This window comes from Microchirus variegatus, assembly GCF_963457635.1.
Source record: "Microchirus variegatus genome assembly, chromosome: 6".
NCBI classification, from domain to species: Eukaryota; Metazoa; Chordata; class Actinopteri; order Pleuronectiformes; family Soleidae; genus Microchirus; species Microchirus variegatus.
Window position 1 is genome coordinate 404,718 of NC_139807.1, and position 60,480 is coordinate 465,197.

The 60,480-nt window shown below is 41.1% G+C and overlaps 4 protein-coding genes across 4 annotated transcripts in view; 2 read left to right on the plus strand and 2 right to left on the minus strand.

Annotated features, from left to right (window-relative positions):
* The window catches only part of srpx2 (sushi-repeat containing protein X-linked 2), an 11,054-nt gene extending 9,353 nt beyond the window's left edge, over positions 1 to 1,701 (minus strand). Inside the window, exon 1 of the mRNA XM_083890919.1 lies at positions 1,491 to 1,701. Coding sequence (XP_083747045.1) covers positions 1,491 to 1,542 — 52 coding nt within the window. The 5' untranslated portion in view covers positions 1,543 to 1,701. The remainder of the gene's footprint in view (positions 1 to 1,490) is intronic.
* A 2,153-nt stretch (positions 1,702 to 3,854) lies between these two features.
* On the plus strand, positions 3,855 to 7,797 carry tspan6 (tetraspanin 6). The gene is made up of 8 exons (XM_083891327.1): positions 3,855 to 3,998; positions 4,981 to 5,169; positions 5,245 to 5,319; positions 5,866 to 5,961; positions 6,170 to 6,328; positions 6,459 to 6,542; positions 6,998 to 7,082; positions 7,170 to 7,797. Exons 1-7 carry the CDS (start codon positions 3,912 to 3,914, stop codon positions 7,064 to 7,066), a joined length of 759 nt encoding a protein of 252 aa, XP_083747453.1. The 5' UTR covers positions 3,855 to 3,911; the 3' UTR covers positions 7,067 to 7,082; positions 7,170 to 7,797.
* A 2,891-nt stretch (positions 7,798 to 10,688) lies between these two features.
* On the plus strand, positions 10,689 to 12,849 carry mid1ip1l (MID1 interacting protein 1, like). The gene is made up of 2 exons (XM_083891816.1): positions 10,689 to 10,802; positions 11,464 to 12,849. The coding sequence occupies exon 2, from the start codon at positions 11,561 to 11,563 to the stop codon at positions 12,065 to 12,067; it is 507 nt and encodes a 168-aa protein (XP_083747942.1). The 5' UTR covers positions 10,689 to 10,802; positions 11,464 to 11,560; the 3' UTR covers positions 12,068 to 12,849.
* An 11,514-nt stretch (positions 12,850 to 24,363) lies between these two features.
* bcorl1 (BCL6 corepressor-like 1) lies at positions 24,364 to 35,261 on the minus strand. The gene is made up of 11 exons (XM_083890970.1): positions 35,188 to 35,261; positions 32,350 to 34,584; positions 32,028 to 32,148; positions 30,853 to 31,302; positions 28,808 to 29,028; positions 28,449 to 28,715; positions 28,200 to 28,366; positions 27,270 to 27,415; positions 26,965 to 27,042; positions 25,989 to 26,190; positions 24,364 to 25,053 (listed from the first exon to the last, which is right to left on the minus strand). Exons 1-11 carry the CDS (start codon positions 35,191 to 35,193, stop codon positions 24,630 to 24,632), a joined length of 4,317 nt encoding a protein of 1,438 aa, XP_083747096.1. The 5' UTR covers positions 35,194 to 35,261; the 3' UTR covers positions 24,364 to 24,629.
* Positions 35,262 to 60,480: the final 25,219 nt, after the last annotated feature.

A 60,480-nucleotide genomic window follows, 5' to 3' on the forward strand; every position in this document is an offset into this window, starting at 1 on the left:
CAGCAGTTGTGGTTCAGACTCGTTATTTCTTTACTTAGAATTCAGAATTTTGAGTTTTAAAGTCAGAACTCAAATATTTTTTCCCTGTGTGGCACTAATCCTATTCCGTAGGTCTGAACAAAGAGGTTGTTATTTGACAAATATCCTCTTTAAATGACTGGTTTTGAGGATTTGTTTGTGGACCGTGTGACTGCTGGAGGGTGTAACAGAATACTACAGCTCTCTCAAGTTCATCAAGATCTAAGAATGTTGAGTCAGGTTTTGACTCAAGTATACTGGTTTAATCTGGCTTCCATCATCACACAGGTGACCATGCTTTGCTTTGCACCGAGTCAAACCAGAGCAAGAAGGTGTGTGGAGTTTAGCGGCGACTCTTTGAGGTTTTCTTCTCCCTCTGATAATGACAAAGCTGCAGATAATGACCCACATCTCCCTCCTCTCCTCTCAGGTCTCGTCGTCGTTATCTGCCAGAATTAAAACGTAGTCTTCTTGAGCACGCTTGGCCCAAGGGGCCGCAGTAATAATTAAACTGCCAGTGATTGAAGCGGAGCTGTAATTAAACTGCCTGGTCAGCGTCTGAAGAAACAAAGTTCAGCTACAGCTCGTTTTAAATTCATTCCGTGTGAACTGTGGCCAGTGGCATGTTGGGAGATGTCGCAACCCCCCCCCCCCCCAGCTCTCTCATTCCTGGAAGAGATGAGCGGGTCCATTTGCATTCACCTCAAAAATCCTGGCACATCTGCATCTGATACAGCTGAAGCTTTCATGATCATGTTCTGACTTTACCTCGCAGTCCATTATATTCGGTGGAAACGCAGTTAGAGAATGGATTCAAATATGTCTCCATGTCTGGTGTCATCGTTTTAAAGAGTTTACATATGAAACGCTTATAGAATATAACACATCCTCATAGATTATAGATTAATCACCGTAGATTAAACGACCCAACTGTCAAATTAGAGCTACAACTAAGACGAGTGACTGATAATTAACCCTCAGGCTTCAGTTTAATTCACTATCCTCTGAAGTCACTAAGGACAAAAATGTCCACTTCCAGAAAACTGCGATAAAAACTTTACAGATTAATATTTTTTTTAAACAACTTCAGCCCTGGATTTTAACCCTTTAAATGCCATTTGGCATGAATAAACACAGATAACAGATGTTGGGTGTTTTTGAATATTCAAAGATCAATCAAAATATCACATTTGCATAATTAGTTTTTGTGTAAAATCAAATTGAACATTTACTACCTTCTTAAGACGTCAAGGACAAAAATGTCTACTTCCAAAAAAAATCATAAAAATAGCACAGATTCATATTTTTTCAGTGAAAAAGTGGACATTTTTGTCCTCTAATGACATAAAAGTATGGTCCATTTTTTGAATTTCAAAATCTGTCAAGACAGAAACTTACTGACAAAATAACATTAATAATACTGTGTACGAGTCATAATTCAAGACGTTAGATGTCAAACTAAAGAAACTCACCTGTGAAGAATAAAACATTCACAGCAACAAAGCAGCTGAGGCTGAGGAACATGTCAGAAACACACAGAGATGAAGCTCCTGGAAGAACAAAGACTTTGAAATCCCACAATCCAGAGTTTGGACAAAGTTATGGTCCAAGGCGACAGAGTCGACAACTGAAAACAAGCACAGCTTCACTTCACTGGAGCTGAGGACGACGACGAGTGCTTCGACAAAACCAGAGACTCCGCAGATCCTTTTTTTTGTTTTAAGAAAAAAAAAAGAAAAAGAAGAAAAAAATAGAAAGAAAAGAATCTTCTAGTTCATCACCTGGAAAACCACTTGGTGGCACTGCAGGACTGCTCATGTGCTCTTCACAGCCCATAATCACAAGTCATAGAGATTACTTACTGTACTTTTAACTGAAATCAGTGTTGACTTTGAGCTCTTAAAAAATTATAATCCCCTGATTATGATAATATTAATTTAGATTTAATGATTTAACTTAATTCTGTAATGATGGTATATTCCACCAAATTACATAGTACCCATATAAACAAGAATTAAAGTAGACTCGTCCAAATATTGTTCCTGGTGTCTGCAGACAAGTGTAAATACTCCAAAAAAAATGCAGATTTGGGGATTAATTGAGTTCCATTTAGCCCCTCAAGCTCAAGGTGTATGATTACACCCTTAGATGTGTTGTGTTAAACAATGATATAATGACCCCATACAGTATAATTCACTTTGTTTCAAAACACTGATTCATGTTTGTGCTAAAACCGTGTTTTTCCTACTACTTCGTTCAGTTTATTGAGCATTTCACGCGAGTTGAACTCATCGACCTTTAGTCGTATCATTACAATCCAAATTCCAATGATGACAGTACAACAAGGAAAAAAAAGAAGGATAAAAGCACTATCTATGGTGACATCACTGTGATGTCACCATAGATATGTTATAAAAGTAGGAGTAATTGGCAAAGACAAGAGAGAAAGAAGGCGATTCACTAAACTTGCCGCTTTATCTACATCTACTCAGGTAGGTTGTTAAAACTTAAAGAATACTGCCTTGCAGGATAGCGCCTCGGAGAAAAACAGTGCGAAATAAAACCGCAGCACGTTTTCTTAACTCTATACTGCCCCCACAATTCCCGGTGGTATTGCTCCATTTCGTACGTCGTCGTAAGCTAATGCTGCGTTCCAGAGCTCATCCAAACCAGTTGGACGTGGGACTTATTCTACATCCAACTAGAACAAGTGCACTGGAATACCTGTGAAGTGGGACCTTCTACTCGCAAAGTCAGGGCTGATGGACCTAACCCCCACTTCACCAAAATTAAGTCGGAGAATAATGGCGGCGCCCATGGAGTCACATGAATAGGCTATAAACTTTACTTTTCTGCGTGTAGACTTGTTTTAGACACAGCAATTTTATCACACTTGTTTTTCATGTTATGGCGTGAAATTATGTAGCCGTCGTTATCTGTTAGCATGAAGATATGTAAGGCTACAGTAAAAGTATACTTGTGACGTTACATACTAGCTCCTACTTCAAAGCGTTCCAGCAATTGTAGTCGAATGTTAGAAAACATGGACGATCGCCGCGCTTTAGATTTGTGTTTGAAGAGGCATTTTGACCGTCAGCAATTCACTCTACTTACATAAACAAGCGAGCCGTACATGTAAAAGCGATACATATCAATATGTAACGTCACAAGTATACTTTTACCGTAGCCCTACATATATCTTCATGGTTACAGATAACGATGACGACATAAATTCACATAATTTCTAACCCTTACATGAAAAACAAGAACTAAAACGCAGAAAAATAAAGTTTATAGCCTATTCATGTGACTCCATGTGGCGCCGCCATTATTCTCCGACGTCATTTTGGTGAAGTCGGTGAAGGTCGATCAGGTCCCACTTCCACAGGTATTCCAGTGCATGTTTTTCTGGTTGTAGGTGAGATAAGTCCTACGTCCAACTGGTTTGGATGAGCTCTTGAACGCAGCATAACCGCACAATGACGTACGACATAAACACATCTTTGCGTTTCCGACTTCTCAACTAGAACGCAGCCATTCCCAGTTCCGACTTTTGAGAGAGTCAGGAGGAGGAGGAGGCCCTTAGTTGTTGCAGTATGCAGTCTCGCCATTAGATGTCACTGATTAACACATATTTACACTTTAAAGAGTTTTAAAAAAAAGAATGTTTTAAAAGAATTTAGGAGTAAATGTGAATAGACAGTGTGGTTTCTTGCTCCGCGGACACAGTTGCATATTTACCCGCATCATAAAGTCAATGTGGGTCAGTGACGACACTTCCTCCGGATTTATCGCCTGCTTCTTTTTTTTTCCTCCTCTTTCCCTCAGGACGCTGAGATTCTGAAGTCTTCTCGATAAGTTTGAACGCAGAAAATCAAATAAACCTCCTCAACATGTCGTCGTCGTCTCGACGTCTCCAGACGAAGCCAATGGTGACGTGTATTAAGACTTTCCTCGTCTCCTACAGCCTCATATTCTGGGTGAGTTCACGGTGTTTAATGTGGGGAAAGGAAAAGAAAAAGGAAAATGGGGGGTAACAACGGACCAACAATGCTAACTAACTAACTCATTCCCCTGTAATCACGACACACACACACACGAGTCTAAAGTTAAAGTAGCGTTAGCGCTGAATCGTAAGTTAGCATCAGAGACACTTGTTGACCTAAAAACAGATGTTTGTTTATTGAAGCAAACTGAGGCGAAAATGGTCAACGACGTGTCCTGAACACAGACCTGTTTATAGCTGCGGTGTCACACATCTGACATCTTTGACGATCTTTGAACTAAGTCGACGTGATTTGTTTAGATTTTTTTTAGTGACTGATTCAAATGTTTCGTCGATTAATTAATTAAGAGTTTAAAGGGGAAACATGGTGTAACTTCTACTAACCAGTAGATATATCTATATAGATATATCTATATATTTTTAACAGATTTTGACAAACATCCAATCTAGTGAAAGCAATAATTTGAATTTAAATTTAGTTCACAGCTATCATAATAGTTGTAAGTCTTGTATGTTTTGGCTAAAAGTGTACACTAGAGCAGCAACTAACGATTATCTTCGTAATCGACTAATCTGTCGCTTATTTTCTCGATTAATCGATTAATTGTTTGGTCCATGTTCTCGAAAGATGTTTTGTTCACAAGCTCATTCAGTGATTCAGTTTTAATGATTTATTTGTTATGTGGAGCAAAGAAACCAAGAAAACATTCACATTTAAGAAGCTAAAACAATCAGAAATCTTGTTTTAATCATGAAAAGTAGCTTCAAACCGATTATCGATTAACAAAATAGTTGGCGATTAATTTAGTAATCGATTCAGCTCTAGTGTACACATCAGGTATTTGTGGATTTGATGAACTGAGGGAGTATTGGTGTGAGGCTTGAATGTCGGACACAACCCTAACCCTTCCTCACCTTTCTCTGTTGGTCTGTAATTTGACTGCTGTCTCCTCCAGCTCACAGGCGTCATCCTGCTGGGAGTCGGGGTTTGGGGGAAGGTGAACCTGGAGGCATATTTCTCTCTGGCTTCTCAGGAGAGCACCAATGCACCGTATGTTCTCATTGGGACCGGATCCTTCATCGTGGTCTTTGGCCTTTTTGGCTGCTTTGCGACATGTCGCGGCAGTCCGTGGATGCTCAGACTGGTACGTGAAGGAGCAGCGTTATTTATCCCAGGATTATTGCCCTTGGTATGAACTGTTTCTCTTCCTTGTCCTCAGTATGCCATGTTTTTGATCTTGGTCTTCCTGGCTGAGCTCGTGGCCGCCATCTCGGGCTTTGTCTTCAGACATGAGGTGAGTCGCAGGTGCGGAACATTTTCACCCATCTCGCATCTCGAGTATATTCTGCTGAGTTTTGTGTCCCCTAGAGCTGAGCCACATCAATAGGCACGGCCTATGAATATCATGAAATCTGCTGACTAAAATATATTCTGCCATGTTTTGGATTCCCCCAGATGAAACAAAATTTAAACCTTACCTATAAAGCTGCTGTGGAATCCTACAACAGAGAGGACAACAGAGTCACTTCAGAGGACGTCCACAAAATTGTAAGACGAGACAAAGAGATTGATCTTATTAGTAAACTGCCAATTCACATTTCTTTGCCACAGCATAAACTGACCGCTTACGTTTTGGCAACCAACATTTATCAGAGGTGTCTAAATGATAGAAAGAATCATGCATTACACGCAGCCAGTTTGCCGCCCGCTGCCGAGGACATGCGGGCGACAGGCTCTGCTGCGACGGTGAAAACAAAGCTGTCAGTGGGGACAGTAGAAAAGGTGTACTCAACAAATCTGCCCACTAAAACGTTATTGTGGTGTGTTTTTGCTTTTCCAGCTCAAATCCAATCTGGAAGAACGCTATAAAAATGCTGTGGAGCTCTACGACAGGATTGACAGCAGCAGCGCTGCAGTGGATGCCATCCAGAGGACTGTAAGACATTTCTTCACTCGTAGTGATGGTGTTTTTATCCATCTCGCTGTATTATCTGAAGAACTCCTGTTTAGGACTATTTTAAGTAGAAAGGCAATGTTTTAAAAAAACACACACACACAAAAAAACCTCTCGTACTGTTTTGCTATTGTTGTCTTTTAAAAACAACCTTTTGTTCCACTTCTGTGTGCCTTTGACTTCAATACAGTTGCAGTGCTGTGGAGTGGATAGTTACGAAGACTGGAGTACAACAGCTTACTTTACAGCGCGTGGCATCCCTGACAGCTGCTGTAAAACCGACACCACAGGCTGCACAGAAGATAACTTGAAAGACCTCACCCTGGCTAAGAGCCATGTGTTCGAACAGGTGAGTTCACTGCCCACACCAACGCTAAATATCACGTCGCTTTGTAGCATTTTTTTCATGTCAAAATCTGTCCTAATTGTGGAAAATGTTGCCCGTAACGCTTTTAAATATTGTCATTTTCACTGTGTAGGGCTGCTTCACACTGATGACCCAAACAGTGGAGGCCAACCTAGGAATCATCGCAGGGATCTCCTTTGGGATCTCTTGCTTCCAGGTACAGATTACGTTTGAGAAAAATAAACCAAGAAAATATTCACATTTAAGAAGCTGAAACAATCAGAAATCTAGTTCTAATCATGAAAAAAATCTTCAAACCGATTAATCGATTATCAAAATAGTTGACGATTAATTTAGTAATCTATTAATAATCGATTAATCGTTTCAGCTCGACTGTACAGGGACTGTACTGGCATTTACAGTTGTTGATTATTTTCTGAATTAATTGGGTACTTGTTTGGTTCCGCAAAACGTCAGAAAACGTTGAAACGTGACACATTCACATTTGAGGAGCTAAATAACACTCAGATGAATTGTTTACCATAGATTTGGTGATTTAATGATCAAATAATCATAATAATAGACATGTTCTTAATTACTCTGTACTGTTGACTGAGGGATTTTAGAACTGTCCGTGTTTTGACGTCTATATATGATATTTATTTCTCTCAGACCATTGGGATATTCCTGGCCTGCTTCTTGTCTCGGTACATATCCAAGAACCAGTATGAGATGGTCTAACAGTCGCCCTCCAAAGGTAATAACACTTCAGTGTCGGTGGTTTAATGAAGCGCCAACGTTGCAAATGCGAATTGTCATTATCTGTTTGTATTTGTGTTTACAGGTCGTTGCGGAGGAGGGGAAGCTCCTGATGAAAATGGAGTTCAAAGAACATCCTGGGAGGGATTTTAATATTGTGTCTGTGTAAGCTTGATCATTTTAGCAAGGGAAAACATTTGTGCCCCCTCGTTCGTCTAAGCAGTCTCACCAATGACAAATGAGGGAAATGACGCTATAGGAAAATCAACATGTCCGTGTACTGAGACCAAAAAGGAAAAGGGACCTGAACATTTTGGATATTTGTGATACTTCAGGGATTTAATTGTAATATATCCATCTACATTCATTTGAGTTTGAGTTCATTCCCGCTACCAGTTTCTTTGTATATTGCAGCTGCCTTATTTTGTAATGTTTGCTTTATTTAGGCAAATGAAATGTAGATGATGCGCTGATAAATGTTCAATTCCTTTCAGCACAAAGTTAATTTGTGTGTGTGAATCCAGTCAAGCCTCAGATTATTGACTATAGGTCACCACCATTAGATTGAGTTTTTTTCGTCAGTAAGAAACTCAGAGAGTCGTGTGCAAATTAAGCCTTAATTAGGATTGTGGAGGCCAGTATTGTTGAACACCAGCATTCCTGTCATGTAGTTATTCTTTAGTGGATGCATGTAAAATAAAGATGAAGATATATTATCTTTAACAAAAGGTTGTCATTCAGGATGTGTTTGATTATCCAGGGCCTTGTCGTCAAATACTGTGATGTCATGAGATCATTTGAAAGAAAGCCGTCAAACTACAATATTTGGGAGAATTTCTACACCCTTAAATATTTGTGAAGGAGAATGTCTTCATGTTGTTTGATCGATCGGTTTGGTCTCAACAAATTAGATTAGGCCATTGATCTCACACCACAGATGGGTAAAGGGTTAGTGGCAGTGGCACAGGATTATCTGTCCAGATTCATGCCTTAGGGATGTATAATAAAAGTGGATGATTTCACATTATGTCCTGATACCAGTGATGCATTTACCGTGCAGTCTCAAAGGACGAGAACAATGGCCTAATGTTCTAAAGATGCAAAGAAAGACATGTTTTTATTTCATGACATTACCGTAGTGAAGGTTTGGCTTGAGGTTTCCCTGAAGGTCACAATGCTGAAGTGGAATGGATGAGATTCAACACCAGATTTATCACCTGTCAGAGCATATTAAAAGAATTAAGACGAAATATTAACACATACAACATCAAAGTAGTACTGTGATCCTCCCTGAGTCACTGAAATCCAATGTAAGTGTGAATCCGAATTGAGTCGAGTTGGTATCATTTGTACTCTATTGATTGTATTGAGAACAATAATCATCGACAGATGAAAAACAGCAGATGAACGAGCAAACAATATAAACTGTCAATGTCAACATTAACATACAAACACATATTGTATATAAATTAAAAATAAAATAAAATGCAGTTTTCTTAGTATCCATCACTTTTTACACTCCAGGAAGTTTGTTTGTTCGTAGTGGGAAATTCTTGTGACGCGTCTTCTTCCACGAACAAGCAAAGAATCTTAGAATAAAGGACCTTAAATTGCTAAAAATTAGTCACGTTGGTTGAGGCGTGAACCTCTTGATCAACATAACATTAACAATATTAAATATTTTATTAAATATCATAACTCTAGTTGAATGACATGAATGTGACACGGTGGAATAGTAGTGGTTAGTCGTTGTAAGGTTGGATTGAGTCACAGCAGCTGTGATTATTAACCCTCTATAATGACAATAAAGATCCTTCACAATTGTAACTGGAACTAGAGAAAAGTTTGAATGTGCATCTTGGAGCACACCAACATAAGCAAATGTGTTATTTACAACTGACAATAAGTTGTACATGATTATGTGGAAGGATACTGGTCTCTTTCTCATTTGACAGAAGAAAAACAGCAGGTGTCATTAATAACCCTAATGACGCTGCAGCTCATTAACTTCATTAAAAACACATGAAAACACACTGAGGGGCTGACGCCACAGTTTAAAAGTTGTCATTCACACTTAGGTAAGAATAATATCACAAAAGTGGGTTAGTATGATTGTTTTTTTTTGTTTTTCAGAGCTGTGAGAAAGCTCTAAAAGTCTAAACTCCTTCCACCAGGTGGCAGTGTCTGCCCATCAATACAGCGAAGCTGTCGTACATTCAGAATATGACGTAGGAGGCAAACTGGAAAAACACAAGCTTAAAAGGTCATTTCTACTTTCACTGACATAGATATAATTATGCGGAGAAAACAAAAACACTCACTTTGGCGCCGTTCATTGCTATGAAGCTGCTCACCCAGCGCATTATGACAAAAAAGTTTCTGACTTCCGTGTTTATTTCCGGGTTGTGGACAGTGCACCCGAGCGCATGCGCAGAGGTATTACTCCACAATGTGAACGAGCCGTTCGCGTTCTCGACTTGCTCGGCGCGTTCATGAACAGCGAAAGGCATGATGGGAGTACGCTTATGACGTGCGCTAGCGGATTTCGTGAATAGCGTCAGGTTTAAACCATGGAGTTGTAAATAAACGGCAAAGTATAATGACGTAATTAAACAATTCAATGGTCTAATTTACCGTGGCTATTAGTTTATATGTGTTACAGGAATCGTGATGTTTTTGCCTGATTTCAATTATATAAATCAAATCAAATGTCATATCATTCACTGACATACTGTATGCTAATAATCAAAAATGTTGTAAAATACACATTTTTGCTGTCAGAACTCAGGGATTTTGTTGTTTAAGTGCTTTTATGATCATTAAAAAAAAACAAAAAAATTCCATTGAATATTAACCATGGTTTTGTTTGTCACGATTTCTCCTCAGTGATTTAAAAAAAATCAGATAAATAATAAATAGATAAAACCTGCTTTGTCGCAATATTTTTTTTAAAATGCAAACAAAAAAAACCTCATAGTGTTCATTTATTCACATTTCTCATAAAGTGTTCATGTCGTACTGTACACTGACAGGAGCGTTCCCGAGACGCCACATGACCGCGCTTTGCTGTGCTCGTACACACAGCTGTGACGTCACGCTGGGAAATACGATTTGGTCTGCGCTTTTTATGGTATTTAGGAAGGTTTTTCAAATATGAAACTCCATGAATTAAAAAATACAGAATACAAAGATCTATAAATGCCCGTGTCCATGTCTCGAGGTGTCCTGTGGATACTTTTACACGCGTCTCTTTTACTATTGTGCTCAATGGGAAAATTGCTTTTTAGGGCCCTATGAGGATTTTTTTTTGTTGCAGTACCCACAGTGGCCACCAGGACAATACTGTCTTCAAGGCAGAGGGGGCGGAGCTCCAAATCCATGATGCAGACTAAAACGGTGGATCAAAGCACGTTTGAGTGACAGCTATGTGGCGTCTCTGATTGGTCAGATCTGGATCAGATGCTATTTGACTCCGCCCACACCCTGCACGCTGTCCAACGGCAGCGGCATAAAGTGACACAGAGGGGCGTGGCCACTCCTCCTTCCGCTTGAGCCCGGCGTGTCGTGTATAAATACCGCTTTGTGACGACGTTCACTCGAGGAAATTGTGTGTTTCTTCCCGGCGGGTGGTGAGAAGACGGAGCCTCGAGTGGACTTGGTTCATTTTTAACCGGCGAAGCCAAGAAAACGTAGAGCTCACGTTAATCTCGTGTTTCAGGTCAGTGTTCTTCATCATCATCATCATCATCACAAACACACACACACACACTTCCGTTTGTGACGCAAAATCCAAGGTCATATTGACCGTTGATGTGATGAACAATGCGGCAAAATGCGATGGTTGCATGTTGTTGTGGCCGAGGTGTGGTGTGTTGTGTGCGCGCGCGTGTGTGTGTGTGTGTGTGTGGATTGCGGACATTTTGGATTAAACTATGTTGGAGAGGAGATGAGAAACGCGCTGCCTGTGTTTCGTCATCCTGCAACCTGTGCGTGTGCGTGCGTGTGTGTGTGCATGTGTGTGTGCATGTGTGTGTGCGTGTGTGTTAGATTCAGAGGAGAATTGTTCCACACATCTAAAGGTCTTTTTGATGTTCTACACTTTGTTTTGGTGAAAGAATAGTGTACACCACAGAGTAGAAAAAACAAATTCCACATTAAATGCCAGAGTATTGAGGAGATTGTGGATAAAACCAGGACAGGAACATTATTGTAGTCTTAAAACTCATGTTTAGGGTTAATTTATTAGGAAATGAAAGGAAGTCTATATGTACATGTGTTGCTCTGATGCCAGCTGTGCATCAAAGTGCTTTATAGACCAAGGTTTTTGTTCATGCACAGTTTGCTGCGTGCTCACGTTTTCCTCTTGTCCTCGTCCACAGATCAGCCACCTCTTCAAACACCGAGCGCCTCTGCCGTAACCACGACCCCACCCGCCACCTCTTCTCTGTAACCACGCCGACCACCAGAGCCTTCAAAATGATGCAGATCACCAGCGACTCCGCCAGCAACAAGCACTCCCTCATCAACGTCATGCACCGCTTCATCGCCGCTGCCAACAACATGGACGAGACCATCATGGTGCCCAGCCTGCTGCGGGACATGCCGCTGGAGGAGCAGGCGGCCAGCGAGAAGGTGAAGGAGAAGGAGGCCAACAACAACAACAACGAGCCGGAGTGTCCCAACAAGCAGCGGGACATGTACGAGCACTACCTGCTCCTCAAGTCCATCAAGAACGACATGGAGTGGGGTCTTCTGAAGCGGGAGATGAGCAGCGGCGCCAGCTTCCTGGAGATGGCGGTGAAGCAGGAGGAGCAGCAGCAGGTCACCGGGGATCTGCTCCAAGATAACCACTCCGACCTGGAGCGTCAGTTTCATTATCACCTCAGAGGACTTTTCGGAGTTCTGTCCAAGCTCACGACGCAAGCAGACAACCTCACCAACCGGTACAAGAGGGAAATTGGAGGAGGAAACTTCATTAGATAGAAGTCTCTCCTCATTTCTTTCTTCTCCTTCTTCTTTATTTTTTGCACCCACCCCTCCCACTTTACCCTGAATGCTTGACTTGGAAAATATGGGATGTTGTTTAAAGGCCCCGTTTTGTTAATAGATCTCAATGGACAGTGAACTGACCAGGGCAAATACTTTGTGACCTGTGTAGCGACACTTCCTCTCGTTCTTCTTCTTCTTCTTCTTCTTCGTCCCTAACACCAAACATACGTGGAACCAGTGATGCCTGCACACGTCTGCCTGAGTCTGCTCATTGTTGCAGAGGTGGACTTTAGTGCTTGGCGGAGGTTTTAACTAAATCTGTATTTAAGTCCAAATGAAGCACAGCACATTGTTTTTGCAGAAAAATTGCACTCCCCTTTTTGTCGTTACTTCACATTTTGAGCACTGTCACCGCGTCGTTGTGTCTGATTAATAATAGAAGGTTTCACTGTAGGAGATTTGAATGCTGGTTATTCGTCCCTCCTTTCCTTTTCTTTTCTGTCTTTATTTTTAAGTCCCGTCATGATTCTAACGCTGAGCTGAAGGGCTCATACGAGCAGGTTTGAAATCTTTCCACACGGTGTAAGTGTAACACGGTGTGCCTTGACTTTTCTATTCCCCTGTGCCCTGTTCAGTGAACTCCCCATTGTCTGTCTGCTTAAATGGCTCATGGAGGTGTTTTATGATGAAATGGCTCATTAAATTGTCCTTGGATATTTCAAAAACATTTTATATTGAAGCAAAAAGTGCAGTAAAATTTAAATAAATAATTGCAAACCTACTTTCTGCCTCAGCTTCTTTTGTTTATTGTCACAGGAAGGATGTTCGGAGGTGTTGATACCATTTTCCTGTCGTGTTTGATGTATAAATGTTCCCTCAATAGCACTTTGTTTCTGACATGTCATTATATACATGAACACACTGTCCCTTCTCTATATAGGGTAAGTTGGTGTTGAGGGATTTGCTGGGATTTACCTAAAGCAGATGTATGTAAGCAGAGTTGCAAACGAGGTCACGGCTCTCTTCAAACGATTCATATAGATCGTATGTTTGATGCAAATGGTTCACAGCGAGGCACGTCAGCATGAACTGAGCTGCTTAGTCTATGGTGTGAAGAACAGATGAATGCAATGTAATATTCTACAGAGAATGTGTTTAAATTGTAGTGGATTTTGTGTTTCAATGGCTGTAAATGACACACGTACGGCCTCTGACAGTGCAGTCACAACACTTTCTCTTCCACTAATCATCTCAACCAGTAAACGACTGTAAAGTGCACTGACCTTTTGTACGAGATAAGCCTTGAATGCGAGACAATAAGTGTGATAACAGATATAAAACACACCTTGGTGACAAATAAACTGATTCTTTTTTAGGTTTGTGACACGGAAATCAGCGTCAGTGACTGGAGTTTCAATGAAACATGGTCTTGTATATGCTGCAACATCCATCCATCACAGAGTGAATCCCTCCCCCTAGCAACAGTACCACCAAGAGCAGCCAATCCGCTTGCAGCGCCCCCTCCCTTTCTGTGTCTGAAAGGCCCAGTAGTGATTAAGAGATTGAAGGGCGTCCAGGAAGCAGACATGGCCGAGCATACTGTCTCTCCCCGATCAGCAGCAGCAGCAGCAGCAGCAGTGAGGACGCGGAGGGCAAAGAGTTTGCATATAAAGTGCTGCATGTGTCCTGTGGTGAGAGGCTACAGTCGGCCTCTGTTTACACTCACAATGGCCCATACAAATCAAAATGGCTGTGCTGGCCAGTGATCGTGCCTCAGCCCACTCTGATAAACTGGGTCAACCTCACCAGTGACAGCTGGGACAGAAACGGGCTTTTTAAAAAAAATAATCATTTTCATTGACAAAACTCTAAATCTACATATTTACAGAGTCATGCAGTCTGTTGTCAAGGCCACGATTAAACTGACATTAAAGGAAAATGATGCATTGACAATAATAAAATAAATACTAAACATACATTTTATTTGAGTTATTTGATTGCTGTCTGGTCCACAATTTTATTGTTTTTAATTCACTCTCATAGCATTTATTTTAGCAGCAGTATGAAATAAACTAGCTTTAGCAATGTTTTCAAACTTCCAAAATGATAAGCTAAATATACGCTGGCTTAGTTTGAGCCAGGCTAGTTGTCGCATTACTTGTTTTTTCCAGGCTTAATGCTATGCTAATATAAGCTAAATATCTGCTGTAGCTTTGTCAATGTTTCCTAACTTAATGGTAAGCTAAGATAAGCTAAATATCTGCTGGCTTAGTCTGAACCAGGCTAGCTGTTCCGTTATCTTAATGCTAGGCTAAGATATACTAAATACTGTATATGCTTTTTATTTTAGTCTGTCCGGTCCACAATTTTATAGTTTTTGGTTCACTCTCATAACATATTTTTTAAGCAGCAGTATGAAATAAACAAGCTTTAGCAATGTTTCCAAATTTCCAAAAAGATAAGCTAAATATACGCTGGCTTAGTTTGAGCCAGGCTAGCTGTTCCGTTATCTTAATGCTAAGGTTAAGATTCACTAAATACTGTATATGCTGTCATTTGCTTTCTGTTTAAATTCATTTTAAGAAGTCAAACCTCAAATGTACCACAGGTGTGTGGAGGCACACAACAACATTAGCCCCAAGTTGTTGTTGTTGTTGTTGTTGCTTTCACAAAAAATTGCATCATCCCAAAGGGGCGTGCACCATGTCAGATATGATATTCTGAAATACAAGCTCTGGCCGACTCTGCTCCACAGTCACATTCATAACTTGGGAAACCTGAGAGCGAATAGTTGCAATAGTTGTTATGAAATGTCTCCAGACTTGTGATGAGTAAGACGACTGTAATAATAATGTTGTTTCATCATCCACAGACAAGTATTAAGCACTTTATTCTGAAATAAAACTGTGGTTTATGGGTTGATTGTAAAGTTATGTGGACAAATCCTGGTGTTGAAAGGTCTGGAGTCTCTGTGAGGTTGGCAGCTCTTTGCCCCGTCAAGTTTTTTTTTTTTTTTTTTTGCCAACGTAAGTGAAACTGCGTGATAACAGACTTGGCAGAATAGCGGTGCCTACATGCTGCCACTCACCTATAACCTGACATTTATTGGTTTACGAGAGTCAGTTCAAGTCAATCTGATACACGTGATACGGTGGTTGATGTCTGAAGGCCAGGATCACGATGCTAAATCGTGCAAACACCTACACCCTGTGTGCTCTTATGCTCATGCTGCAGTTTTCCATGGTGACAGCGCTGCACCTTGAGCAAACGCAGTTAAAGCGTTTGCCTTTATTTGTTTTCATTTGCAGACACAGTTGCATCAAACGCAAGTTAAATCAAACAACAGAGGAAGAGAGAGAGAAGCAAACCAATGAGAATTTGGAGCAAAGTACAAAATCATTTACAGACACCTGAGAAATGCTGACTGTGAGTTTATGACATGTGTTAGAATTTGAATGTTAGGCTTATTTTACTGCATTTTTGTAATCTATACATTAGGAGCTTATTCATGACTATGTTTCTACTGCTTTTACTCAGTAACAATAAGACTGTAAAACATGGCTTTCACTCTGTAGTAAATCATTAATTGCAAAGACATTTAAAGTTAATTTGCAGAAATTGAATATACTAAACATAAACAACAACTAGAAGATAGGAAACAAAATGGTGTCTTAATTGAATCACTTGCCAAGTTTGAAACCTGTTGATCTGCTGTACTCGCTAAATACTTTTATTTATATTTACTTGTATTTTCACAGAGCCATAGCAGACAGTGACTTATAACTGATCATTATAAGCATTAGAATAATTTTGTTACCAAGTAATAATAATAATAATACTTCCAGAGGAATCATCACCTGCCTGAACAGGCCCTTCAGTTTGTGTTTACCTTGGTTTCAGTGTCGTTGATGCTCCGTGCTGATTAAAACCAGTTTGGTGTTGTGTAATGTGTGTAATGTGTGTAATGTGATATTTATTGTCTCACTGAGTGAAGACAGAGTCGGGCGATGTCGCGGCACAGAGTCGACTCGCCAAAGATGTCGGAGAATCACGACTCAGACTCACAATGTTCCGCCTTTGTGCTGCAGGCGTAATGAGAACCAGCACGTTATTAACATTCCTGTGAAACAAACACATGAGCAACATCTTTTCTTTCCAGAGTCACTTTCTGGGAGAATTATGTCCAGAACTCTTTGAGAATCCTTTTGGCCATGAATGATGTAAGGAAATTAAACGTCTGGTCTTAATGCAAGATTAAGATAAGTTAAATATATACTGGCTTAGTTTGAGCTAGGCTATCTGTAGCTTTACCTATTTTTCCAGTCTTAGAACCAGGCTAGCATAAATTAAATGCTGGTGTAGTCTCAGATAGGCTAGCTGTAGCTTTACCTATTTTTTTAGGCTTAATGCTAGGCCACTATAAACTAAATATACTGTATACTGGCTTAATCTGAGCCAGATTGGCTGTAGCTTTATCTATTTTTCCAGTCTTTATACCAGGCTAGCATAAATTAAATGTTGGCACAGTCTCAGCTAGGCTAGCTGTAGCTTTACCTATTTTTTTCAGGCTCAATGCTAGGCTAATATAAGGTAAAAAATAAAAATATGCTGGCTTAGTTTGAGCCAGGCTAGGTGTAGTTTCACCTATTTTTTCAGGCTCAATGCTAGGCTAATATAACCTTAAAAAAATATATGCTGGTTTAGTTTAAGCCAGGCTAGCTGTAGCTTTACCTACTTTTTCCAGTCTTAGTACCAGGCTAACATACATTAAATGCTAGCATTACCTCTTTTTTCAGGCTTAATGTTAGGCCACTATAAACTAAATATATACTGGCTTAGTCTAAGCTAGATTAGCTGTAGCTTTACCTATTTTTTTTCAGTCCCAAGGCTAGGCTAAGCTAAACTAATATATGCTGGCTTAGTCTGAGTCAGATTAGCTGTAGCTTTTCTTTACAGAGTCTCTTTCTGGGAGAATAACATCTGTAACTCAGAGTCAGAGTCAATGGAGTTATTATTATTTTACGTGAATTTAAATGAAGGATTCAAATGCTTCTCTGATAATGCTCACTAACACGGTGTGTACGGTTACTATGACGACATTATTACTATCATTATAACGTAGACTTTTGAACAAGGACCCTGGTGAAGATAAAACACAGTGTTCTGTGCAGACTCTCAGAATCATATCAGTCTCAGGTCTTGTGTCTCGTCAGCGTGGAGAACACAGCTGTGGAACCTGGAACACTATGTTCTTTTTGCAGCAGATGAGGTTTGAACCCCAGAACCTCAGAGCCAAACCCCCCCAAACCACACCCCCCACCCCCCAAACCACACCCCCACCACTCCAGGATTCCTCCTTCAACTAATGACACTTGGTACAGTCTGGTATCTCTGTGTTCTCTCTGTTGTTTTGAGTCACATGAAGAGGACGTTGACATGGAATCAGCGTCTTCAGCTACTTTTAACAGAGTAAAGTCCATGTGTTAAAACATCGTCACTGTGCTGGTGAAGCACCATGACACTGTGTGAGTGTGTGTCAGCTCCACACTGATCATACAGGGGAAGAACGTTAGGTTATGTAAGAGACGAGTGTGTGTGTGAGTTCAGCCGGAGAGACTCACAGTCTGTCACCAAGAGTCAAAAGAGAGCAAACAATCCTCCGAACGCACGAGTGCATGAAGCCTGTGGCTGTTTAACTGCTGCACACCATGTACGCAATGTGTGTACATGTACAACGCCAGCATAACATGCATGTGTATCATCATATCAGACTGTATATTATGGGTTACACAACATATAAGGTGTCTTTTGCAAAATACATTTAATGGTAAAGTTTGGGGTCACTTAGAAATGTCCTTATTTTTGAAGGAATTCTTTCAATGTATATAACATTAAATGAATCAGAACCAGGTGACTAGCTTCTTTGCTAACAATGAGGCTCGTTTTCAAGTCATGCTAAGCTAGCTAAACTCGGCTAAACTAGCTGCAAACGTCTGGTTCTCATATTTTGAGAATAGTTTTTTTTAAATGTAGAAAAAAAATGAGAAAAAAAATCTAATTTTGAAAAAAAATCGAATTTTGTATATAGACTTTTTCGAAAGAAATTAAGAAATAGTTTTTTAAAATTTAGAAACAAAATACATTTTGAGAAAAATGATTTTAAAAAAAAATATTTTTTTGAGAAATGTCCTTATTTTTGAAGCAAAAGCTCTTTCTTTCCTCCAATGAATATAACATTAAATGAATCATAAATACACTCTATACATTGTTAATGTGGTAAACGACTATTCTAGCTGCAAACGTCTGGTTTTTAATAGAATATGTACATAGGTGTATAGAGGCACATTTACACTGTTCTAATGGTACATTGTGTTTGTTAATGGTGTTAGAAGACTATTGGATGATTAGAAAACCCTTGAAAACCCTTGTGCAATGATGTTAGCACAACTGAAAACAGTTTAGCTGATTCTTTGACAAAAGCAAAGTGAATAAAAATCCTCATTTCAAATAATTTCAATGTCTTGACTATATTTTCTATTCATTTTTCAACTCTTTTGATGGATAAAAGTCTGACTTTAATGTAAAACACAACAGAAATTGTATAGTTGAGCCCAAACTTTTGAACGTTGATGTAATTGCTGTTCTTCATTTTAAAGTGAACTGACCTATGAGGATGTAGAACAGTGAGTCCTTGAGTTTCCTCTTCACTCAGATGTGCATTTATGAGCAAAGTCACACAAACAATCATGAAAAAGGGGAACTTTGCACCTTCAGCAGATTCATGTGAATTCACTCTTCTCGTCTGTGGCCTCGTATTAAAGTCCATCATCAGGTAAATAAAGAACGTTGAGGCCTAATCTCTGCAGCGTCAGTGTCACATGAAACTCTGTCGTGTTGGTTTCTCAAAACAAAAAAACTCTTGATAACCACTAAAACCTCCTGGGTAAAGATAAAAGTGGACGACTCACACGGGAAACATGATCTGTGTGATGTTGTTTTTTTATTATTCTGAGACTCGCCTGTGTTGTCATTAGCAACAACAGTGACAATGGAGACCTTCATGTTTGAGAACGATCTCCAGCTCAAAGACGTCGCATTGTTTCAGCCGCGTTCTGCCGAGCGACGGACGCTGATGGATGAACCCGACGACCCCGATGACCGACATCATTAGAGTCGATAAAGACACATCTGAGGCGGAAAAGTTTCTATATTTGCTTTGAGTTTAAACTGAAACTTTTCTGCCTTAAAGGCCAAATTGTTATGGTGTTGTTTTTGTTTTTTATGATTTTGGATGACTTTAAAACCCTGAATCTGGGGGGAAAAAAAACCAAAAAAGAAATCTCTTAAAGGTGAAGTAAGTAGTTTATAGTGCCATCTAGAGGAGAGGCTGAAATTTACAACAAAGACCTGCTCCTCTGCTCACCCCCTCCCTTCCCTGAGCGCTACGGTATCCTCAGAGGGTCAAATGTCGTCCTCGTCGTCTTTCTCCGTGTCAGCAGATGAGGTTCGTGAGGCGAGGGAGAGGGCGGAGCTACCGCGGCCGTAGCAGACGAAGCGGAGAGAGAGGAGGCGGGACTTCAGCTACAAGTAAAGAGACGCTTGATTTGTTCTCTCGTGTTTGTCCTTACAGGCTCCGGTAGAAACATGGCGTCTCTCTGCTAACAGTGGCTATGCAACCACGGCCCACGACCATGTTATTTTACATGACTTTTTGAAACACTACGAAAATGAAACAAAGAATATTATACAGCGACTAGACAATGAAGGAGCACATCATATGTATAAAAAAGTGGATTTTGGGTTATATAAACCCATAAATACTACATATTGTCCCTTTAAAAACAACATCTCAGAAAAACAAAATCTCGTAAAAAAAACTGAACATATCGTAAAAACAAAATCTCGTAAAAACAGACCTTAAAAAATGAAATATTGTAAAAAACAGAAAATATTGTAGAACCAGAAAATCTCGTAAAAGCAGAAAATCTCGTAAAAACAGAAAATCTAGTTTAAAACTGAAAATCTCGTAACAAAAAATGTTGTAAAAACAGACCCCGAAAAACAAAATCTAGTAAAAACAGCCCTGAAAATGTTTTCTGAAAAACAAAGCCCAATAAAAATCTTGTAAAGACGGACCCCTGAAAAAAAATCTCGTAAAAAGAGACCCCCCCAAAAAAGTAGTTTTTTATGATTTTGGATGACTTAACATGTTTTTGTGGACACATATGTGAGAGTTCACCGTCATACTATTTTCATTCCATTCCAACGGAATAACTGAAATCAGAATGATTCAAACTACAATGAGAGTTTCTGCGATAAACTCATTATCTGCTGTTCGCACATCGCAGATATCTAAAGTGACCTTTTGACTTCACATTCACACTATTTCTGTGTTTTAATGAAACCAGAGCGTCCTCAGTGTCGACCTCCTCCAGTTTGCTTGACCTTTATGTCGCTGTAGAAATAAAACGTTTCTACATTTCACTGGGACGAGTCTGTCTGGGTGACTGTGCTGCACATGTTGGCAACTTTAGATGTTGCTGCACACGGAGGTCGAGGTCAGCAGCTTTGCAACATAGTGCAAGGTGATTTTTTATTTTTAGATCAGTCTGGGGGAACCCATGGTGTCAAAGATAGCAGCAGATCCACATTTACACCAACAAAGGTCATTTATATGGAAGCGTATTGCAGTCACCTAAAGTCATTTTTACAAAAGGCTCTCGTCAAAACAGACCCGAAATCTCATAGAAACAGAAAGTCTTGTAAAAGAAAAATCTTGTTTAAAACAGAAAATCGCTTAAAAAATTAAAAATCTCGTAAAAAAAATTTAAAATCTCGTAAAAACAGAAAATCTCGTAAAAACACATTTTTTGAAAAACAGATCCCTAAAAACTAAATCTCGTAAAAAGAGACCCCCAAAAAAGTTTCCGTAAAAACCGAAAAAATATCTTGCATAAGAGTTTTTTCAAAATGATTTTCGGTGAACGCAGTAGAACTCGACGTACAAAGAATCTTTTTGAGTATTTGAGTGCTTTGTTTCAAACACGTTCACATTCTTAACTATTCAGCAAACGTTCACACAGATTCCATCGCTTGTTCTCATATATTTAAGATTCTGATCAGCAACAAGCTGCTTTCAATGTGAGGCTGAAGAAGGAAGTGTCTGCATGGAGCTGTAGATGTAAACTCAGTGAGCTGGACTTCCTCTCCTCCCTCCTCTCCTCCCTCCTCTCCTCCCTCCTCCCTTCTTCTTCTTCTCTTTTTGTTTTCCATTCATAGACATAGTTATATAACCTCAGCCAAACGCCGTTAACAACAGATGCCCCCGGCGAAACCATGGTGATGAAGGAGGAGTGAACATGAAAACATTTTCATAACAAACAGAGACACGGAATAAATCAGCCTGAAAAACCTGAAAGACCATCAGCCACATCTAAATATACCGTCTCACATACACACACGTGTACTTGTACTGCGTTTGCTTGTATATCATGTACTTTAGTCTCTTCATGTTACCACATAAGAACAGTATAAAAACACTCCTGCTTCCTCTTTCCATGTCAGTCTGTCAGTAGTGTCTTGTGGAGACTTGCCCTCGTTTTAAACCAATCAGCAGTGAGGGGTACGGCGGGGGCCTGCAGAGGTGGGCGGGTCTAACACGGCTTCAAGTAATGATGTAATACGTTTTTTCCCTCGTTAAAATTTCCCAACACTCCCCAAAAAATGGCGAGAACTGTGATGACTCGAGGTTATTGTAGAATTATAGTACAAGTGAGATCAGTTTGTTAATTATTCACATTTAAGAAGCTGATAAAAAACTTGTTTCAATGAGAAAAAAAACTATTTGAAAAAAAATTCAAATTTTGAGGGAAAAAATATCAAATTTTGAGAAAAATAAATTTGAAAAAAAATCGAATTTTGAGAAAAAAAAAAATCAAATTTTGAGAAAAAAAAATCAAATTTTTTCAAATCAAACGTCTGGTTTTTAATGTCATACGTACATAGGTGTATAGAGGCACATTTACACTGTTTTAATGGTACATTGTGTTTGCTAATCGTTTTAGAAGACTATTGATGATTAGAAAACCCTTGTGTCATGATGTTAGCACAACTGAAAACTGTTTTGCTGATTCTTTACTTTGAATAAAAATCATACCATATTTTCTATGAATAAAAGTCTGACTTTTTTGAAAACACACACAAGTTGTATGGGTGAGCCCAAACTTTTGAACGGTACACACACACACACACACACACACACACACACACACACACACACACACACACACACACACACACACACACACACACACAGAGCAGAGAGCACCTATAGTAACCTCGTGGCTGGGACCATCTGTGTGACCATGAGGCCCCTGTGGGGGGGGGGGGACAATAAAACATGTGACACAGAGGAGGCCCAGAGGAAATGGACTTTAAAAACATGTCATGCTTTTTACTTTTCAGAGGTGGACGATGCGTCAAGTCTTCATGTTAAAGTCATACATATGCACTCACTGTATCTTATATTCAGCCTCTTTATTAGGTACACCTGTTCCACTTAACTTTGTCACTCCAGTATCTAACGAGCCAATGACGCGGCAGCACCTCGATGAGAGGAGGCGTGATGACGTGGTCGAGAACGACCTGCTGAAGTTCAAACTCAAAAATGATGTTCTCGAACATCTGATTTGAGTATTTAATGATTTCTTTCTTATGTGGAGCAAAGAAACCTGACAATATTCACATTTAAGGGGCTGAAACGATCAGAAATCTGGTTTTAAATCGCGAAACAAAAGCTTCAAATCGATTATAATATAGTTGACGGTTCATTTAGTCCTTGACTATTAATTGAAAAAGGCTCGTGGATGTCAGAGGCCAGAGGTCAGAGGTCAGAGGAGAAAGACCAGACACAGGCCTCACTCGTGTCATGTTATTATGTGTCCTGAGCCTAATAAAGTGACACATGAGTGTAATCGATGAACACAGGACACACGACACAGCTTTGAGAAACTCCTCTGAATGCTGTCAATGAGGAATTATACACGTATATCACGTATATTTGAGTATATTAGGCAAAAACAGATGTGTCACATGATGATGCTGCTGACTTCACTGTGTCACACACATCAGCGTCAGAGCTGAAGAAGCTGCAGGAAAAACACTCTGAAATTCTAAGTTTTTCCCAAATTAAATGGCATTTTCTCACGAGGATTGAACCCTAATGTGACCTGAGATCATGAATATACTGTGACATGATTGTAAGAGTCAGTAAAAGTCAGAATTTGCACATTTATTCTGACTGAGATTAGATTAACACACAATAGGCCGTATTTCAGTCTCTTCGCTGTCTCTGTCTCCCTCTAGTGGATGAAAGTGAGATTTCTCCAGTAACTTGAGTGGACTGAAAACACAGAGATTAAACTATGATTCACAATCATGCTCTTTATTCTTGTTGATTTCTTATAAAAGAATCAAATAAAAGGCTCGTTCCAGATCTCTCTCTCCTCACCCCCCCCCCTCGTCCCGTCTTCTTTAACTAAACTATACTTTTTCTTTACACCTTCAAGTCTCTTCATCTTAAATATCTTTTTTTTTATTATTATTAGTTTGTGACTTCAAAACCAAAACTTCATTGATTGTCAACACAAAAATCTATCGTACATTAGCACCAGTACAATAAAACTGTACTTTAGCTGTTTCTGAAATACTGTCTTCTTTTTTTTTTCTGTTTCTTTTTCTTGAAAGAGGAGGAAAATCTCAGAATAAAGGGATCCTAATACATACATGTTCAAAAATGAAGCACCAAACATACAAAGCAATGTCTTTTTCTTTTTTTTGTTCCATAGATAGAGGCTTGTCCGATACACAAGAGGTCAAATATATTAATGACTATTAAATTAGGCAACAACAAAAAACACAAAAGCACTCGGAAAAAAGGAGGTGGAAAACGGCCGTGGCTGCGTTTTCCTCTGAGAGATCCACAGGATTCTGTATCAGTTCAGGACGAACGGGGGAAAAAACGCGGGAAAAAACATGATTTTTCGCAGATGTTTGGGTCAAAGTCGCCCGTGAAGTGATCAGGAACTAAAAGTCGATGTGTCAATGTTCACAGAGGGAAATCAAATCTGAGCGCACGCAAGAGTTCACCAAGATAAAAGTCTTGGATTATCTCTAAAAAAAAAACAAGAAAAGAAAAATCTCTTTTCCCTCAGGAACAAAGTCAAACATAATCACAAGAATCCATATATATATATATATATATATATATATGTGTGTATGTGTATAACCAAATGTGGTAACCCCTGATGGCAAGATATACATATACACTAACCATGTACAGACCTAATCCATAAAAAAGTGTGTTTGCTCAATAGTTCTCTTATATTCAAATATACCTTTATATAGGAACCTGAAAGCTGCTTTTCCTGCACTGAGGAGGTCCACGTGTGATCCTGGAGAATCACCTTCTGTCTGAGGTCAAACGTTATAGCGGCGTAGTGTCCGAGGAGGACGTTTACTTTTCCACACTTGGAGTGAGTGTTTTGTGAGAGCGAGGCTATCGGCCGCGAGGCTTCCCCGTCTTTTTCAACGTCTTTCCCTCGTCCGCCGCCATCACCATCACCACATCCCGCTGCTGCTCGTCCTCATCGTCGTCCTGTAGGACGTGAATGGACGAACCCAGGAGTCTCTGGAGTTCTGGGACACAGCGAACCAACTCCATTAGTCCCTCCTTCTCCTTCTTCTCTTCTTCCTCCTCCTCCTCATCCTCCTTCTCCACGTCTTCGTCCTCCTCCTCCTTGATTTTTTTGCCTTTGTACGGCGAGGCTAACGCGGCGCTCACCTGGCTGACCGACACCTGCCTCCAGAGCTCGGCGCGCGGCAGACTCACCACCTCCAGGTGGGGGTAACGCGCACGGAAGATCCGCGACGACATCTTCAGACGCTTCAGGACGTCGGTGAGAAAGAACCAGTTACAGAAGCTGTGAGAGAGAGAGCATTAGCCAACGCTTCCCCACACGTTAGCATACTATGTTATCGTTTATTTGTGTTTTATTGTTTGTTTTTCGGTCTCGTTGGTCTAATATTTCTATATCTTATTTGTTTTAACCATCTCTGATGTACAGCACTTTGTTTCAGCTGAAGAAATTTTACTGCACGGTAGCGCTAACAGCGGTTAACGGCATCCCGATTGTTAAAATGAGTCTCTAAAGTAACTCTAAACTTTAAAAACAGAGGCACACATACACAGTACACAGGTACGCTGGTTATTTGTAGTGCTGCTCTTTTCCTTTAATAACTGCTCCAGTTCCACTGTAGGCGCTAAAGGAGCTAACACAGCTAACTGGTAAACGGTGCCTGGACTCCGATGCCCCTGTTGACGCCGTTAACGCCTTTTATTGTTTGTTTTTAGGTCTCGTTTCTCTTATATTTCTATATTTTATTTGTTTTATCCATCTCTGGAGTACAGCACTTTGTTTCAGCTGTAGAGGTGCTAGCGCTGGGCGCGTTAGCGTTAACAGAGGTTAGCACTCCCGATTGTTAAAATGAGTCTCTAAAGTAACGCTAAACTTTAAAAACAGAGACACACATACACAGTACACAGGTACGCTGGTTATTTGTAGCGCTGCTCTTTTCCTTTGATAAACAGACTGCTCCAGTTCCACTGTAGGTGCGCTAACCAGTGCTAAAGGAGCTAACGCAGCTAACTGGTAAACAGCGCCTGGACTTTTAGGTCTTGTTGCTCTTATATTTCTATATTTTATTTGTTTTATCCATCTCTGGTGTACAGCACTTTGTTTCAGCTGTAGATATTTAACACATTATCACCTATTATAATATCAGTTCTTTCCTTTAGACACATAAACGTTTCAAAGACCTGTTTTATTCTCAGTAACAGATGTTCTGGTGAACTCACCCCTGTGTTAGCGACACCTGGACGTGAAAGCAGGGCAGCAGAGGTTCGGAGGAAAACTCAAACGTGAGGAAGTCTTTGTCCGAGTCGTGTTCACTCTTCACCGACACAGGGTTCTCCTCCAGATCCTGGTTCTGGTTCTGGTTCTGGTTCTGGTTCTTCTCGGACAGGAGGAGGAAATCCCAGCACGGCTCCTGGTCCGTCTCTGTGGAGACAAACAAGTTCACGGAGTTCAGGACACACTGAGTACATGTGGTTAGGGCTCCCTCTAGTGGACGATAAATTCACCAAAGCATCAACAACAACTCTGTGGTGTTGGTCATTAAGACAGAGACGTATGTGATTAAAATATCATAAAAAAGGGAAATTCAACTGACAATCGAATTTGGAATGATTAATATATTTAGGAATTATAAGTAGATTTTTGAACGATAAGTAGAATTTGGAAACCTAAGTGGATTTTGTATTTATAAGTAGATTTTGGAATTATCAGTAGATTTTTGAACGATAAGCAGATTTTGGATTTATAAGTAGATTTTAGCCTCTGCTTTAGCATCAGTCTCTGTTTTGTGTGTTAATTTATGCAATAAAATGTCAGTAAAACATGATTTAATGATCATTTAATCTCCACAATGTTATTTAAAAGTTATAATTTGTTATAGATTTATTTTTTGGCTGTTGGACGTTGTCTTATAATCCCAGCTTCATTTTGCAACTCTTTTGAAAGATAAAAATGTGACTTTTAATGGAAAACACAGTAGTGAACATAGTATTATAACCGCTGCTCTGTGACCTCAGTGACCTCAGTGACCTCAGTGACCTCAGTGACCTCAGTGGTCGAGCCTGAGTCCAGACGACACACGATCGTCTCCTCGCTGCACAAACCTGTTTGTCCTTTCAACTCGCCTCGACTGGAGGATCGAGCTCATGAGCAGCAGCTCATTTACAAACACAGCAGAGAAAACAGAGAGATTCTCACCAAACAGGGAGCTGCTGTAGAAATCCCAGGGTAAAATAGAGTCCTGCTCGACTCGGCCTTCCAGGTCAGTGAAATATTCTGCAAAAACAAAAACACAGTGTCTTTGATAATAAAGACATTCACGTCTGTGTCCTCTTGTGTCTGGGCCAATAAAACATTTATGAGATGAGTGGAGAAAAGCTTCTGCAGTTGTCAAAGTCAAAAAGAATAAATATGTAACTCAGCTTTCACCTTGACCAATCACAACATTTGAAAATAACTGTAAGGAAACTGTAGTTTGTCTGCGATTGGACGGGGAATCTGACCTGTGAGGAAGGTCTTCATGCTCACACTCTGAGCCAGTTTGATGGGTGTGTGTCCAGAGTAGGTGGCCAGAGTCGGGTCAGCGCCGTGGTTCAGAAGCAGCCAGACGATCGGGAGGTTATCGCTCGCTACGGCGTCGTGGAGCGGACTGGAAATAAATAATAAATAAATAAGACTTTCAGCGAGGAAACTCACACCTGATCAAGACGTGCAGCCACAGTTTAATCTACAATCAATCATAGGAATACATCACTGTGTTTATTTCTATATTATATTATTGTATAGTATATAACATTACTTAATATAATATATTATTACATTACATTATATTATATTACATTACAAAATATATTATTACATTACATTATATTATAGTATATTATATTACATTACATAATATATTATTACATTACATTATATTATATATTGATTTTCAAGACTAAAATCAATATTTAAAAAAATTGGCAGATTATAGAAGGAAAGTTCCATTTAACTTCCTCATTTTCTTATGTGACGTTTTTTGTATTATTTTTATCTGCATCGTATCACATTATTAATATATATTTAAGTATCAATATTCTTATTTATTTCTTTTATGTTTTTTTTTTCCCAGAATCAGAATATTTTCTTAATCTCGGGGTTGAATTGGATGCATTTGCTCCTTCAGAATTCAAATATTAGAACAATTTTAATAGAAAATTAAATATTAACATGATTTTGCTACTTTTTAAAAACAAGTAAAAAAAAAAACCTCAAACAAATGAAGTTTTTTATCCTTTTTAAAAAAAAAATCTGATAATTCAGAGTGGTGGAACGCAGCTGACCTTTAAGTGTTGATAATAATCAATATAACAGTGCTTTCCATCTGTCAATCATGCACAACAACAACAACAACAACAACAACAACAACAACAACGGCGTCGTAGCCTCACCGTGTGCCGTCCTGAGCGCTGCAGTTGACGTCGGCTCCGTGTTTCAGCAGCATCTGAACGATCTGAGTCCATCCCCTGGACGAGGCCTCGTGCAGCGCTGTGTACCCGGCGTTATCGCGGCGGTTCACCTCCCTGATGTCCTTCTCCAGACAGTACTGGACCACGTCCTGCACAGAGAGGGCGGAGACAGTCAGAGGCGTCTGATGCTTCACGTTTACCACGCACACGTAAACCCAGGGTGGTTTTTACCTGATAGCCCAAACGAGCGGCACGCTGCAGCAGAGTTTCCCCGGCGTTTTTGTTGACAATGAGCCGTCGAACCTCTGGAGGAACGGGTCTTTTCGGCGGCGACTCTGAACCGCTGCTTCTCCCTGATGAGCCTCTCTTAGTCGGGGAGGACGGCAGACTCTTTGGGGGCGGCGGAGGCGGAGGACTCTCACTTCTTTTCACATCAGCGCTGTCGTCCAGGGCCAGCGTTGCACCTCGCTTACCCAAGCTGCTGCGTTTGGTCTTTGTCTGAAAACACAGATTCATCCATCGATGTCGTACATGTCATATATCTGCCACAGGGGGGCACTATAAGCCAAGATAATGGCAGCGCATTGTACCTTCTGCTCGTCACCGTCACACAGGTGCTTGCTTTTGAACTTCCTCTTCCCTGCAGGTTTGTCGATGCACTCTGGTGACGTCTCGCTCTCCTGGTAGCGGACGGATCCTGAGCGAGTGAGCGAGGCTCGGAGAGGAGGAGGAGGACGAGGAGGAGGAAGAAGAGGAGGAAGAGGCTCCGGGCTGGAGGTGACAGGACTGAGACATGGATCAGTCCGAGGACCTGTGACCACAAAATCAGAAGTTATGTGTGAGTTAGGAATGAAGACGAAGACTAAAAACTACTTTTATATATACACACACACACACATATATATACACATATATACATATATATACATACATATATATATATATATACATATATACACGTGTATATAGAAATATACACGTGTGTGTATATGTGGATATGGACATATATATATATATAGACGTATATACACATACATACATGTAAATATATACACACATATATAGAAATATACACACACGTGTGTATGTGTATATACATATACACATGTACATATACACACATGTATATATTTTTACACACGTACACATATATATATATATATATACACACACACACACACACACAATAGTATACTTGTTGCACAATGTCAGTGTCCAAATGTTCTATTATTCTCTTTCTTTATAAAGTAGAAAAATCACAGCTCCATTCTCTTTTCTTCAGGTTTGTATTATAAACTCATGGTACAGTCGTCACTGATAGATTTGCTCAGACACACAGTAGACGAGTAAAATCAAGACTTACACACAGATAAAGACCTTTATCTGTGTGTGTAGTTCAGAGGATAATAGAAATGATGTATTTAGGTAAAATATTGATCTCGTTTGGTTTCATACATTTATTCACGTTATCCTCAGAGAGAGAACTGGGAGCAAACGTCTGAGTTTGATGTGATGATGAAAAACAAATCTACAAAAAAAACAGAGTCATTGAGTCTGTGTGATATGTGCAGCTCTCTGAAAAACCCAGAGACACAAGGATCTTCCAGTTTGTGGAGATAAACGTTGTTCCAGCTATTGTCGGATTCATTCAGCACAGATTTATTTAAAAAAAAGAATGAGTAATGCCTTTGGTCTGAGGAACATCAGAAATAATAACTCCCATCACAGAACAACAGAATGGAAATGTTTGGTCAGCAGCTAAAACAACGTGTATGAACGCGTCAGAACAATAATAATAATAATAATAATAATAACAATCAATAAAGGACATTTTTATGTGGTCTGTCCAAATGACGTGTTTCCACGACGACTGACCGGAATAAGACGCGTGTGATGTCATGTTTATGTGCCGCAGCACCGGAGTCCAGGCACCGTTTACTAGTTAGCGCCGTTAGCACCTTTAGCGCCGTTAGCATGCCTACAGTGGAACCGGAGCGGTCTGTTTATTAAAGGAAAATAACTAGCGTACCTGTGTACTGTGTATGTGTGCCTCTGTTTTTAAAGTTTAGCGTTACTTTAGAGACTCTTTTTAACGTAAACATGACGTCACACGCGTCTTTTTCCAGTCAGTCGTCATGGAAACGTGGTATGGGTTAACGTGCGTTAACATTGACGCCGTTAACCGTCACTATCGTGTTAGCTATCGCTAAGAAGTTTTGTTACAATTAATCGGTTATTAAATTAATCGTCAACAATTTCGATTATTGATTAATTGCTTACATATATATATAAATGTAAACAATTGTGAGTTGCAGCTATTAACTATTTGTTACTAACAATTGACTGCAAATATAACGTTATTTTTGGAGTTAATTGTAAGTTGGGCAGCCATTTGGTTAAGAGGAAAGGAAGAGGAGGGGTTGCCAGTTCAAATCCTGCGTTGAATCATTGCTTTTACAGGAGAAGATGCTAATTGCTAAGCAGCTAACTTTAAAGAGGCAACGTAGATAAACTAGAAGCAAAAGGAGCGCTAACGTCAGAGTGGCTTCACCTCCTTTAGTCACTTTATGGTTCTATCAGTTGCTCATTAAAGAGTGAAGACAGTGATGAAAACAGAGAAGAGAGCGACTCTTACCTGTCGGACTCCCACACTCAGATCCTTCCACGTGAACTCCGTCTTCCAGCCTCTCCTTCTCAGTGACGTAGTCGCCGCTCTGGTACTTCCTGCTCCGACACCGCCGCCTCTTCTTCTGCGCAGGCGTGTCCTCCTCTTTGCTCTTGCTCTTGCCCTGATGTTCACGCTCTGGCAGCGGGGTCGAGCGAGGCCTCCCTCTTGGACGACGGGCGGGCGGTTTGGGAACAAGAGGAGGTGACGGGGAAGTCGACGGAGGCGGAGGTGGTGGAGGAGGAGGAGGAGGAGGAGGAGGTGGAGGAGGCGGGGACGGCGTCGCGAAACCCCAGAGGTCAAGTCGAGCCTCGTCGACTCGCCGCCGTCCTCTTCTCAGCCGTGGGAAGGAACTCTCTGTGTCGTTACTGAGAGAGACTGGAACGTCAACGCTCACAGGACTGATGCTGTTCTCTGTAACTGAGTAAATCACAAAGAGACGGTTACACACACACACACACACACACACAGTACAACTGAGACATCACCATTCAGACACCAAGAGACATTCTCTAACATGAAGATGCTTCAGTGATCCAGCAGCAGCTACACAACCGTTCAAAAATGTGGGCTCACTTAGAAATGTCCTTATTTTTGAATAAGCATAAATAAATCACTTTTCAATGAATATAACACATTTTGAGAAAAATAAATAAATAAAACATTTTAGAAAAATAAATCAAAATTTTGAGGGGAAATTTTTAAAACTTCGAGGATTTTTTTTTTTTACAATTTTGGGGATTTTTTTGTGGGAAAAGAATTAAACATTTTGAGAAAAAAAAAATTGAGAATTTTTTTGATAAATGTCCTATTCTAGCTGCAAACGTCTGTTTTTTAATGCAATATGTACATATGTGTATAGTAGAGTAGTGCTGCAACTAACGTTTTATAACCGATGAATCGTTTGGTCCATAAAATGTCATAAAATGTTCAAGGCTATTGGATGATTAGAAAACCCTTGTAAAAATCATTATCTCTAATCTTGTCAATGTCTTGACTATATTTTCTATTCATTTTCAACTCTTTTGATGAATGAAAGTGTGACTTTTAATGGAAAACACAACAAAAATTGTATCGGTGAGCACACACTTTTGAACGCTAGTGTACATGTTTGACATAACGCGTGGTTAAAGCAGAGTCTGTACCTGGTTTCTTCTGCGTTGGCTCAGTCTTGTCCTTCAGATTCGGCTCTTTCTCTGGACTCTGAGGGTAAAGTTTTCTCTCAGGTAGATTCTGCTCCGGCACAGACTCACATTTCTTCTTCTGCTGAAACACACAGGGCTGATGTTCACTGATCACATCAATAACCATCTCCAGAGGAGAACATCTGACGCCCTCAGTATTTAAATCATGAGTCGTAGATGGATCTAATCAAAGAGTTCAACTTTTTAAAAAAAGAGATACGCAGCATTAAATATTATAGTAAAGGGAATTCCTGCGATATTTAAAGACTTAAATAAGACTCACCTTCTTAATGCAGGACACTTTGGTTGCTGTGTTTTCTGCGTCTTGCTTCTTCTTCGTCAGCTCCGTCGGTGACTTTTCCTTTCCCGGCTTCTTCGGGCTGCTTTTCTTTTGCTTGACGGCGGCAGCTTTTACTTTGGCGGGCGACTCCTCTTTGGTTCCGTTGGTTTTGCTCTTCTCGCACTTGTCGCCCCCTGCTGCACACTGGCCTTTGAGGATGGAGGCGACCACGCCCTCTAACCTGTCGCTGGGAGGAGCGAGGTCTAACGGGCCGCTCTCTTTCTTCAGGATCTCGCCCTCTAACACCTGGGCCAGTTTGCTCTCCATCCTTTTCTCGTTGACCGACGCGTTGCTGCCGAACAGATGAGACTGGCTGGAGGAGCCTTGCTTGGTGTGTAGTCTGGTGCGTAACTCGGCGTGGTTCTCCACGGCCTCAGTGGTGAGCGCTTTCTCCAGCCTCTTCGACGACGTAAAATCCCCCTGAGACGCAACGCCACGCCATTTATCCACCGACCAGTACGGAGGGTATTCGAAAGCAGGGTGTTTGGATTGCGCTTCGAGGCTCCCGGCGTTCACGGCGTCGGCTTTTCTCGAAGGTCCGTTGCCGTCCGTGGTCGGCGCGGTCGTTTCCAGAGCGGGCGTAAGGTTCGACGACATTCTCGACGGGCTGTGGCGAGTACCCTGAAACTTGGATCCTTCTGGAGCCGAGCCGGCCTTGTTGTTCTTCGGGGATCCGTGCGTGACTTTCCTCTGCTGCTGCCACGCCGCACCGACGGACTTCGGGCGAACGTGAGCATTAGCGGCGCTCGACAGCGCGGCAGACAGCGCTCCTTTAGACGGACAGATCTTAGCGATGGACGCGCTGGTGTTCTTCACGCCCTTCATCACGCAGGACGGCTTCTTCCCTCCTGAGGACAGGTGTTCTCCTTGGTCGATGATGGAGATGAACTCCTGCTTCGCGAAACTCTGAAACTCGTCGGCGAACGTCCCCGTCCCGTCTTTGCCGCGCAGCGTCGACGCCAGTATGGGACTGGCCACGCCCACGTACGTTCCGGGGATGTTCTTTAAAGAGTCCTGCGACGACGCCTTGGCCCAGGTGGGTTTGGACTCTGGGAGCTGGTGATTGTGTGTTTGGTGAGAGCCGTTTCTGTGGGTGTTGGGTAAGACCGGGTACTGCACCGCAGAGCTGTAGGTGGCGTGAGTCCTTTTCGAGCTCACAAACTCGACGCTAAGAGGGTCCGAGGGTCCGTCGGTCGCGCACTTTGGACGTTTCGATTTAGCGGACAAATCCAGAGGCACGTCGAGACGAGCCGCGTGGTCGTCTGACGCAGAGTCCACGCTGTTGACTTTGCTGTTGACTTTGTCCACGTGGTTCATCAGCCTGCTCTGCGACGTGACGCCGGACAACGCCGAGCCGCAGCAAATGGCGGCGGTGGGGGAAACCACGTAGTGCGCGGATGCCGCGGGAGCTAATGACGGGTGTTGCAGCGGCAGCGCGGTCGCCGGCGACGCGACCACCGAGGCTAACGACGACTTATGCTCTGCGACAGTTTTGGCGTTCTTGCTCGACGAATGGTTGGACTTAAGTTTGGACGACGTGGACGCGCCGGCTTTCTTCTCTCGGCCCACGGAGAACTGATATGGAAAGGTCCGCATGAGAGCCGAGCTCTGAGGCTGAGTCTCCGTCTGGACCTGATTGCCCGTGGCTTCTCTCAACGCCGCGATCTGACCCAGTGCTGGTGGTAGAGTGATTTTACAAAGCGGGGAGGAAAAGTTAAAGGCAACAGGCTGGGCTGGTTTAAACATGGCAGAGCACTGGAACCCAGGAGCGACACTCGGCACCGGCTGGGATTTCTTACTGGACGTCAAACAGGGGTTCAGCGGGAAGACGCCAACGCCGTCCGGCTTGAGTTTAGCGGCCTCCGCCCTTTTGTCCGCTCTCTTCTCTGAGCTGCTGAGGGCGGAGCCTGACACGGGTCCATTATTGGGCTGGTGAGGTGAGGAAAGCTCAGGGCTGCTGTGGTTGTAAGTGTTCGTGTCCACGCAGGCTTTGGCCGTCTTACTACAGTCGGTCGTTGTCGTGGTCTTGTTCTGCTGACTGAGGGAAACATCTCCTCTGAACTCGGGGGGGAGCGTCTGCGGCGGGTTCCCCACCATAGTCGTGGACGCTTTAGTCGGAGCACTGATCTCTCTGCTCACCGTGCCTCCATCCCCTACATTCATTAGTGTAGGATCCACCTGTGAGCGATGACAGGAGTTCATTAGTTACACTGTCGTTCAACAGTTTGGGCTCACTTAGAAATGTCCTGATTTTTGAAAGAAAAGCACCTTTTTTTCAATGAATATAACAAATTTGAGAAATATATATATATTTTTTTACAATTTTTAGGGAAAAAAACGTTTTGAGAAAAAAAATTTAAAAATATTTTGAGAAATTTCATTTTTTTTAAGTAAAAACTGTTATTTTCAATGAATATAACACATTTTTAGATTTTTTTTTTTTTTTAATTTTTAGGAAAAAAACCATTTTGAGAACATTTTTTTAAAAATTGAAAATATTTTGAGAAATGTCCTGATTTTTTAAGGAAAAGCAGTTACTTTCAATGAATACATTACATGAATACACATTTTGAAAAAAATGACATTTTTGAGAAAAAAACAATTTTTGAAGGAAAAACATTTTGTATTCAATGAATATAACATTAAATGAATCACTCTATACATTGTTAATGTGGTAAACGATTTGAATGGAAAACACAACAAAAATTGCATAGATGACCCCAAACTTTGTAGTTAAAATAAAAAATAAATAAAACCCAGTCACTAACCGTAACAAGTTACCTGCATAGGTGTTTCTTTAACACAACATGCCTTAGGGAGCAGCTGAGTCAGTCAGAGGTTTCCTTGAAATTCAGTGTCAGTGATATTCTGCAAAACACAAGGAGAAGAAAAAAAGAGGCTTCATTTAATCACTGCTAGTGTTTCAATTTGAGAAAATGCCTTTATTTATTCCTTCCTGAATGACTAAGACTTATTATTATGTGCAGCAGTAATTGATTTAGAGTAACCAGCGCTGAAGATGAGGTGGATGATGTGAGGATAAATCACGCTAACAGAATGAAGTGAGGTCGCGTGAGGAACATATTTATTCTGTCGTTTCCCTTTAGTTCTACTTAACTTCACAGTGAACACTAACTATTTGTCAGTGCTCATTGATCCAGGAAGTGAATATTCTTTACTATAAAAAAAAAGAAATGGGGATATTCAGAGGGTGAAATTAGAGCTAATGTGGAAGGATTGTGAGCCCACAGGTTCCTGGCAGAAACAGACGACGACAAAGCCACACTTCCTAAAAATACCCTTCACATCAGACCTTTGCTTTTTGTCCACAGATGATTTTCATCATCTGTCTGCAACGTTTTCCAAATGAACCCGTCTCCTCTGGAAGTCTCTGGTATTGGTTGAAAACAAATGTCTTCCATATACTGCAGATGGAGCCTCAGTCATCACATCACACAGCATGTAATGTACAAGATATTACAGACAAACATGTGTCTTCAATCTGAAATAACTACTGTATCATTGACCCTCATTAAAAAAACAATAGAATATTAAACATTTAAACCAGGGAAACCTGTCTTTCATGATTTAAACAAGATTTCTGATTGTTTTAGCTTCTTAAATATGTACTTTCTTGGTTTCTTTGCTCCACATAACAAAGAAATCATTCAAACAAAAACGAGACATTGGAGAACATCGTAATTTCCTCGTTTTTTAAGAGAAAATAATCGACAGATTCATTAATTATAACTAGCCCATAATAAACCGTCGTTCTGGTGCACACACACACACACACACACACACACACACGACTAAAAACACCCTAAACCACACAGACAAAGTTTTACCCTTGTGAATAAACCACAGATTTTCTCTTTGCCAAACTCTGCACATACATCACTCTGCACAGTGAAGGTCAGACACTGAAGTCACCGTAAGAAAAACACATTTCTGGAGCGAACGGGGACTTTAAAATTGTTTTGTTTTTTTAACCAAGTTTAATGTAGTTCTTTATTGTAGCTGAAGTAGAGCCTGTGTGTGTGTGTGTGTGTGTGTGGACATATATATATATAGTGAAGAAAAACTCTACCGTTCAAAAGTTTGGGCTCACTTACACAGTTTTTGTTCTGTTTTCCATTAAAAGTCAGACTTTTATTCATCAAAAGAGTTGGAAAATTAATAGAAAATATAGTCAAGACATTGACAAGATTAGAAATAATGATTTTTACAAGGGTTTTAGCCTTCTTACACCATTAGCAAACACTAGCATTAACCTCTATACACCTATGTACATATTCCATTAAAAACCAGACGTTTGCAGCTAGAATAGTCGTTTACCACATTAACAATGTATAGAGTGTATTTATGATTCATTTAATGTTGCATTCATTGAAGAAAAAAGGTGCTTTTTCTTCAAAAATAAGGACATTTCTAACTAAGTGACCCCAAACTTTTGAACGGTAGTGTGTAAAAAGTGTATGAATGAACGTGAGCAAAAGGTTTTGTTACTCGATTATATAATTAAGGATAATCTACTAGAGGAACGGTAAATAATCTACGATCACGATCACCTCTGTCGGCTAAATACAGTTTTAATGTCAACGTGATCAACGCTCATCACTGTTATCTGGAAATTAGACGTTCGTTCCACTTCTCCATTGAAAACTCCACGCCAAACACTAGCAGCGACTGAATGAATCGATGAATCGCTGTGAAGCTTTTTTCACGATTAAAACACGATTTCTGATTGTTTTAGCTTCTTAAATGTGAACATTTTCTTGGTTTCTTTGCTCCACATAACAAAGAAATCATTAAAACTGGACCAAACGATTCATCGATCACTAAAATAATGGTTAGTTGCAGCTCTTAAAAGCAGCATTCTGAATTGGACGTCCTGCTGCACCTGAACTTTGACCACTAACGTAACTCCGCACAAACTCTGGCTGAAGATCAGCGGGGACAACAGTGCAGTTCTGGGATTAAAAAGTGTCGTTGAAGTGCAGTGAATTAAGACAAAACAGCACCAGGAGACACAAACACACACATTATGAGGGAAAAATGCTGAGCAAGCACAGACGACCACAGACTCAGTCATGAGGATGACTTCACCTCACTGAGACTGTTTGAATCATAATAATAATAATAATAATAATAATATACTGCAGTACTACTACTACTACGACACGTAAGAGACTATTTTTACAGACGCAGAGGAGCTTCTGTTTTTGGCCCCGTTTGTTTGTTCGTGAGCAGCAGAACTCGGAAAGTAAAGGACGGATTTGGACGAGATTTTCTGTCCATGGATGTAGGTTGTGGCTCAAAGAGGGGAAATATTTAGATTTGGACGCAGAAATTAGACAGACACACTGTGGGAAAGTGCTTTCTCGAGTGATATCCACTGAGGAGGACATGCTCTGTCGTCAGGTTATTGTTTAACCCTTAAACCTTTAACCACAATTCAAATCTGAGCCCTAAAACATGAGAGTTGCTGGTGCCAATCCGAGCTGAGGGAGAGCAAAAAGGACAGGGTTGCCAGTCCATCACACATACACATCCATCCATCTTCTACCGCTTTATCCTCCACACGTGGGTCACTGTCACATCTACACTCAATACAGTGTCCAACTATTCCATATTACATGCTTTTGGTATAAAAGTTCCATCGTTCCATACAAATGTTAAACTTCAAGAGTTTGACGTGAAAAAACGATGCAATCAATCGAAATACAGCAAATCCTGCAACTAATTACACAACAAAAAAAGAAAGAAAAATCGATTGACAGCTCGTTAATATTATACTGCAGGAATAAGATGTGATGTCATCTGGAAGCAAACATCAGTCTCTGCTGCACACACACACACACACACACACACACACACACACAGAGAACAGCTGTTATGTAGGTGGAGGTGAGCGCATCTGCAACTATGAGACGAAAAGGAACCAGGAACGAAATCTATGTCAAAGCTTAGGAAGGAGGAAAGGAAGGAAGGAGGGAAGGAGGGTGGAGAGGAGGGAAGGAGGGAGGAGAGAGGGAGGGAGGGAGGAGAGAGGGAGAAATCCCTTCACACAGGAGTCAGTGACGACGCATCATCATCATCATCATCATCGCTGCATTCATCAACAACAGTTACTCTAATGGAGGCCGATGAATGCGTGAAATGAGTGGAGGAAAAAAAAATAAAGTCCATCAGCCTGACATTATAATAATAATAATAATAATAATAATAATAATAATAATAATAATAATAAAAAGAAACCAACAAAACGAGCCTCTTCTTCTTCTTCTCTCGCGACACGTCCCAATGTCAAAATGTGAATAAGTGCACATGCGTGTGGAGACACCGAGGGACACGCGCAGGAAGGACGACGACGACAACAACAACAACAACAACAACAACAACAACAACAACAACAACAACACGTTTAAGTGGAAACTGTGGCGAGCTCCGTGTCGGAGGAGGAGGAGGAGGAGGAGGAGCGGGCTGTGGGCTCTCAGGTGACCCGGCCCTGCTCACACACTGACCGGACAGCGGTGTCTCCACACACACCATCATCATCATCATCATCAACGGAAGTGAATGTTTATTTATCGACCTACAGAGAGTGTGTGTGTGTGTGTGTCGCACCTTTACCCTGCACGTGAGAGGAGTCAACATCAACACACTCACCTGGACTTCATTAACGACTATAAGACAAGTCAACTGTATATGAATCCACGCGCACCTTCAGACACACACGAGCGAGTCAAGGCCTGAATAATCTGTGTGTGTGTGTGTTTGTGTGTCCAAACTGTCAACGTGCACATACATCGGTCACGGGCGCGAGGAGCTACACGTTCATCCACTCGCTGTTTTTATTCAAACAACACGAGTGATGACACACACACACACACACACACACACACACACACACACACACACACACACACTGCATTGACTTCACTCGCAAACATGACATAAAAAAGTAGCAGGCCGGACAACTACATGAAGCACGGGGGGGGGGGGGTGAGAACTTCTCGCGCAGGCTCGTGCAGCCGGAGGTGGCCGCTGACCGCCGCCGTCACCTCCGGCTCGAGCTCAGTCTCGAGCTCAGTCTCGAGCTCGCGGGGCTTCCAGCCTCCAGCTCACCGTGCGCGTGCAGGCAGCTCCAGTCTCGGAGCCTCGTCGCTTCTCCCGGAGCTCGAGCGTGTTGAGGCAGAGGCTGCTGTTGTTTCACCCCCCTCTCGCGCTCCCTCTCGCGCTCCCTCTCCTTCTCCTTCTCACTCTCCTTCTCCCTCTCACTCTCCCTCTCCTTCTCTCTCTCCTCCCTAATAACGCGAGGTTCTCCCGCCGAACATCGGCCCCTTTTCTCTGCCGGACTGACTGACTGAGACACTTCGGTGTTGAGAGACATTTCTCCGCTGAACCACCTCAGCTAAACCAGCCTCTCTCTCTCTCTCTCTCTCTCTCTGTGCCCCCTTTAGTCTCCCCCTCCTCTCTTCCTCTCTCCCTCCTTCTCTCTCTTATTGAATAATTCTCGAGCTAATCGTCCGGTGAGATAAAAACATGTCTCATGACACAAACACTCACGAAGCCGCTCGTCCAGATGGCGAACGACGGCACAGACGCTACTCCGGTGCGGCCGCGGCTGAGCTGCCTTTTCGCCTCTCCACCGCCGTCCGTGGGCTCTTCACTGATCTCCACGGTTTTCGGTTCTAAAAGTCCAGAGGGGGGGGGGCGGGGGAGAGAGGGAGGAGGAGGAGGAGGGGAGGGCAGGAGGAGGAGGAGGAGGAGGAGGAGGAGGAGGGAGGAGGTCGCCAAGACAGTCCGTTCCGTATCTCCAGTCTGGTGAGCGGAGAGGAGAGAGGGGCAGCCACGGTGCACCCTGGGAGATGTAGTGCTCGCGCATCCACGCCCAGGGTTACGCGCCAGACAGGCGGGGAGGGGTGAGCACTACAGGTACCGGCATGCACTGCGAGCTCGCGGCCGCTCAAGGGGAATTGGGGATCGCGACCGAAAAGAGTGTAACGGTGCGCTAAAGTGAAACGGGGCTATGGAGGCTAACGAAGCGGGAAAGTGCACGTCATTGCGGCGGCGGCGGTGTTGGTGGCGGTGTTGGTGGTGGTGGTGGTGGTGGGGGTCTCCCTGGACAAAGTGAGGTCAGTTTGACCGGGGGTCGGCTCTCACTGCGGGGGAAGGCTCGTGTCTGAGGGAGAGACCACGATGCAGTCACTGAGGGGGGTCTTTAAAACATGTGAGAGGCAACTTTACTCATGACAATAAAACACACTGATTTAAAGGCTACATGACGATAAACTATAACGGTTTCAAGGGTAAACAAACAGAATAAAATATAAGTTAAATGTATTTATACACAAAGTGTGTCACATTTACACAGATCACCTTCACAGGTAGCTCACACACTCACTGTTCTGTCTGTCCTTCAGTTAGCTGCTTCTTTTTTGACAGATCAATCCAAATTATTCCTTCACAATCTGAATTCTCGTCCACATTTTGGTAAGAATCTACCTCCATCTCCTCAGTCATCCATCATCCATCATCATAATCTTCTCCAGTAGTTGGTTGACATGAGTTGAAGACGTTAGTTTCCATCTACAAAACGTCTTCAACTTCAAAATATCAAGAAATACACATTTCCTATGATGGGCAAAACTGTAAAAACTGCACGTGTCTGAAGGATCAGATCTGATTCTCGCTGCAATGTAAACACGACATGACAATCCACTTTGAACAAGTTCAGCTTTGTATATAATCAATGACATCTTAACACATCATGTAAAGTTCTATCCAAACCCAGAAAGTCATCTACGCTACGTTAGCATGTAAAACACAGGTGACAAGGTGTTCGCCATCGTTTTCTAAAGATGTGTTAAAGCTACAGTGCGTAACTTGTGGCGACATTTGCTGCTGATGATGTTTTTGTTCTGCCGCTGATTGGTTTTCATAAAGAGAAGCGATACTCTACATCCGTCAAGCAAAACTATCACACTTAACAAAAGTGTAACGTGCAGTTGTACCATTTAAAACAGGATATACTGTAATGATTGATTTGATTGTGAAACTCATTCTTTTTATATCGAACTAAATATATACGTTCTAACGACCCAAAACAAAGTTTTTTCTTCTTCATGACCTGCAGGTAATATTTTTAGTTTGAGTCTAATGTGAATTGCTCAGAGCACATGTCAAGTCCCGTAGCTCTCTTTCAGGTATGCTAGCCAAGACGCACCACTTGACATTGCGGATATCGTTCACGTCCTGGGTTTCGTCCAAAAATAAACGTAAGTAGCAAAGCAGTTGCTGATAATTAAAGTTTTAGTGTTGTGTGTTGACAAAATGGAAACATGGCGTGCGTTAATGTGCGCTAACTTTGACGCCGTTAACGTTGCCCATTACGTCTTTTTCCAGTCAGTCATCATGGAAACACGGCGTACGTTAATGTGCGTTAACTTTGACGCCGTTAAGCGTGCCCAGCGCTAATTATTATTGCTTAGCCAAAACATAGAAAAGGACTCAGAGAGAGCAGAAACCTCACTTTCCTCAAACTGTCAAAGTACTGTAGCTCTCTTTCGGGTATGCTAGCCAAGACGCACCACTTGACATAGCGGATATCATTCACGTCTTGGGTGGGTTTCATCCAAAAATAAACGTAAGTAGCAAAGCAGTTGCTGATAATTAAAGTTTTAGTGTTGTGTGTTGACAAAATTGCAAAGAGTAGCCCGATTGAAGCTGGCTAGCTAACTAGCTTTGGCGGTGTCTAGCTAGAAAATACCAACGTACACAGCGTAAAACAAGGTAAAACAGTGCTGGCATGTGCACTGCAGAGTTTAGAGTCGTTTTTTGGGGGGAGTTCTGCGTGGACGGAGATATTTCCCTGAAACAATGTCGTGTTTACGGGTAACCATCTGGACGTGACCCCACTCCTGAGTGACTGAGTGTTTGTGTGTATACAGCGACAGCGCTGGGGGGGGGGGGGGGGTTACTCCTGTCAAACTGCTGAATAAGGGTTTTGAATAGTAAACACAATTCACTTGTGAAACTTTTTGTGTTTTCAGGGTCATTTGTAGCTGTTTCGCTTTACTGGCACAATGTTGCTGCTGCTGCCTCCGTCTGTGTGGATGTAAGAAATAATCATATCCTGTGTGCAGAGCAGTAATGTCACAAAAGATCTAAACGCTGCTACACTGAGAAACACAGAGAGTCATGTGGATTGTGATTGAACTCATTTGACGATATATTTAAATGTGGCAGACATTTGTTCCCTCATGGGAGTCAATAACTGTTACCATAAATGTCAGATAATTAAAAAATAATGCTTTGCTACTGAGTGGAAGTTGAATGAACCAGTTGTCATTCTTAAGTGATCTATGGGCAGAAAATGACAAACACTAGATTACAGATTACTAGATTACAATTTCTTGATCTGACACCAGGGAAATTCACATATAACTTGTAAGTTATATCAATATAAGAGTGACCTTTGCTATATAAAATTATATTTGCAATATAAATTATTATTATTAGTGCTGGGCACATTAACGGCGGTTAACGGCACATTAGCACACTTGTTTAAATGAGTCTCTAAAGTAACGCTAAACTTTAAAAACAGAGGCACACATACACAGTACACAGGTACGCTGGTTATTTGTAGCGCTGCTCTTTTCATTTAATAAATGACCGCTCCAGTTCCACTATAGGGTGCGCTAAAGGAGCTAACAGAGCTAACGGATAAACGGCGCCTGGACTCCTTTGCCGCGGCACGTCAACATGTCTTTTTCCGGTCAGTCGTCATGGAAGCGCGCTGTGAGTTAATGTGCGCTAACTTTGACGCCGTTAACGTGCCCAGCGCTAATTATTATTGCTAAGCCAAAACATGGAAAAGGACTCAGAGAGAGCAGAAACCTCACTTTTCCCCACAGTGTCAAAAATCCAAATTTCAACCAAAACTACACAACAACACACATTTTTTAACAGCAATCCTGACATTTTAGCATCAATTATCTCGTCTCGCAAGGTTAATAAACCTGAATTCAAATCTGAATCAGCACAAAAGTCTAACCTACTGTACATCCCCAGAAAATGTTTGTGTTGCACGTGTTGTGCGTCTAGCAGGTGTATCAGAGTGTACAAACACAACTGGATAATATAACAATTTCCCCCTTCTGACGATTACAGTCAATCGACAAAAAAAAACAGAACCTCATCGGCGGCGCAGACCAACGTGAGGGAAGTTTAACGTGAGGAAGCAGAGACCGTGGTGTGATGAAGGCTCTCAGCTGAAGGCTGCACACAGATGGAGGACAGTTAACCCCCTACAGCAACGCCACGGCCGTGTTACACAGTCAACTGTGCAGATGTCACGCGTTAAACATCACTGAAGTCTAGTGTGGTTGATCTTCAGCCACAGGGCGTCCTGCACTGACCTCCCTCAGCCCTCACAAGGCCACAGCGAGCGGGCGTCTCCAGCATTTTCCAGATGATGATATTAAATAAATACTGCATATTTCCACATGAGGTGACATTAAGGATATGTCGAGGTAGGATTATAATCTCATCAACACCTTATTGTCTATCACAAAGAATAAAGCAGACGATTCAGTCATAACTCCACTCCTTTGGATTTTTCCCGTTTCATGATGATTAGCATCAGAGAGCTGACGACTAATGCTAAATGAACCATGTGATTCTGAACCATTTCCTCAGTTTGACCAGAGTTCTGACGCAGCTGTGATTGCCAAAGCAGCGCTTTACTCACTCTGCATGTTATTCTCAGTTTAGCATCGTTCACCTCTTGCAGTGGGGTGATTTACTGTCACTATCAGGTCAGGTCTGGGTTTTTTAAGCTGCAAAAAGTGGGTGTTTTCAGACCAAATTCAGAACAAAAAGTACACGACTGTTTAAAAGTTTGGCGTCACCTATACATTTGTTTATGTTTTCCATTCAAAGTCAGACTTTTATTCATCAGAAGAGTTGCAAAATGATAGTCAAGACATTGACAAGATTAGAAATAATGATATTTACAAGGGTTTTCTAATCATCCAATAGCCTTCTAACGCAATTAGCAATATGTTCCATTAAAACCAGACGTTTGCAGCTAGAAAAGTCGTTTACCACATTAACAATGTATAGAGTGTATTTATGATTCATTTAATGTTATATTCATTGGAAATAAAAGAGATTTTCCTTCATTTCTAAGTGACCCCAAACCTTTGAACGGTAGTGTATGAATCATGAGTTTCATTTTTAGCCCTGAGTGCCCAAACCTGACAAAATCAACCGAGACACAACATGACTTTCACTTGAAAGGATCCATATTCACACAACACATAACCACTGTTGGATCCTGGTCGAGTGCAGACGAGATCGTTTCACATTCACGACCATGACGCGTGTTGCGTCTGACTTTGACGTGAATGTGACTTACTATTCTCCTCTGTTGTTGTCGTTAGAGCTTTGTTAGGCGCTGCCAGTGCAGGTCAGTGACGACACACTCGACACACAAACATAGGCTAAAGCTGCACGGATTCCAGTACGACTGCTCTCATGACCACACAAACACACACACACAAACACACACACGGGGATTGTGCTGCTATTCTTCTTAGGACACTGCATTTGGACAGCCCAAAACAAAGGGTGACCTCTAACCTTAAAGCAGTTAATGCCTACACCGCTAACTTTAACCTGCAATAGTCCTGAATGTGTAACACAAAAATCAATATGAGTTAATGTGAATGTAGCCTATGAGACACAATATTAAGGTTTATATGCATGTTCTTGGTCTTCTTAGGACATCGAGGGAACCGCAGAGAACGTATAACCAGTGATAGAAATAGTGCGCCCGTACTATGCCTGAGTCAATTTGAGTAAAGCTAAATCTCAAAGGATAGCATCATGCTAACAATGATTCCATGTACACAGACGCCATTGATCCTCTTCAGCAACTCCTTGACTACAAATATAACAAATGCGATGATTCAGTAGCTTCTCCTCACCGTGGACAGACTTACAGACTGAACTAAATATACGTCCAAAGGACCCAAAACTAAGGTTTTGATTTCTCTCAATAGCTCGCTAGCTAATTTGGGTTTCGTCCAAAAATAAACGTCACTAGCAAAGCAGTTGCTGATAAATAAAGTTTTAGTGTTTTGTGTTTTCAACATTGCAAAGAGTAAACCAATTTAAGCTGGTTAGCTAGCTTTGGCGGTGGCAAGCTAGAAAATCATTTGGATCAAGGCAAAGAATTAAGGTTAGCAACTCCTTGACTGCAAACATACCAAATGCGATGATGATTCAGTAGCTTCTCCCAACTGTGGACAGACTTACGGACTGAACTAAATATACGTCCAAAGGACCCAAAACAAAGGTTTTGATTTCTTTCAATTTGTTTTTGGAAATATTTTTAGTTTGGGTTTCATCCAAAAATAAACGTAACTGGCAAAGCAGTTGCTGATAATTCAAGTTTTAGTGTTGTCAAAATTGCAAAGAGTAGCTCAATTTAAGCTGGCTAGCTAGCTTTGGCGGTGGCTAGCTAGAAAATCATTTGGATCAAGGCAAAGAATTACGGTTGGCAACTGCTTGACTGCAAATATACTGAATGCGATGATGATTCAGTAGCTTCTCCTCACCGCAGACAGACTTATGGACTGAACTAAATATATGTCCAAAGGACCCAAAACAAAGGTTTTGATTTCTCTCAATAGCTCGCTAGCTAGCTAGAAAATGATTCAGTAGCCTCTCCTCACCGCGGACGGACTTACGATGATATAAATGATGTTTTCTCTGTCTATAGTCCAACATTTGAAGCACTTAAATACATGTTTAGGACTTGTTTTGTGCGTATCAGGGTCTCAACAACAGTTTCTGTGGCTGTAAAAACATCTTTATGTTCTAACTTTCAAAAAAACAAAAAGCAGTTGCAACTTTATCTGTGCACAGTGAATTTAGTAGAAAACAACGGAGGCGAGAGGAAAGTTTGCAGCGTCCAGTCACGCACAAACAAACAGACACAAGTGTTTTATCAAAGGTCTTGAGCTGCAGGATTCTCCCCCAAAGATAAACAACCACAGGATATTGAGCTCGTCTCCTGCTCCATAATCACACAGTGACTCTGTTAGTTAAGCACCGTGTGATTGATTGACTCTTTGTACACGAGCACAAAAAAACTAAAACCCTCGTGGCTTTATGAGACACCAACAAATGACTGTTGCAGCAGTTCATCCAATATTTAATGTGGTTACAGGAGCCACTGCTCTGAACGTATGAGAATGGTTAGAGATAAATAAATACATAAATGAAGGATTAACTTACGGCTGAAAAACTAAGATCTTAACAGTGTAAAGTGTCAGTCACAGAGACAAACTCATCCTTATTGTCTAAACAAACAGGTGAATTTATCAATGAAACCACACAAAAATCCATCTTCTCCCACTTTATCCTCCTCATGAGGGAGGTGTTGTGACAGATCTCCAGTCCATCACAGAGCCACAGAAGAGACGAACAACCATCCACTCTCAGGAAAAGGAAAATATACATTAAACTTCAGGTTTTAGCGCCAACAATTAGACGAATAAAAACTGTATTTCAAAACATAAAAAGTCCACCAGAGCAAAAACAGCACTTTACTCTGCAGCTCTGTTCAAGACACTACACAACATGTGTTATCTCACCATTCAAATCAGAATGAACTTTGATGTATCTGACTTCACGTCTGATTCTTCATTCTCCAAACCATGACAATGAAAACAAATATATACACTACTGTTCAAAAGTTTGGGGTCACATAAATATGTCCTTATTTTTGAAGGAAAAGCAGTTTTTTTCCAATGAATATAACATTAAATGAATCATAAATACACTCTATACATTGTTAATGTGGTAAACGACTATTCTAGCTGCAAACGTCTGCTTTTTAATGGAATATGTACATAGGTGTATAGAGGCACATTTACACTGTTCTAATGGTACATTGTGTTTGCTAAAACCCTTTTAAAAAAAAATCATTATTTCTAATCTTGTCAATGTCTTGACTATATTTTCTATAATTTGTGCAACTCTTTTGATGAATAAAAGTGCGACTTTTAATTGTTTGTTCTGAATTTGGTCTGAAAAAACCCCACTTTGCTGCAGTTTTAAACCCAGACCTGATCTTAACAGTGCTATATGGTGTTAGAAAGCTCTTGGATGATTAGAAAACCCTCGTGCGATGATGTTAACACAGCAGCTGAAAATCGGCAAAATGATTACTATTTGGAATACAAATCATTATTTCTAATGTCTTGACTATATTTCCTATTCATGTTGCAAACAAAAATTGCATAGGTGACCCCAAACTTTGGTATATATATATATATATATAAATATAAATGCATGGAAACCACCATGGTCTCCAGGTCTAGTACAGTAACGTTCCTGCTGTAATTAGGCCACTTGTCTTACATCCTCTCCTCTCAGCAAAATCTCCTACTTTTCTCAACACTTGTGGGTGTCTGAGGAAATAACCGTCCACTCTCTCTCTCTCTGTGTCTCTCTCTCTCTCTCTCTCTCTCTCTCTCTCTCGTGTAACTGACTGGCAGGAGTTAGTGTTTCACTGGTGTTCAGCCTCTCGACTCCACAGTGACCACCAGTGAGGCGGTGCAGGATCACAGTGATCCCCCTTCAGCCCACAGTCCATCCGCCGACAACAACAGCAGCAGCAGCAGAAACTATTTCGCTGCTTTCCTGTCGGGGAGGAGTGGATCGGTGTGTGTGTGCATGTGTGTGTATGTGTGTGTGTGAGCCCTTCTTCGCCATTCGTGCAGAAATGGCTACGTCGTGCAGCCAAATCACTGACAGATGGACCAAAATGTGAAAATGAGGAAAGCCCAAATAAAAAACGCCTGTTAGTGAAAAGAGGGAAGCAGCGGTGGAGGAGGAGGAGGAGGAGGAGGAGGTGGAGGAGGAGGTGGAGGAGTCACTGTGAGAAAGTCTCGGCAGCGGAGCTGACACATCGCATTGTGTCTGAGCTCGAGTCTGAGTCCCGGAGAGAGAGACCTCCAGAGAGAGAGACCTCCAGAGAGAGAGCCGTATCCCGGGAGTGACCGGCTCCTCTGGGCTGGAGGAGGTCACAATAGAAAACTTTACATTATCATCATCATCATCATTATTATTATTATTGTTATTATTATTATTATTCATGGCATGGACGTGTGTTTATTTCCTGCGCTGACACGTGACCATCCGCGCGCTCTCTCGTATCTCTTTGGGCCTGTGTGATGTTTTTGTTTTGTTCTTCTGCTCAAAGTGTCGGAACATGGTTCATCCATCAGGGTTTAGAGGTGTTTAGGCCGCGATGAGAGAGAGGGAGAGAGAGAGAGAGAGAGAGAGAGGGAGAGAGGGTGTCCCGTCTAAGTTCACCTGGACAATAGTGAATATCGATGTGCGGAAGCTTGGACGTCAACATAATAATAAAAATCATATTCAAACACACACACACACACACGGAGCGTATAATTGGTCTTCTTCCATCTTGGTGGAAGTGTAATGGACCGACAGTCACGGGCGCGTGCATGCTCTCGTTCCTGTGCTGCTTTCACATGATGATGATGATGATGATGATGATGGTCAATATGTCCGAAAATAATCACAATAAAAAGCATCACCTCCACTTAGTGTCAGCCTCCACACACACACACACACACACACACACACACACACACACACACACACACACACACACACACACACACACACACATGGAGAGAGAGAGACACGCGTGGACACTGACATCTCGACACACACACACACACACACACACAACTTGGCTCGTGCATGCGTGCGAGACACACGAGAGCTACATCTCTCCTACATAACGCCGCGGTCAGATGAAAGCGAGACAGCCCAGCCGGCGCGAGACAAAAGCCCTTGTATCCAGGTCAAAGTTTGTCAGGAGTTTCCGTCTGTCCCCGTGCGCACCGTGCAGTGCCCCCTTTAATGCCCCCTTTAATGCGCCCCTGTCCGCCCGTAACGCCTTTGTTATTAGTAATCTCATGGTATTGCGCCGTCTTACCTCGCGCTCGTCGCTGTCTACAGCCGCAAAGGCTGCACACAACGCAACAAGCTATCGTTGTGTCCACGCGCAGGCTTCCTCCGTGGGGGTGGTGGGGGCTCAGGGTGATGTTAGTGAAAGTATAGGATGAAGAATACACTGTGCATTTTTTGTTGGCTTGTCCTCGCGCTCTTCCCTCTTATTGCCAGTGTTCGGTCTGCAGCAGCTGGAGATGAGAGTCGCGCACGCTGGGTCCTAGCGCCGGACGCCGAAGCCCTACAGGTGAAACACAGAGAGCGGTGCACGCGGTGAGCTCGAGACTGTCATCGTTGCAGGGAGGGTTTTTCCGTCCGTGGCCGTGGAGTCTCACGGAGGAACAATGTCTATTTTTACCCCCGGAAAGAGTCAATAAAGTCGTGCACGTGCAGCTTTAGAGCGAGAGACTTTCAAACGTTTTCCTCAGACAAAGATTAAGATCCACACGTATTTTATTCCCTGGGATTATTATTATGACCACAAATGGTTTGATTAGAAAGTATTCTACACTTTATCATATACACCTGTTCAACTGTTTCATCAATTAGTAGATGGCAGATTATGTTTAACAATGTGGGAAAAAAAGAGAATGCAAGCTTTATTTACTTTAAGTTTTATTTAGCATAAAGGGCCAGTGATAATTTATGAATGAAATAAACTAAACTAAACTAAACTGCTTGTTTACACAAACATAAAATCAGCATATAGACTTTTAATGACTAGGTTTGAGTGTATCTTTTGAAAATTATATATATATTTATTAGTGCTGGGCACGTTAATGCGATAGCGGCGTCAACGTTAATGCACGAAAAAGACTAGCATGACGCCATGTTTACGTGACTCCCGATTGTTAAAATGAGTCTCTAAAGTAACGCTAAACTTTAAAAACAGAGGCACACATACACAGTACACAGGTACGCTGGTTATTTGTAGCGCTGCTCTTTTCATTTAATAAACAGACTGCTCCAGTTCAACTGTAGGCGCGCTAACGGTGCTAAAGGAGCTAACGGAGCTAACTGGTAAAGGGTACGTTAACATGTTAACGGCAGTTAACAGCATTAGTGGCGGTTAACGCACATTAACGCATGACGCGTTTCAATGACGACTGACCGGAAAAAGATGCGCATGACGTCATGTTTACGTGACTCCTGATTGTTAAAATGAGTCTCTAAAGTAACTCTAAACTTTAAAAACAGAGACACACATACACAGTACACAGGTACACTGGTTATTTGTAGCTCTGCTCTTTTCCTTTAATAAACAGACCGCTCCAGTTCAACTGTAGGCGCGCTAACAGTGCTAAAGGAGCTAACGCAGCTAACAGAGCTAACTGGTAAATGGTGCCTGGACTCTGGTGAACATGACGTCACACGTCTTTTTCCTGTCAGTCGTCATGGAAATACGTTGTGCATTAACCTTGTGCCCAGCACTAATATTTATAGCCAAATTAACGGCTAATTAATGTGGCATCAGTTGCCAATTAAAAGTGTGTAATAATACTCAAAAATAACATTTGGCAGCATTTTTTTCTACAGTGATTTTGTATGAGCTGCACCAGCGTCTGTTTATATTTCAATGATAGTTACTATGATTGTATTCAGGGATGTAGACAGTCGTCCTTATGGTTTACAGAGGAATGGCTGCAAAAAGGAGAAAACATCCACGGAGCAGCAGCAGCAGCATCAGCAGCAGCAGCATCAGCAGCAGCAGCATCAGCAGCAGCAGCAGCATCAGCAGCAGCAGCATCAGCAGCAGCAGCATCAGCAGCAGCAGCAGCATCAGCAGCAGCAGCATCAGCAGCAGCAGCAGCATCAGCAGCAGCAGCATCAGCAGCATCAGCAGCAGCAGCAGCATCAGCAGCAGCAGCATCAGCAGCAGCAGCATCAGCAGCAGCAGCAGCAGCAGCAGCAAAATAAATGGCTCATTAATGCCCGATGTCAGAGGTCAGAGGTCAGAGGTTCAGACCAGTGTCAGCTCAGCCAACCCTGAAGCAGCAGGAGACCACGTTATGAGTGGATTCATGGTCAGGGGCGTTTCAAGAAGACCACAAAGAAAATAAATTTGAAGAAGCCACGCAAGAGTCCTTACACTCTTAGAAATAAAAGTGCTAAGTAGAACCATATAATGTTCTTCAGCTTGTCCTCATAGGAGAACCCTTTTTAGCTCCGGGTTAGGGTTAACCACAACCCTTTTTATAAAGGTTCCACCAAGAACCCTTTTAAAACCCTTTATTCAGGAAAGGGGTTTTAAAGGGTTCTCTGGATCAAAATGGTTCTTACTGGAACCATTAGTGTTACCAAGAACCCTTGAAAAAACCTTTCTTTGGGAAAGGGTTTTTCAGAAGCAAAGGGTTCCAGGTAGAACCTCAGCCCTTGTAGAAGAACCCTTTTGGAACCCTTATTTCTAAGAGTGTATATGTCTATATATTCCACTGCAGAAGATCATCCTGAGTGTCTACACCAGAGTTTCTTCACTGCATGTTTCAGGTGTTTTTCTGCTCAAACACCTGATTCTAACGATCATCTCGTCAGTGAAGATCTGCTGAAGCCTGATAATGAGTTTATTTGAATCAGGTGTTTGAGCAGAAAAACACCTGAAACATGCAGGACAGTGAGAAACACTGATCTATGAAACACCAGGAAAACATCCACAGTGAATACACTACTATTCAAAAGTTTGGGCTCACTTAGAAATGTCCTTATTTTTGAAAGAAAAAGCACTTTTTTTAATGTATAAATATGTACATAGGTGTATAAAGGCTCATTTCCAGTGATATAATGGTACATTGTGTTTGCTAATCACGTAAGAAGACTATTGGATGATTAGAAAACCCTTGAAAACCCTTGAAAACCCTTATAATTATTTCTAATCTTGTCAATGTCTTGACTATATTTTCTATTCATTTTGCAACTCTTTTGATGAATAAAAGTCTGACTTTTAATGGAAAACACAACAAAAATTGCACAGGTGAGCCCAAACTTTTGAACACTAGACTCATTTTACCAGATAATCTGTTCAAATCAACCCCAAATTTGAAGGCACTCACGATTGTCAGAAGTTGTCAGATCAGGTCCAAACGCTGGGCAGTTCTCCTCCAGTGTGGGTCAGGGCTTCAGTTACGTCCACATTCACAAAATAAGATTAACGATATCATTAATCCTGGTCCTCAGGAGCAACTGCCCTGCAAGTTTTAGACGACATAAACGGCTCGTTATCAGGCTTCTGCAGAGCTCGTTGATGAGATTGACTATCTGACTCAGGTGTGCTGGAGCAGGGGAAACAGGATGATATGCTCAGGGTTTGCTCCTGATCTGACTCTTCTGACAATCGTGAGCGATGAACGAAAAGTTGAGTTGATTTGAACAGATTATCTGGAAAAATGATGCTGTAATGTGTCGTCGTATAGCGCCGTTCAAAAGTCTGGGCTCACCTATACACATTTTGTTGTGTTTTCTATTAAAAGTCAGACTTTTCTTCATCAAAAGAGTTGGAAAATGAATAGAAAATATAGTCAAGACATTGACAAGATTAGAAATAATGATTTTTCAAGGGTTTTCTAATCATCAATAGTCTTCTAACACCATTAGCAAACACAATGTACCATTAGAACAGTGTAAATGTGCCTCTATACACCTATGTACATATTCCATTACAAACCAGACGTTTGCTACACTATTAGAAATAAGGGTTCCAAAAGCGTTCTTCTACAAGGGCTGAGGTTCTACCTGGAACCATTTGCTTCTTGGTAACACTAATGGTTCCAGTGAGAACCCTTTAAAACCCCTTTCCTGAATAAAGGACTTTAAAAGGGTTCTTGGTGGAACCTTTATGAAAAGGTTCTACCTGGAGCAAAAAAGGGTTCTTCTATGAGGACGAAGAGCCGGAGAACCTTATATGGTTCTTAGCACTGAGTGTAGAATAGTCGTTTACCACATGAACAATGTATGGAGTGTATTTCTGATTCATTTTAAAAGAAGGTGCTTTTCCTTTAAAATAAGGACATTTTTTGTGGGGAACATGAGGAACTTTACAGACACCCTTGCTTTAAAAAAACCAAAACTTTTCAGATTCCCTAAAAAGCTGTTTCTGTGTGGACGGAACAATGCGTATTCACCTGAACCTGTTTCCATGAGGCTGTTCCCTGAACGCCCTCAAGCAGCAGCTGTGTTGCAACACCTGTGTTAACAGTGAGGTGGTTCTTATTTGAGTCAATGAAGAGGTTTAACATCAAAGAGTGTTTCACACGCGTGGCAGCGACTGCAGAGGGTCATTTTGGGTCATTTTGCGTCTGTAAAATCACAATCGTTTTTACTTTTGTTTCTGCATCTTTGAATAGACTGTGACAGGAATGTGAGTATCTCTCTACATGTTGGATTAAAGAATATATATATTATATATATTTATATATGTGTATATATATGTTGAAAACGACCTAATATATATATATATATATATATATATATATACATAAAATATATATGTGTATATATGTATGTATATACATACATACATATATACACACACATATATATATATATATATATATATATTATGCTTATGCTATATATATAGCAGGTAATTTTTAACATGTATATATACATATGTACACAGATATATTTACATACATACATGTATATGTATATATATATATATATATGAGGTAGTTTTCAACAGGTATATATGTATATAAACATACATATACATATATATGTATGTCTATATATATTTATATATATTATGTGTGTATATACATCAGGTGTTTTTTAACATATACACATATATAAATATATATACTTTATGTATATACACACATATATCAGGTAGTTTTAACCCAGCAGCAGCACCTGAGAGTGATACTTAACCTACAGTTAACCTGCATTTGTTGCTTAAAAATGATGAAAAGTGAAAGTGTGGGTGTTTGCTGCTGCATAAGCATTTTCAGATGTTTGTGAGCGGGAAACAATTTTCTCATCATCAGGAACCTCGCACAAAAACAAAACAAAAAAAACCAACTGCTGCTTGTTCTCTTGGCAACATGACAGACGAACCAGACGAGACAAACCAGATCCAAAAACATTGGTGCACTTAATGAATCACATATCAGTGATATAGAGACACGGTGCATCACGACCTCTGTTATTACACCCTGACGTCTTAAAGAGACGCTCGCTGCTAAACGAATGTGGCTGCTGTGCTGTTGGCCAGTTCAAAGATTTGCCAGGAGAAAAACCCGACCGTGTGTCAAGACTCAGCCCCTGAGATGTGAGGATACACTGAGAAGGTTCTCAGTCTCAGTGATTCAGCACAGACGGCATCACGAGCCTCTGAAGCTCATCTGCCCAGTGAAGGAAACGCTGTGTTGTGTGGAGTCACTGTTGTTAAAAAGCTTAAGCTTTAAGCCGACACCAAGAAGAAGAGGAGGGCAAGACGGGATTCTACAGGTTCACCAGACATTACAAATTCAACTGTATTCAATTCAGGTGGATTCTCAGTTTGATTTCACCTCACTGTCTCCCTGGATTTTCTCTATTAATCGATGAATTGTTTGGTCCATAAAATGTCAGAAAATGTAAAAAAAAAACGTCAGTTTGTCAAACCTGAAAATGACAATGTTCTCCAATGTCTTTGTTTTTGTCCGTAAACCAAAATGATTCAGTTTTAATGATTTCTTTGTTATGTGGAGCAAAGAAACAAAGAAAATAGTCACATTTAAGAAGCTAAAACAATCAAAACCGATCAAACAGTTGACGATTAATTTAGTCATCGATTAATAATCGCTTCCAATTTACTTCTTGCTAATACTGTCAGTATGTGGCGCTATCGACTGGAAGCACAATGGAATGTTTTCATTCAAGTATGCTCCAAAATGTTCATGCAAATATTTAACGAATCATCTAGAAAAAGTCTCTTTTCAAGTGTTTTTAAATTCTTATTTACGTTACGCAGAAAAAGAAATAAATGTTCATCATCTCCAGTGACCCTGAATTGTCGGCACGTCTAAAACAAGGTGCACACGAGCCATAGTTAGTGCATAACTCCTCCTCAAACACCATCACGATATACATATACATATATATATATATATATATATATATATGTACATGTATATGTAAAGCCTCAGGGCTTTATCAGCGTTTACGCATGAGTAAATGCTCCACTGCTGCTGGTTTGCCAGTTTAGTGAAGATGAATTGTCTTAAAAGTGTTGTCTTGACTGGATGCAAACACACACACACACACAGACACACACACGCACACACGCACGCACGCACGCACACACACACAAACACACAGGCACACACGCACGCACGCACGCACGCACGCACACACACACACACAGAAAAGCTGAGGAAGTGAAGAAGAGGAAGAGAGTGATGCTGCAGGTACACAGTACACCACTGATGGAGAAAGAGAGAGTTCATCAGGACACAAAACAAAACAAACCACGACCAAAACGACAAATACAGCAGTTGTAAAAACACCAGTGACTTACAAACAAATCTCTTCATCATCAGTGATATCGATGTACTCGACATAAAGGTTGTTTTTGTGTGTTCTCTACTTGTTTAAGTTTAATAACACATGCGTTAATATTCTGTACAAACACTGACCAACAGCAAGACTTTAGTCCTCACTTAAGCGAGTCGGCCAGTATGTGTGTGTGTGTGTGTGTTTTTACAGGATTTGAAAAAAAAACCCTACATTTTCAACACTTAACGACATTTTTTTTTTAATCCAAATTTAAAATTGGCAGAGTGGTTCGTAACACATTTTTCTGTGGGATGACAAAAGTCACGAGAGATATTTTTATCACTTTACAGCAACTTTAATGCCCACAGGCAGCGAGTAAATTAAATATTAGAACACACACGTACGCACACACACACACACACACACACGCACGCACACCCCCCTCCACACCCCCCCCCCCCAACCACACACACACACACACAAAACTTAATTCAGGCTGATTCACTTTGGTGATTGTCTTTGTCCGTAAATTCTTTCAACACAAGTTAATCTCAGTACATCACGTTACGTTAGCTCAGACTCATGCATATGTGTTTAAATGTTACAGGTAAATTAAATTAAATTAAATTAAATTAAATTAAATATAATAATATAGAAAAAACACACTTTCAACAGAAGAAGAAATCTCTGACAGAACCAGACTCAAACATGTGCGGCCATCTGCCAAGACAGGTTGTGGTGAAAGGACAAACTGGGTGACAGAGGAGAGGTGGAGGTAAATGAGTCTCACACTGATGCACTGAGCTCAGGTCTGAATCTGAATTGATTTTAGCTGCTTTGGCTGAAGTCGTTTAAGACTCGGATCAAATTTCCAGCGTCCTGGAAATGAGAGTGGAGTCTGCGACACGTGTGTGTGTGTGTGTGCGTGTGTGTGTGGGGGGGGGGTTTAGTGTGGGGGTCCTTCATCAGTGGTGAGTCGACGAGGGGCAGTTGACGGTGAGTCCTAACGTTAATCAAAGATTAGATTAGTGGTGTAGAGTGATCTGGCTCCTGATTGGATCTCTTTTTACAAACGCAGTGTTCCTGTTTTCTTTAAATGAAAACTCAGAGTGTGATATAATAGATCAGGGTTTCTCACCGAGAAGCCACTGTCCTGCATGTTTTAGCTGTTTTTCCAGCTCAAACACACCTGATTCAAACCTGAAACATGCAGGACAGTGGCTCCTCAGGACCAGGAGTGACAAACAAACCCTGATATAGAGTAAATCTAGAACATGTTGAATTTTGATCCTCTGCCTTTTTTCGTTTAATTGAATTGAAGTGTGTTGGAGAATCAGAATCAGTGAGAGTAGAAGCTCTGGCTGCGTCTCAAGGTGCTCTATTGTACCCCACACCACTACGTCTAAGGACGCTTCATAGCAACAGAAAACTGGAGTCACAGTGTTCAGAATGCCTATTTACAGCATGAATAGATGAACTGATCATTTAATTTGAATCAATGTGACTTTATATTACATAGGAAACGTCCATATTGTATGTTTTCTGCAAATTGTCTATTATGTACACTATACATTCTATTCTATTTACACATTTACTATATTACAACAGCTCAATTGCAGCATTTGTGATTTGCTAATTGTCTTGTTTTAATTAGGAATTAGGAATTTTGCTGAGAATATTAGTTATACCTAAGAAACACAATAATGTATTCCGTTTTGCTCTGACTGTAACACATACCCTAAACTCTTATCCCTGAAAAACCCCTTTAAAGTTATGGGTCCCGGACAAAATGTCCCCCACAAAATATAGGTTTTCTGGTTTTTTTGGACCTCGCAAAGATATAAATACAAGTACACACACACACAGATTGCACTCATCTGGACAGCCTAAACAAAGCCTCATCCCAAACCTTAAATCATTATGAGGTAATGTCTAACCCTAATCCATAACCTAACCCCAATTTACATCTAAATCCTCAATATAACCAGAGCCTCACAAATGAAGTTCTGCTTCATTAGGACTGAACTTTGGTCTCTGTGAGGACGACAAAGTTAGTGTTTATACCAGAACAGATCAACACAATAAAATACACACACACACACACACAGGAATGTGTGAAGTTTAAAGCTTAAGCTCGACTCTGTATCAGCTGTATAATGTTTAACAACACAAATAGTGCACTTTTGTTGTAAAGTAATCGTTAGTGTTAATATGATTTAGAATAAAGAGTGAGTTACTTTGCTTCTTTCCACAGTGAAAACTAAACTGAAGCTTGACTTAATTTGTAAATGTAAAATTTAGCAACAAGCACTGGTGAAGTTGCACGTTGAAGCTGAATATTACGGTGGCCCTGAGGTGCAAAACACAAAGGCAAATCAGTAAACATAAATGCGAAACAAAAAACACAACCACAAAACAAAAAAACACAAATCACAAACGCAAAACAATGTTGTTGTTTTTATTTGCGTATGTGTGTTATGTTTTGCGTTTTAACTTTTTGTTTTGCACCTCAGGGCCACCGTAGAAAATCCCTCAGTTAGCATTACAACTCAAAACATGTTGACTTTGTCCACCAACATAGTGACAGATATTAACAACAACAATTCACACAATCAGGATGATTGTAAACTGATATTTATTCATCGAAACAGCAGCTTTTTCAAAAATATATCTCTTGTGTCATTGCAATTGTAGAGTCTAAAAACTGACCAGTGACTCTGTCATTATCATCAGGTAAAATACACTTGTCCTCTTTCCGCTGGTTATTATTGTTAACAATGGTTAGCATTGTCCCAGCTATCCATGCTAAATGCTCTAGCTAACATTACTGTAAACACCGAGCGAACTGACTCTGACTCTGAGCTTGTGCTTATTTTGACATGTCGTAGCTTGTGGTGTGTGTGTGTGTGTGTGTGTGTGTGTGTGTGTGTGTGTGTGTGTGTGTGTTCCGACCACAAAGGCAGAAACGTCCCACACGGAGCTCGGGGAGTTAACGCCGAGCCAAAGCGGCGGCAGCGCCGACGTAACGCCGTGTTTTACGGTGACTCACTGGAGGCTGGAGCTCGCCGAGCTACTGGGTCTCACTGCACCGCAGCAAAAGCAAGACGACGCAGAAACCGTCAGTATTTACCGGTACGACCAACCTTTCCACGGTGTGTGTGACTATACTGACTTTATATTTCCATCCAGATCCATTTACGGCACCTGGTTCCATAGTGTAGCGGTTATCACGTCTGCTTTACACGCAGAAGGTCCTGGGTTCGAGCCCCAGTGGAACCATCTCTTTAGCTCAATTTTTATACAATAATAAATACTGATATTTGATGTAATTTAAAGAAAGAAACAAGGCCATGAACACTAATAACACACTGTAATTCAGACAGAGCAGTTATTTTGTAAACCCTGAGGAAACAGAGAGGATCCAAACAGCTAATGTTTTGTTAAAACTGTGTTATTGATTTGTCCTTAAACTGTGAAATAGAACATTCTGAATTGTCTTGTGATCCGTTTGAAGTTCCAACTTTCTCTACTGTAAAGTATGACGTCGTGCAGCTGCGTTTTCGTCATTTTTACGACCACTGAGTCTGATTCTAATTTATTGGCAGCTCTTCATGATTTTTGATGCCATGTTTAATTCATTGCATGACACCAGTTGCAGGACTTTTGCTAATGGAGTCGTCGTTGCTGTTGCAGGAACGCAGGTAAACAGGGATTTGCTGATGAAGTCCATATTTGCAAAGTGACATTTTTCTCGCTGTTTTCCATGATTTTCTTTGCCATGGTTACTTGGAAAGCTCAGACAAGACATAGCACACCGTTTCTAGTCCAACTTCTTTTTAGGATACAGGATTTGTGGGATGTTTTTTTGCATGCATGGCTCCAAGTCTCAGCCAGACTCGTAATAAACCCACTTGTTCTAATATTGTTTGCTTCCTTTGTCGCAGGCACATAATAACAGATGCCGATTGCGCACATTACAAATATTAAAACAATTATATGATAACAGATAACACTTGAACATCTTTAAAGAAAGACTGATAGGCATTAGAATGTCCTTCTTCCTTGGCCTTGAATCACCTCACATCCAGCACATTGTCCACCCTCATTATTAACTATTATTACGATTACACCAAAAGAGAATTTGCACACCTATCCATGCAAGAACACATTTTTAATAATGAATAATTCAACCATTTTTAGAGACCAACTACTTCAAGAAAACCTGCCTTTGTGACGTTGGAAATGGACTTGAAGGAAAAGCACAAAAGGCCCAGGTCAGCCTTGTTGTTGAACTGTCTATGGCCTTATTTATTAGTAGACTAGACTTTGATAAAAGTACAACACACTGTTTTAAAAATGAAAGGCAGGTGTCTTCAAAGCACAACACCTGTCCTAACACCTCACATTCCCTAAAGCTTCATTGTGAGGGAAGACTATGATTTAGTGTTTTAAGAAAAACAAAAACAAAAAAAGTCACTCACCAAATCATCAATTGCTGCAGAAAACTCGACTTTAGGAGACATTTATTTGTCTTGTTCC

Bases quoted from the DNA above. Each gene is read 5' to 3' on its own strand.
- bcorl1 (XM_083890970.1), bottom strand. The intron at 27,416-28,199 runs GTGAGGCTACGA...ATTTATTTCCAG, and splicing joins AGCGCTCAGGACGGCACACG to TCCGCTCCACGACGCCGTAG. The intron at 25,054-25,988 runs GTGAGTTCACCA...TCTCTCTCACAG, and splicing joins CAGGTGTCGCTAACACAGGG to CTTCTGTAACTGGTTCTTTC.
- mid1ip1l (XM_083891816.1), top strand. From the start codon at position 11,561: ATGATGCAGATCACCAGCGACTCCGCCAGCAACAAGCACTCCCTCATC.
- tspan6 (XM_083891327.1), top strand. From the start codon at position 3,912: ATGTCGTCGTCGTCTCGACGTCTCCAGACGAAGCCAATGGTGACGTGT. The intron at 5,170-5,244 runs GTACGTGAAGGA...CCTTGTCCTCAG, and splicing joins GTCCGTGGATGCTCAGACTG to TATGCCATGTTTTTGATCTT. The intron at 6,543-6,997 runs GTACAGATTACG...TATTTCTCTCAG, and splicing joins TTGGGATCTCTTGCTTCCAG to ACCATTGGGATATTCCTGGC.